This window comes from Capricornis sumatraensis, chromosome 12 (genome assembly GCF_032405125.1).
Source record: "Capricornis sumatraensis isolate serow.1 chromosome 12, serow.2, whole genome shotgun sequence".
In the NCBI taxonomy this organism is placed as follows: domain Eukaryota; kingdom Metazoa; phylum Chordata; class Mammalia; order Artiodactyla; family Bovidae; genus Capricornis; species Capricornis sumatraensis.
In genome coordinates this window covers 95,146,217-95,217,036 of record NC_091080.1, presented here as the reverse complement: position 1 = coordinate 95,217,036, position 70,820 = coordinate 95,146,217, and the positions used below count along the sequence as shown (strand labels likewise).

Genomic DNA, 70,820 nt, shown 5'->3' with positions numbered 1-70,820 from the left:
AAGCAACCTACAGATGTGATGCAATCCCTATCAAAACACCCATGATATTTCTCACAGAACTAGAATACATAATCCTGAAATTTATAGAGAACCACAAACATCCCAGAACTGCCCAGGCAATCCTGACATAACAAAGCTGAAGGTGTAGCCCTTTCAGATGTCAGACTACACTACCAAACCCCAGTAATCAAAACATTATGGTGCAAAACCAGACATACGGACCAACGGAACAGAGTAGAGCCCAGAAGTAAACCCACACATCCATAGTTAACTAAGCCAAAGGAGGCAAGAATACACAATGGAGAAAAGACAGTCTCAGCAGCAAGGGGCATTGGGGGAGCTGGACAGCTACACACAAATCACTGAAATGAGAACATACCCTCACACCGTGCACAAAAATAAACTCAAAATTGTTTAAAGACCTAAATATAAGACATGACAAAACTCCTAGAAGAGGACACAGGCAAAACATCCTCTGACAAATCATAGCAATGTTTTCTTAGGTCAGTCTCCCAAAGCAAAAGAAAAATAAATGAGACCTAATTAAACTGAGATGCTTTTGCACAGCAAAGGAAACCACCAATAAAAAAACCCCTACAGAATGGGAGAAAATATTTACCAATGATGTGACCAACAAGGGGTTAATATCCAAACTCCATAAACAACTCATATAACCCAACAACCTTATGTATCACTTGTGTGAAAAGTATTATAAGCCTATTACAACACAGTGCTGCAGAGCCAATTGTGTCAGTTGGGCTCCTGGGCTAATTTTGCTGGACTTATGAACAAACTGGACTTAAACACACTCCTGATCGGAATTTGTTCGCATGTGGGAGACTTGCTGTAGTCAAGGTATGGAAGCAACTTAAGTGCCCACTGACAGATGAGTGGGTAAAGAAGACGTGGTGCATATATACTACGGAATATTACTCAGCCGTAAAAAGAATGAAATAATGAACCTCTGCAGCAACGTGGATGAACCTAGAGATTATCGTACTAGGTGAAGTAACTCAGACAGAGAAAGCAACTATGTGATTACCACTTATATGTAGACTCTAAAAGTAATATATATGAATCTATATACAAAACAGAAATAGACCCACAGTCATAGAAAACAAACTTACGATTATCAAGGGAGAGAAGGAAAGAGGGAGGGACAAATAGGAGTATGGGCTTAACAGATACAAGCTACGAAACATAAAATAGATAAGCAACGAGGGTTCACTGTACAGCACAGGCATTGCACTCAGGATCTTGTGTGAACCTATCATGGAATATAATCTGGAAAAAATAGCCAGTTCGCAGCATGCCTGAAACTAGCACAGTATTGTAAACCAACTGAACTTCAATTTAAAAATCAGAACACTGTTAATAATGTAAAAGGAAGCACCAAGGCATATCATATTTTCCTTACTGTCTTAGGGGAAAAATAGATAATCTTTCCATTACTTATTCTTAGGCAAATAGTGTGAATGTGCAGTTTTATGCTAAATAAAAGGGTTTTGTGGGTTTTTCTTTTTTCCTTTCTTGGTTAAAAACAGAAATCAGTTCTCTGGGTAAAGGAGATGCTGGTTTCATCTCAGACCCTGGTACCATCTCACTTGACAAGAATCACTGCTCTACAGACATAGCCTTTCAGGACAGGGAGCCCTAAGACACTGTCAGAACCTGTGGTCCTGCATCTCAAGACACCTCAAGACACTTGGTTAAATAAAACATTTTTGTTCGGAAAAGCAGCTGTAAGCCTGCAGGATTATAGTTTATACTTTGAGCAGAGGAAATGGATGGAAGATTATCCCCGAAGAATAAAAGAACCTTGCTCCCCGTGCGCTCCTTTCTGGGTGCCGGCCGGTCTTCACTCTTCTCCCTGCCCGGCCTCTCTGCCGCTTCCCCAGGGCAGCCCCTCTCCTGGCTCCCTCTCCTCCCTCTGTCTGCGGCCGACCCCTTCCCGCTCGCCAGCTCTTCTCCGTTTCTTCCCGAACGTTCTTCCAGCTCGTAGCGGGCTCTGTGCCTCCTGTCATCCAAGTGGCATCGTTGTGCTTCAAGCTCTTTCTCTCGGGATCTTCTCTCCTTCTCCCTTTGCTCTTTATCACTGGCATTCTGTGACCTGTGATTCAACACCAATTATCAGTAACCTTACATGAACTGCCTGACAATTATCTGTCTTCCCTCCCAGACTGCAAGTTCAGAAACAGGCAGGGAACATGCAGTCTGCTCACCACTGCTGTGCAGGTTTGCACGTGAGGGGCACGCGACAGGTGCTCAATAAGAAACTTCAGAGAAGATGAATAAACGAGAGCAGTAACAACATTCACTCTTACGCTTGAGTGACATGTATGTGATAGGCACTAAGCCATGATACACACACACACACACACATTCTTATAATTCCTAGTAAATATAACCCTCTGTTTTGTTTTACAGATAAAGCAAATGAGACTAGAAGTAATCAAGGGACTTTCCTAGTAGATCAGATGAACATCCATCATGACACAGAACTGTTATTTACAGTTTGAGTTTCTGTTCAAAGCAGAGCTAAAATTAATTCAAAAACAGGACACCCCCTGCTTGAAGGCAGCCTCGGGGCTGCAGATGGACGGTTCACCGTCAGCACGACCCTGACCACAGAGACAAAGGTGTGCACACACGAGTCCCAAGGAGGCTCCTGAACTCCAGGCATATTCACGGAATACAAGCATTCACGCACACTGCAGAAGGCGATAGGACCGCAGCTTGATGACAACTTCAGGTGCGGAACACGGTCAGAGAAACAAGAGCTCGGCTCACCTCTCCCGGAGCTCCTCCAGCGAGCCCTCTGAGGGCTGGGGCTTCAGGACCACCCCACGAGGACAGGGCTGCCACCTCCCGTCTCCAGGCTCAGCCTCCTCCACTCTTCCTTTTGGTTTCTCGGTGCTCGGCTCCTCTCCCTTTTCTGGTTTTTTGAGAAGCTGAGAATTTATAATGCTAGTAAAATACCACTTTAAGAGTATATTAAAAAACAAAGTATTTAATAAATAATTTAAAATATATACCGATATCGAGCCCAAATGTTTGAATAGCAAAACACATAAGCTAAAGATCCAATGAACAGGTTTTTGGTTAAATATACACAAGAACATTCAGTCAATGAGGTACTTTGTAGTTATGAAAAACAATTTAGGATAATGTGATAAAACGATATTATATAAATGAAGAAGAGACTGTTACAAAGCAGAATGATCTGATTCCTATTTACATGTTGATTCACAGATATATTAATAAAAAAATGTCTAAAAGGCATGCAATAGCATTACTATTTTCAGTTAGCAGAAATGAAATGATTTTCCTTTCATCTATAGGTTCTAGTTTTTCTAAAATGAACATGTATTATTTTTATAATACAGAAAAAAGCTTTTTAAAGATGTCTTACTGTTGATGACTTTGAGAACAGTTTTCAAAATGCCTGCTGCTCTCTTTTCTGTAACAGACTAGGAGTAACGCTGATACACTGCTTCTGGGATGAAGTTGGACCTCCCTTCTGTTCGTACTCTTTGAACTTTGGCACCACAGGCAGAGTCATGAACTTAAGTCTACACGTAAGAATTTTGCTCTCATTTATAACAGTGAACTCACTTAAGTTGTGGTATACAGAAACTATACACAGACATACTTCACTAAATGCGATCATTTAAGAATGAAATGGACTGTCAGACACAACTGTGAAAGTTGCTTCTCATCAGCGGTTACCTGCCTATGGAGAACCCTTTCTGGTAACAGTCTATCTTTTTTTAGTTTAAAAAGTAATATATGAAACCACAGGGAAATGCAATGTCTCCATCCAACTAGTAGTTCATGCACCTGCAGACTTGCCGGGAGCCAGCGTGAGGAATTCCACCCGTGACAAGGTCATGCGGCAAGAGCTCTGAGGGCAAGGCTAATCAGACCTCAGGTTTCCCCCCTGGAATTTCCTGAGTATCTACCCCCCCCCCAAAAAAAAAAAAGAATCTGCCTGCTTTTCCACTCTTCTGATATTCTCCGGAAAAAGTCAAATCAGGGCTTTAGTCTTCTGCATTTGAAAGCGATGTTTCAGTTAAAACCCCTCTGATAGCTCTCTAGCTTGCCTAACAGGTTCCCCAGACCACTTACAGCTTGTGAATTGCTTACAGCCCCCCAACCGAGAGAGGCACAAAGCTTAAAAGCATCTTAAAGATACAGAGCCTTTTCTAAAGAGTTAAAAATTATATTGGTAGAGGGTTTTCACTGTTGACTCAAGGATTGCTGCCAGACCTCCATATTCTTTATCTTTTAGGCACCTGGAAGGATGTTAATATAAGCAGGATGTAGAAAAAGATACATAGTAGTTTTGATGTTAGCAACACTAGACTTTTGAGTTAATTGCTTCTCTTTTGCTGTAAATCACTGTGCTTCCTCTACTTGTTATAAGTTGCTGTATCCTTGCTGTGTAAGAATGCAACTTTATTTAGTGCTTTCTGAGAGTGGCACCAGACCTTGGGAAGATCAACACAAATAAGTCTTGTGGTTGACAGAAAAAAGGCTGTAAAATGTTAATTGGCCCTTTTGGCTGGAAGATGATGTAAATTACCTAAGACTTGCGTATACAATTAGGTATGCAGAGAGAAAAGCCTGGTTTTGATAAGAGTCTGGACTGCTAACGCTGCATAACTTTGTGTTACCCATTGATCTCCATGTTTTATCAAAAGTATAAAAGGCCTTCTGAACAATAGAGGACGGAGCCAGTCGCTGGACTGGTTCCCCCCATGTCTCTCTCTCTCCTTTTTTCCCTTTCCATCCCTCTGCTCTCTACGCTAATTTCAGGCTGAATTCCCATCTAGGGCGCGGAGGCTCGCCAAGTCTACTTACTTGCCCTGGCTGTTAAGACTCGCGCGAAAGGGAGCCTAAGGCGAGGCACCCTTAGATATTCAAGCGAGCGCCGTTGGCCCAACGTAGATGGTGCAAATTCCTTGTCTGGAATTTTATTGGTCTTCCATGTAATCCAAGTTATTCAGCCCTCTTCCTCCACTTGGTTTTCCTACTACGCTATTGTTTCTTAATAATCTTATATCAATCAATAAATAAATGTTTCTCATGCCAATGCCGTCCACCCTTCGAATTCCCTGGATCCACCGGGGCTGGACCCCGGCACAAACTCATAACAGTATTTCTGAAACCAAAGAGTTTTTCCAACACCACCTCCCCGACTCTCAACACAGGCTGGTGCCCTATGAGCCAACCCATATCTGACACCATCTACCTGGGGTCAAGGTCAGACCCCATGGGGCCATCCCGTCAGAGCCCAGGTGCTAGTCCCAGGCTGTCACCAGTACTTGTGACTGACCGGCTATAAATTCAGGGAGTTCTTGAATGAGAATGACTCATGGAACTCAGGAAGCACTTTACTTACTATTACTGGTTTGTTATGAAGAGTTCAACTCAGGCCCAGCCAGCTGGGAGAGAGCTCGGGGCGTGGTGCCTGGGAACAGTCTGAGGCCACCCTCCTCCACCCTCTCAGCAGCAGGATGTGTGTGTCCACCAGCTAGGCTGCTCTCCAAACCCGACACTTCAGGACGTTTACGGAGATGCCATTCCACAGGCATCACCAATTGCACCTCTGGCCACTGATGACTGAGCTCAGACTCCAGCCCTTTCCCCTTGTGGGAGGTGGGGATGGCGCTGGAAGTCCTAATCCTGTAATCACACCTGGTCTCTCTGGTGACCAGCTTCCATCCTGAAGCCATCCAGGGCCCCAGCCACCTGTTAGCTCTTAGCATACAGGACCTTCCCATCACTCCAGAGGTAGCAAGGGTTTGATGAGCTGTGTGCCCTGAACTGGGAAGGAGAGCCCCGGCTCGGGTCTAGGAATGCAGTTGTGCGAAATGAGGGCCCACAGTTGGGCCTCACACTTAATACTCTTGTCAAGGCGGTGGCATCACGGGAGTGGGAGAACCGTAATCACAGTGGCGAAAACAGAAGAGCGAGCCAGATAATCTCAGGAGGTTATAAAATGCTACAGACACACAATCAACAGAATAAAAGTACAATGAGGTGTGGGGGAGGGAGGAGGAATGGTTCCTCAAGGGGTCAGGGAAGGGGCCCCTGCACAGACAGGACGTGCCCAGGGAGCAGCCGGTGAAGGGAGCCATCCTGAGAGGGCGTGAGTCTGGGGTGGGGCGGGGGAGCTCCCTGTGTGGGAAGCGGGGGAGGGAGCACACAGGGCAGCGGGGAGGACAGAGGGGGAGGGAGCACGGAGGGCAGCGGGGAGGGAGCACAGAGGACAGTGGGGAGGACACTGGGGAGGGAGCACGGAGGACAGTGGGGAGGGAACATGGAGGACAGCGGGGAGGACAGCAGGGAGGGAGCACAGAGGACAGTGGGGAAGACAGTGGGGAGGAAGCACAGAGGACAGCAGGGAGGACAGTGAGGAGGGAGCACGGATGACTGCAGGGAGGACAGTGGGGAAGGAGCACGAAGGACAGCAGGGAAAACAGTGCGGAGGACAGTGGGGAGGGAGCACGGAGGGCAGCGGGGAGGACAGTGGGAAGGGAGCACGGAGGACAGTGGGGAAGACTGGGGAGGACAGCGGGGAGGGAGCACAGAGGACAGCAGGGAGGACAGTGAGGAGGGAGCACAGATGACAGCAGGGAGGACAGTGGGGAAGGAGCACGAAGGACAGCAGGGAAAACAGTGTGGAGGACAGTGGGAAGGGAGCACGGAGGACAGTGGGGAAGACTGGGGAGGACAGCGGGGAGGGAGCACAGAGGACAGCAGGGAGGACAGTGAGGAGGGAGCACAGATGACAGCAGGGAGGACAGTGGGGAAGGAGCACGAAGGACAGCAGGGAAAACAGTGTGGAGGACAGTGGGGAGGGAGCACAGAGGACAGTGGGGAAGACTGGGGAGGACAGCGGGGAGGGAGCACAGAGGACAGCAGGGAGGACAGTGGGGAGGACAGTAGGGAGGGAGCACAAAGGATAGCGGGGAGGACAGCGAGGAGGGAGCACGGAGGGCAGCGGGGAGGACAGCGGGAGTCAGGCCATGTGTGCCACGTTCAGTCCACATCCATGCTTGCAAACTGATCACACGCACCTGTTCCTACAGAGCTTCGTGGAAAAGATCACACGTTTGCAGATAATTATCGGCAACTGTGCACAGTTTTCAGGAATTCCACTTGTGACTCTGGCAGCCAGGCTGCCTTCCTCAACTTGAGCTCACTGCTGAGTGCTCTGAGGAGAATGAACCACTGGGCTGCGTATTCTCTTTATGGTAAAAAGGGCCATGAGGACCTCTCTCTGCCTCCTCACTTTTAGGTTATCAATACAAATTCTCTTGGTCTTTCTTTACAGATTTTATTTTTTAGGTTTCCTTTTTTTAAAATTTGATTTCCCGAGATGAATCCTAGGTCAGAGACCCCCACACTGAGCACAGGCTCATAAAAGGCTCCCCTTGGAGTCGGATACGTACTGTCAGATCAGAAGCCCAGATCAGATCAGACACTCGGAGGACAGAGCTGTGGATGGCTCGTGTCAGTGGGGTGTAACCTGCCACCAGGATTCTGCTTCACCAGATCCAGTAAGACTAAGCCTTTTTCCTGCTGTGCCCATGTTTTGGTTTCTTTCTCTACGTGAAGAGTCCTACAGTTCCTTTTACTGACATAATTTGTTTTTGTTTCTTTGGCTTATTTTGATTTCTAATTCCATATTCAAACATGTAAAAATAAAACGTTCTACTTCAAATACCATTAAGTCTTACTTAAAATTATAGTCAAAATTGTAGGCTACACATGTCAATGATTCTTCCTGAAAAACTCCCAAAGCTGTTGAAAAAACCGCTTTCGGTGCCATTACATTTTGCTGAGAAAGGTAAAGGAAAAGGTTAGGCGCATCTGCACGCCTGCAAGCTTCTGCATTAGAGACACACCTTCCTCCCCTCTGGTCAGACAGAGCTGACAGTCTGCAGTGACAAAGCCCTCCCCACAGTATTGCAGCTTCATTTTACTGTCTTTCAAGGGCTGTTACTTTATACTGTTGAGACTATGTAAGCCTGTTACAGGAAGTATATCAGCTACATTTCTGCTGTGAACAGCTGTGCTCACACTAAGCCGTGTGGACAAGCAGGAGACACTCTGAGTTACTTTCAGGGGACGCCCTGCTTCGCCTGGCATCAGGTTCATGCCCTGGCATAAGCAAGATGGGCACTCTTCACTTTTGCCTATATGCCAGGGCATGAACCTAATGCCAGGCACTCTTCACTTGATAACCTTGACTGGGCTCCTCAACTTCATCAGCAGCAGCATCAGGCTACGAGACCTTAAAGCTACATAGATCCGTAAGAGCTGCCATCAAAGCCAAGATGAAGGAACCGCTCTGTCTGACTCCGTGCTCATCCTGCGTGCTGCGTTTATCTTTGCAGCAGATGTGCTGGCACAACACAGCCTGGCCCACACTGTCCATTAGGCTGAGCTTTTCAGCAAATCCTTGGACTTAAGGACACACATTTCAAGGGACGGTCTTCAGAAACCGTCATGCATGAGTGCTGTTCATCAGCTGTTTCAGGCTCTCCTCCTGAGGCTTCTGCTGTCCTTCAAATTGGCATTAGGTGGGGCTGTGCCTTTCAGTGGCCAGTGAAATGCAGCAGATACAAAAGGGTTAAGAACCAGTGTGCAACCTGCTGCGTTACACACCTCCTGCCCCATCAGAAAGACTGTGGAAGCAAATGCAAGATGGAGCCTCCTCAGCTTGGGACCCTGGAGGGCTATGATGAGCAATGCACAGTGGACACGTAGTGTGAGCAGGAACAGCTGCACGAAACCAGTGAGATCCTGAGGCTACTTTCACCGCAGCATCACCAAGCCAGTCCTGATCAACACACATGGCTGTGTGCTCTCCAGGCACGTCGTTAAGAGATTCCAGTCACTGCTGCTGCTGCTGCTGCTAAGTCACTTCAGTCATGTCCGATTCTGTGTGACCCCACAGACAGCAGCCCACCAGGCTCCCCCGTCCCTGGGATTCTCCATGCAAGAACACTGGAGTGGGTTGCCATTTCCTTCTCCAATGCATGAAAGTGAAAACTGAAAGTGAAGTCACTCAGTTGTGTCCGACCCTCAGCGACCCCATGGACTGCAGCCTTCCAGGCTCCTCCATCCATGGGATTTTCCAGGCAGGAGTACTAGAGTGGGTTCCCATTGCCTTCTCCGTCCCTTCAATGCTAGTGACCCCATATGATCAGCTATGCGAGAAAAAGCCTAGAAAAAGTTTCACTTCCCTTGAAGAGATGGCATGTTTTCTCCTTGTGGATAATGGAAGCATTTCTGATCAGCTTTTCTGTTTCTGATTGCTGAGCTTATCAGCAACTGACCTGTTGCTCGATTATGGCAACTGTGATCTCTTTCCTTTCCTTTCCTCTCCACCTAGTTCCCACCTGGTCCTAACCTTTCATTTTTTTCCCTTTATATTATACGATTTTAATGAACCCTTAAAGGGACTGTAAACACTTCACAGAACAGGTAAGATGCATGACAGGTAGGAATCTAGACTGAGTTAAAGTCCCCTGAGCAGAATACCAAGAAGCTAATGGCTGACCCCAATTGGGGAGTAAATGTTACACAGAGAAAAAACCTAAGTCACCTTGCTAAATGAATGCATCAGTCAAAGAAAAAACCGGGGAAGAGATGTAGGAACCATTGCTGCCATCACGAAAGAAATGACACAACCAGTCGTGAGTCAGCCTGCACACAGAAAGGGCCAGTGCTGTGAGTCAGCCTGCACACAGAAAGGCCAGTGTACACAAAGTCAGCAGGTTTCAAACATGGAGCTTTTCAGTGAGGAACTCTTTCCTGAAAGGCCAACCTAAGCAGAGCCCGCCCTCTGGCGCCCCTGGAAGGTACCTTCACCCTTGCTTCCTTCTCCGTCTTCTGCTTCTCTGCTGCTCTCCTCCTGCACCTCTCCTCCTCGCGCCGCCTCCGCTTCTCTTCTTCCCGTAGGCGCTTCTTTTCCAGCTCCCTCCTCCTCCGCTCCTCTCGCTTTTCTTCTCGAATTCGCTAAAGGCGTGGAAAGTGTGTGTATAAACTGTCCCCACAGACATGATGGGAACAAGAAGGCTATTCACAGGTAAAAAGCCAGACCTACCTGCTTCTCTAATTTTCTGGTTTTAATATATTCCAAGAGAGGTGTGGTTCTTCTAGCTAAAACAAAAAAATGTCAATGTAGTATTTAACTGTAAAGTAAGATTTCCCTATTTTACATACTTGCTGTCAATTCAACCTTTAAAACAAGGGAAGAATATATAATTTTAAAATTTACATGAGCATTCATTTTATCTGGGGGAATTCTTACTCTATCCGTATAAAGTCAAGTAATTTGGAGCTACTGACAGTTTTATACATACTAGGCATTTAATTTCTTATTCTTAAAGGAGTCTTATATATTACCCGAAAATGATATAAAAGCAAAATAGCAAAATGAATACATTAAACTTCCCAAATATTCTATTTATATACAGACGGCCCTCACATCCATCAGTTCTGTATCTGCAGATTCAACCAACTGTGTATCAAAAATATTTGGGAAAAAATTTACAAAAAGTTCTAAAAAGCAAAACTTTGAATTTGTGACTCGGTGGCAACTATCACAGCATTTACAGTGTATCAGGTATTATAAGTAATCCAGACATGACTTAAAGTATACAGCAGGCTGTGTGCAACCTGTATGCAAATATAACACAATTTTATAGAGGGGACTTAAGCACCCACAGATTTTGGTATCCATGGGGTGGGGGTAGGGCTGGAAATGAGTGAGGACTCTGCTCTGCACTGTGGAGGTTCTGGACTTGTCAGCTGCTGCAGGGCTGAGACCTACAGGGGAACGGGTGGGAGTGGGGTGAGGGGGGTTGATATGAAGACTCCACCTGCCTTCCCTCCTTCACTATAAACACCTGCCTTGTTTCCACAGAGGCCTGATATGATGGGTAAGTGACACCTGTATAAGAAAGCACTTTGCATGCTCAGCTGCACAGTCATGTCTGACTCTTTGCCACCCCATGAACTGTGCAGCCCATCAGACTCCTGTATCCATGGGGTTTTTCAGGCAAGAATACTAGAGTGGGTTGCCATCTCCTCCTCCAGGGGATCTTCCTGACTCAGGGATCAAACCTGCATCTCCTGCATTCCAGGTGAATTCTTTACCACTGAACCATCAGAGAAGCCTCAAAGAAAGTGCTTTACAAACTGTGAAGGTGCGTCCTTACTAAAGAGAACACGCAGGACTATGTAGCCCTGATCCAGCCTACAGTAGAACAGTCCCCACTCGCTAGGCTCCGCCACAGCCACCCATGAGGAAGCAAGTCCCATGGCTGCTAAGTCTCAGAGCTGCGACCTGGGCCCAGGTCTGTCTGCTGTAAAGACTCTGACAGGCCCGCACTGAGCTGCAACTTCAGAGCGAACTGACACTTGCGCACAGCTCACACGGCTCAGACTTGAGCCCAAGAATCCACGAAAGGTGAGACTCTAAGAAAAGAAAACGGCATTTGCCATGGACTGTCTGATTAAGTTCACATTTAAATGGGCAGAAACAGAAATCATAGAGACAAAGTTCTACAGGCTCCTATGGGCTCGTGGAGTCTAAGTCACATTTATTCACCTAGTAAATAGTTATGCTGCATCTCCTATGCAGCAAACACTGGGCAAGGCGCTGAGAACGTAGAAGACAACTGGTCTCTCCTCTGCAAGAGGATGGCTGGACTCTGTGGGACTGTGTCTGTGAGTGTTGAGTGTGTGTGTGTGAGTGTGTGTGTGTGGTTTGTGTGTATGTGTGTGTGAGTGTGTGTGGTTTGTGTGTATGTGTGTGTGAGTGTGTGTATGAGTGTGTGTGGTAAGTGTGCATGTGTGTGTGGTGTGTGAATGTGTGTGGTGTGTGTGTGGTGTGTGTGTGTGTGTGTGAGTGTGTGTGTGTGGTGTGTGTGTGAGTGTGTGTGGTGTGTAAGTGTGTATGAGTGTGTGGTGTGTGTGTGTATGGTGTGTGCGTGGTGTGTGTGTGAGTGTGGTGTGTGTGTATGGTGTGTGTGTGGTGTGTATGAGTATGTGTGGTGTGTGTGTGTCAGTGTGGTGTGTGTGTGTCAGTGTGTGTGTGTGTGTGTCAGTGTGTGTGTGGTGTGTGTGTGTGGTGTGTGTGTCAGTATGAGTGTGTGTGTATGTGTGTGTGTGGTGTGTGTGTCAGTATGAGTGTGTGTGTATGTGTGTGTGGTGTGTGTGTGTGTCAGTATGAGTGTGTGTGTATGTGGTGTGTGTGTCAGTATGTGTGTGTATGTGTGTGTGGTGTGTGTGTCAGTATGAGTGTGTGTGTGGTGTGTGTGTCTGTGTGTGTGTGTGGTGTGTCTGTGTGTGTGGTGTGTGTGTCAGTGTGTGTGTGTATGGTGTGTGGTGTGTATGTGGTGTGTGTGTGGTGTGAGTGTGTGTGTATGGTGTGTCTGTGTGGTGTGTGTCAGTGTGTGTGTGTGTGTATGGTGTGTGTGTGTGGTGTGTGTGGTGTGTGTGTGTGGTCTGAGTGTGTGTGTATGGTGTGTCTGTGTGGTGTGTCTGTGTGTGTGGTATGTGTGTCAGTGTGAGTGTGTGTCAGTGTGAGTGTGTGTGTGTATGGTGTGTGGTGTGTGTGTGGTGTGTGTGTGTGGTGTGAGTGTGTGTGTATGGTGTGTCTGTGTGGTGTGTCTGTGGTGTGTGTCAGTGTGTGTGTGTGTATGGTGTGTGTGTGTGGTGTGTGTGGTGTGTGTGTGTGGTCTGAGTGTGTGTGTATGGTGTGTCTGTGTGGTGTGTCTGTGTGTGTGGTATGTGTGTCAGTGTGAGTGTGTGTCAGTGTGAGTGTGTGTGTGTATGGTGTGTGGTGTGTGTGTGGTGTGAGTGTGTGTGTATGGTGTGTCTGTGTGGTGTGTGTCAGTGTGTGTGTGTGTATGGTGTGTGTGTGGTGTGTGTGGTGTGTGTGTGTGGTCTGAGTGTGTGTGTATGGTGTGTCTGTGTGGTGTGTCTGTGTGTGTGGTATGTGTGTCAGTGTGAGTGTGTGTCAGTGTGAGTGTGTGTGTGTATGGTGTGTGCGTGGTGTGTGTGTGAGTGTGGTGTGTGTGTATGGTGTGTGTGTGGTGTGTATGAGTATGTGTGGTGTGTGTGTGTCAGTGTGGTGTGTGTGTGTCAGTGTGTGTGTGTGTCAGTGTGTGTGTGGTGTGTGTGTGTGGTGTGTGTCAGTATGAGTGTGTGTGTATGTGTGTGTGTGGTGTGTGTGTGTCAGTATGAGTGTGTGTGTATGTGGTGTGTGTGTCAGTATGAGTGTGTGTATGTGTGTGTGGTGTGTGTGTCAGTATGAGTGTGTGTGTGGTGTGTGTGTCTGTGTGTGTGTGTGGTGTGTCTGTGTGTGTGGTGTGTGTGTCAGTGTGTGTGTGTGTATGGTGTGTGTGTGTGGTGTGTGTGGTGTGTGTGTGTGGTCTGAGTGTGTGTGTATGGTGTGTCTGTGTGGTGTGTCTGTGTGTGTGGTATGTGTGTCAGTGTGAGTGTGTGTCAGTGTGAGTGTGTGTGTGTATGGTGTGTGGTGTGTGTGTGGTGTGAGTGTGTGTGTATGGTGTGTCTGTGTGGTGTGTGTCAGTGTGTGTGTGTGTGTATGGTGTGTGTGTGTGGTGTGTGTGGTGTGTGTGTGTGGTCTGAGTGTGTGTGTATGGTGTGTCTGTGTGGTGTGTCTGTGTGTGTGGTATGTGTGTCAGTGTGAGTGTGTGTCAGTGTGAGTGTGTGTGTGTATGGTGTGTGCGTGGTGTGTGTGTGAGTGTGGTGTGTGTGTATGGTGTGTGTGTGGTGTGTATGAGTATGTGTGGTGTGTGTGTGTCAGTGTGGTGTGTGTGTGTCAGTGTGTGTGTGTGTGTCAGTGTGTGTGTGGTGTGTGTGTGTGGTGTGTGTGTCAGTATGAGTGTGTGTGTATGTGTGTGTGTGGTGTGTGTGTGTCAGTATGAGTGTGTGTGTATGTGGTGTGTGTGTCAGTATGTGTGTGTATGTGTGTGTGGTGTGTGTGTCAGTATGAGTGTGTGTGTGGTGTGTGTGTCTGTGTGTGTGTGTGGTGTGTCTGTGTGTGTAGTGTGTGTGTGTGTATGGTGTGTGGTGTGTATGTGGTGTGTGTGTGGTGTGAGTGTGTGTGTATGGTGTGTCTGTGTGGTGTGTGTCAGTGTGTGTGTGTGTGTGTATGGTGTGTGTGTGTGGTGTGTGTGGTGTGTGTGTGTGGTCTGAGTGTGTGTGTATGGTGTGTCTGTGTGGTGTGTCTGTGTGTGTGGTATGTGTGTCAGTGTGAGTGTGTGTCAGTGTGAGTGTGTGTGTGTATGGTGTGTGGTGTGTGTGTGGTGTGTGTGTGTGGTGTGAGTGTGTGTGTATGGTGTGTCTGTGTGGTGTGTCTGTGGTGTGTGTCAGTGTGTGTGTGTGTGTATGGTGTGTGTGTGTGGTGTGTGTGGTGTGTGTGTGGTCTGAGTGTGTGTGTATGGTGTGTCTGTGTGGTGTGTATGGTGTGTCTGTGTGGTGTGTCTGTGTGTGTGGTATGTGTGTCAGTGTGAGTGTGTGTCAGTGTGAGTGTGTGTGTGTATGGTGTGTGGTGTGTGTGTGGTGTGAGTGTGTGTGTATGGTGTGTCTGTGTGGTGTGTCTGTGTGGTGTGTGTCAGTGTGTGTGTGTATGGTGTGTGTGTGGTGTGTGTGGTGTGTGTGTGGTGTGAGTGTGTGTGTATGGTGTGTCTGTGTGGTGTGTCTGTGTGTGTGGTGTGTGTGTCAGTGTGAGTGTGTGTGTCAGTGTGTGTGTGGTGTGTGTGTGTCTCAGTGTGAGTGTGTGTGTCAGTGTGTGTGGTGTGTGTGTGGTGTGTATGTGTCTGTGTGTGTGGTGTGTGTGTGGTGTGTGTGTGTGTGTCAGTGTGAGTGTGTGTGTGTCAGTGTGTGTGTGGTGTGTGTGTGTCTCAGTGTGAGTGTGTGTGTCAGTGTGTGTGGTGTGTGTGTGGTGTGTATGTGTCTGTGTGTGTGGTGTGTGTGTCAGTGTGTGTGTGTGTGTGTGTGTGTGTGTGTGACCAGCAGGTGGATATCCAACTGCCCAGAAGAAAAGCTCCTGCACAAGGGTGCAGAGCAGCAGCAGTAAAGAGATGGGAGGGGAGGAAGCTGAGTCCTGCACATAATTTCTAGCTTGTTGCCTTGTTTAGCTCTTCTTAAAATCACTATGTTCTACAGCAAAACTGCAATCTCCCCTCAACACCGCTTCTCCTCCACCTCAGTCAAGGTGCCGTAAGCCGCTGACCTGCTCAGGTTGAGCACCTGGAGGCCACGATCCTTTCTGCTGTCTCACCCCCACACCCAGTCCTCAGCCAGTCCGGTCAGTTCCTCCAGAACACATGCTGACTCTGCAGGACTCATCCAGCCCCCTCCCCAAGGACAGCAGAGCCTCTAAGCAGAGCCTTCCGCAGCAACCAGAGTGATGGGGAAAAATAAATCAGACTGGATCACCCCCTCGATGGGCTCCAGCCCGTTACGCGACAGCCCGGGCTCTCCAGCAATTCTGCCTCTTGCCTGCCGTGTCCAACCACGCAGGCCCAGAGCGCCAGCCTCCAGCCCCCTCCTTCCATCTCTTGGCTCTGCTGGACTTGGCTCAAATATAGTCCCAGAGGGGCCTCTCTCTGTACCCCAACATCCTACTCCATCATACCCGTGGCACTTCTCACAAGAGGAGATGTTTGGGCTTAAGCGTTTCTGCTTGTGTTTCCTCCAGTCACCCCAGCAGGAGGGCAGCTACAGAGAGCAGAAGCGTTGTGTCCTGTTCTCATGCTGCCCCGGACCCAGACTCAGAATCGATACCCAGTCAACATGAGCTAAGCACATCTCCATAAATACTTCAGCGATTAAAGATCCTTCCAGCCACACATTAAATCACCTTCTATAAAATATAAAACTTCATCATTAGGCTAGTGAAGAATGTTTCAATACTGTTAACCTTTCTCACTAATTTATGCAACACACCTTCACCAAACACCTAACTTGTCCAAGCAATGCATTATATGCTGAGACTACAAAGACAAAAATACCATTCTGTTGCGGGGGTGGGGAGCAGGGAAGCAGAATGAGAGGAGAATTACTGTAGAGGGGAGAACAAAGAAGATAAAGCCTGACAGTGTAGCTGTTCTGTCTCGTGAGTCTTAGTGGAGGAGCAGGAGGCAGGCATGGGAGGGGAGGGCAGGGGAGTGTTAGGCAGGAGGCGAGAAAGGAGATACTGAACGTGCGTTTGGGAGTGACAAGCAGGTTGCCTGATAGAGAAAGGAGTTTCATGTCTACCCTTAATCTTCGGGCAGATTGCTACTAGGATACAGCCATTCCCAAAATAGATCACTTGTGGGAAGAAGGCTGAAGGCCTGATTCAAACCAGACTCGGCACTCTGGCTGGGCTTATCCACACATCTGCCTCACTTGCTCAGGGGCTGTGACAGTTTTTGAATGATGGCAAGATGACATCACACTTAAGCAAAGCATCTCATTACCGTGGCTGCTCTTTGCAAAGATAGCTGGCTTCAGCTCTGAGACATAAGCTTCCCTGATGCAGCCCAGCACACAGCACTCAAATGTCTTCTCAGCTCCCAATTCAGAGCATCAGAACTTTGAAGCAGAATGACCGTAGCTGAAAACTCAGGTGTTCTCTCTCCACCGACAGATAATCAGAAATATTATCCCCATTAGCCATGTTGACATCCTTTTCCTTCTGTCAAAACTGGGAAACACTCTACATTTCTGCCAAGCCTGTCACATGAGTCCATTTTTATAATAATCATGAAAAAGAATAATATACTCTATAAATACATATCTCAGTAAAGAGAAAACAAGGAGCAAAACAGACCAATAAGTTCTCGTGTCTTTGCCTCTATGTCTCCCAGAAGAGTTTCAGGACTGACACTAGTTTTCTCCTCCTCCACACAGTAAGTTTCCAAAAATTTCTTGTACTCTGGGTCTGTAAATTAGAACAGAAAAACAGGGATGTATTGCTTCCCGTGCATGGGAAAGGCTTATACTTGACCAATGTGCCTAATTTCGCAGCTTCACCGTCCGCTGCTTGAAGAAAGGCTCACCGTCGTCAATGCTTCCCGTTTTGGCATCTTTCTTCTTTAGCTTCTTTTTGGCTATCTTCTGGAATGGAGCAAATTCTACCACTGCAGGATATTCCAGCCCTTCAACAGGAAACAAATTACAAAAGCCATTCTGAAATTCTACTGTATTCATTTTGAAACAATAATCTAGCTTACTTAAGCAATGAGCATAGCACTGATAATGTTACTATTTAAACTATAATTTAATTTTACTTTCAAGTAACAGTAATCTTAGCACATCAAGCTCCAGATTTAAACAAAGAATTAGCAATTATTTACTAAATAAACTAATTTCTTATATTGTAGTTGTGGTTACATGACTGGATATATTCAAAATTCATTAAACTATATACCTTAAAGTGGTACTTTTTAACCATATGTAACTTATACCTCAATAAACCTCTTCACCCTCCCACCAAAGAGCTTATTTTGGAACACCTTTAAATAGCTTTCCTAGTCATAGCTTACATTTTTTAATTTTAAAGGTTAATTCAATGATCAATCTGTTATATGAATTTGAGGAAGTGACATAGTAAGAGACACTTATTTAAAAAGGGGGTTTCAAAGGATGTACATGATATTCAGGTAAGATTTGCTTCATACAGAAAATTCAGGATGGAAGTAACTTTAAACTAATTTTGTTGTTATATTGGGGTGGGGACAGACAGAAAAGCTTACTAAGAAAATCTGCTTAATCAAGAGATGAAACACTTCTGCCTTGGTACCAACCCCTTTAGCCACTTCTATATTCGTCAGATGACTAGTATTTTAACTCTCATTTATCTGCAAGACACTTTTCTATATTTGCCTTATACTCAACTATGCAGAGTAAAGTCAAGAACCAGGAGAAGAGCAGGGCTTCAGACAGACAGGGACAATGTCTGATTCACTTTTCATGCTGTGTCCATAATGCCTAGTACATAGCACTAGGCTAAAACAATTTAGGTTGCATAAAAAAATGAATTTTACTTATCCAGAAAAATTCTACATAAAATAGTAACGTTTACCTATCCAGAAAACTCATTATGAGAAAAATTTCACTGTGCAATGATAATTCCTAAGTAGGCTGTCTACACAAAATTGCTAAAATTCTTTGGTTTATATATAATTTTAATTTTCAACATAAGCTCATAATCACAGTAACATAATAAAAGTTTAAGAAGTTATTTTAGATTAGCATCTATGGATTCGATTAAAACTCACAAACATCTAGCAAAACTTAATTACTGTACCCAGAAATTATAATGAAGAGTTTAAAAGCCAATGACCCAACCTTTACTATCAATGAAGATATATCCATCAAAACGATCTCTAAAAAGAAGGATGTCATCTGGATTTCTAAAGTTAATGTATGCTCTCGAGTAGAGATGAGGGTAAAGACTGAAAGAAGAGACAACAATGAAAATAGTAAAAAACTTAAGACCAAAACAACTTAAGACTTATTTCAATTTTTTTTTTCTTTTCTGGATACAACAAACTATTTCAGATAAAACCTTTATGCCAAAGAATCACTTCTCAGTTAATTACAATAATCTGGGTACTCTTCATCAAAAAAAATCCAAACAAAACATTAGCTGAGATTTTTTTTAAAGATTTTGGAGATATTTTAGGTTGGTCTCTCTACTGCACAGAGCCAGGGTTAAAACGCTGGTTCTCAGACGTAGGAAATCAAAGGCCAGGTTATTCAGAGACCATTCCTAATCATACATCACGACTGCAACACAACCCAGTCATGATTCACTCAGAGAAAATGTCACATTGTAAAGAGATCTCTTACAGATTTAAAGAGCATGTTTAGGTTGTCTTAAAAGAGTATTGACTATAGCGTGCAGCATGGGAGACACAGAACTAAACCCTTCTCCTCTGTCTCACAGTTACCAATGTCCTTCATAGGCAGGGACTTTCAGCCCCATTTCATGGATGAGAACACTGGAACACTAAGGTTCGGAGAAATCGGGTACCTGCTGAGGGAGCAGCTGGTAAAAAGGTGGGGCTGGGATTCCAATCTGAGTCACTCCGAGTCCAGCGCCTGACCTCCTTCAACTGTAGCCTAAACTGTAGTCATTTGAAAAAATGTTTATGTTGGTTTTTTTAGAAAAACACAAATCTATATTTACCTGTGAAACTTTTCTCTGACTAAACTGACAGTTTTTACTGAAAGGTATTTATTCAAAAGGAAAGTATGTATGACCGCTATAAATGAGAGCTCATGATATTGGAGAGAAAAATAACACAGATAATGTGAAATCACCAAGAAATCACATAGTGAAATTCACTAAATTCTAGCTGATCTGTCCCCCTGTTGGGCTAACTTGAGGTCTGCTCTTTTTTAATAAAGAGTAGATCCTGAACTCTTAAAGCATCGACAGAAACATCTTACTACCAAGCTGCAAAAGACAATAGAAAGAGACATAACTTAGCAGAGGTGGGTTGGAAGTAGGGGTGTCAGTTCTGGAAGGGAACACTGGGGTCTGAGTTACATGGGTGTGCTCACTTGTTAAAAACTGATTAGCTTATACATCTATTATTTATTTGTTTTTCTTTCTTATATTTTAATACAATTTACTTCATATAAAAGGTGATATTAAATAATGTTTAGTGATATCCAAAACAAAATTAAGCAATATGGTGTTAGACTGCTTTTCTTTTTAGACTATCTTGATGCTATGGAGATACTTAAATCATTTTAAGGGAATTTAGTAATTCGACTAGGTGGAAATAACTTGAAGAAATAATGATCTGCGCTGATTTCTGCATACGTGTGGGAAGGAAGTTGAAACAGAGATGGCTTCTATTATCTATATTACTTTACCATCCAACGACAGTGCCTCTCTCTCTTTTTTTTTTAATCCCTTTTCTTGGCCCCACGGCACAGCCTGTGGGATCTTAGTGCCCAGTTCAAGGGTTAAATCGGGCAGGCAGTGAAAGCTCGGAGTCCTATCCCCGGACCACCGGGGAGTTCCCGCTCGGCCTCCTAAGGCTGGTGAGGCCTTCTCACCTGACATCAGCAGTGAAGAACTCGAAGTAATCGTGTGCAGGCAGTGGGTGCAGCTGCTGTTCCAGCTGCTCCTTGGTGAGGCTGGGCGGAAGCCGCCGGATGACCACCTGGGGAGAGAGGTCGCCAGTTGGATTCATTAGAACCTCATTCAGCTCAGTTCAGTTCAGCCGCTCAGTTGTGTCCGACTCTTTGTGACCCCATGAATCGCAGCACACCAGGCCTCACTGTCCATCACCAACTCCCAGAGTTCACTCAGACTCATGTCCATCGAGTCGGTGATGCCATCCAGCCATCTCATCCTCCGTCAGCCCCTGCTCCTCCTGCCCCCAATCCCTCCCAGCATCAGAGTCTTTTCCAATGAGTCAACTCTTCGCATGAGGTGGCCAAAGTATTGGAGTTTCAGCTTTAGCATCATTCCTTCCAAAGAATTCCCAGGGCTGATCTCCTTCAGAATGGACTGGTTGGATCTCCTTGCAGTCCAAGGGACTCTCAAGAGTCTTCTCCAACACCACAGTTCAAAAGCAGCAATTCTTCGGCGCTCAGCCTTCTTCACAGTCCAACTCTCACACCCATACAAGACCACTGGAAAAACCATAGCCTTGACTAGACGGACCTTAGTCGGCAAAGTAATGTCTCTGCTTTTGGATATGCTATCTAGGTTGGTCATAACTTTCCTTCCAAGGAGTAAGCGTCTTTTAATTTCATGGCTGCAATCAACCATCTGCAGTGATTTTGGAGCCCAAAAAAATAAAGTCTGACACTGTTTCCACTGTTTCCCCATCTATTTCCCATGAAGTGATGGGACCGGATGCCATGATCTTCCTTTTCTGGATGTTGAGCTTTAAGCCAACTTTTTCACTCTCCACTTTCACTTTCATCAAGAGGCTTTTTAGCTCCTCTTCACTTTCTGCCATAAGGGTGGTGTCATCTGCATATCTGGGACACCACTTAGCAACTAAACAACCCGGATCCCAGTCACCCGGTTTCTGCTCGGAATATCTAGCTCGGAGTATTTTAGGATACCATGGTTGTGAGAGGTGGACCGTAAAGAAGGCAGAACACCACAGAACTGATGCCTTCCAACTGTGGTGCTGGAGAAGACTCCTGAGAAAGCCTTGGACAGCAAGATCAAAGAAGTCAATCTTAAGGGAGATCAAACCCTGACTATTCACTAGAAGGATTGAAGCTGAAGCTCCTGTATTGCGGTCATCTGCTGCGAACAGACGACTCACTGGAAAAGTCCCTGATGCTGGGAAAGATTGAGGGCAGGAGAAGAGGGCGTCAGAGGATGAGACAGACGGCTGGACAGCTTCACCGCTGCAATGAACATGAACTTGGGCAAACTCCGGAATATGGTGAGGGACAGGGAGGCCTGCCGTGCTGCAGTCCATGCGGCGGCAGAGGCGGGCACGACTGGGCGACTGAACAACTTTCCTAAACTGCGTGAAATACGCGCACGGAGAACAAGGCTGTCAAGAGGGTAAGGAGGGCTCGATAGTCTAAAAGGGATCGGTGAGGTCAAAAAAGGCTGCGGACAGTAGCACTTCCCCAGGCAATGGTCATTAAAGCCAGACAGCCAGCCGCCCGCACTGCGGCCCACGCGCTCAATACGACGCGGCCGGGCCTCCGCAGGCGGCGCCGCGGCAGAGCGCCCGGGGCGGGGGGCAGCGTCCGCCGCCCGCCCGCCTGCAGCCCCGCTGGACCCGCCCGGCTCCCCTCAGCGAGGAAAGCTACCACTGTGCGGCACTGGCGGGCCCCAGCGTCCCAGCCTCGCCGGGAAACACCCACAGGCCGAACTGACTTTTCTTCCTCCAGAGTCAGAAAAGTCTGAAAGTCGCTCCGTCTCGTCCGACTCTTTGTGACCCCATGGAATTCTCCAGGCCGGAACACTAGAGTGGGGAGCCGTTCCCGGCTCCAGAGGATCTTCCCGACCCAGGGATCGAAGCCGGCTCCCCCGCACCGCGGGCGGGACCTCTACCCGCTGAGCCACCGGGGAGGCCCAAGCGCGCCGCAGCGGGCAGCCAGTCGCTTCCTCGCCGCCCAGACGCCGCTGTCCGCGGTGCTGGAGAGCCGGCGGCCCCGCCCCGCACCCCCGCCCCCGCCCGCCCCACGCTCAGGGCGGTCTACTCTCGCGAGGCTTGCCGCCCCCGCACCGCCCTCACTTTGCTCAGGACCGTCCTCTTTTCCTCGCGAGGTTTGCCTGCGCCGCTCCCACAACCGGAGGCGGCCAGCGGCGCTTCGGCCTCCCGCCGCGGAGACTCCCGGCGGAACTGGCTTTCTGCGGATGATGGTTTCTCCCTCCCGCTCGGACCCCGCGTAGCAACGGCCACACCGGGGCCCCCGGCTCCATCCTCCGAGCGCATCCGTACCCAACGCGGCGCTGCCGCCGCTTCCCGTCAGAGCGGAAACCTCGCGAGATCTGGGCCGCCCCCGCCGTTGTGAGGCCGCAAGTCCCCTCCCCCGCCCCGGGCTCCGCGTCTGCGTCCCCTCCCGCCCCAGGCCGCCGGCGCCGGAGACGCGGGCGCGGACCCGAGCTGCGCAGGGCGGGCCTTGGGCCTGGAGCCGCGGTTAGCGGGAAATTCGGGGCGCGAGCTTGGCCTCAGTAGGAGCTTTGAACTGGGCGGGGCGAGGCGAGGCGGAATGTCTGCCGCGGAGAAGAAACGTTCCAGGAAAATTACACAGGCGCACTTGACAGTGTTTTGTTTTTGTGTGCTCAATCGCATCCGACTCTGCAACCCCGTGACTGTACCCCGCCAGGCTCCTCCATGTAATTTTTCAGGCAAGAATACCGGAGCGGGTTTCCATCTCCTACTCCAGGGGATCTTCCCGACCCAGGGATCCAACCTGCAGTCTCCTGCATTTACAGGTGGATTCTTCACCACTGTGCCACGTGTTGACAGCCTTTTATTCTTTCCCAAGGAAATCTGAACGTTTCGTCAGAGAATAGCAGTTACATTTAAGAAAAAGCAAGGAAATGACAGCACAAGTCAGCACATGGCTTTCCCCTACGGAGCAGGATGCATGCCCCATGCCCCAGAGTTAAGAGAAGAAATTGGCCGCAAAGTTTCATTTCACCTGCCCTTAGTGTTCAGGTGTCAGTGACTAGAGTAACTCAGACGCTCAGCACTCACAAAACAGGGCCTTAATGTTTCCAATATAATCTTCACTCATTTTTTGAAGCGCTCAATGGGACAGCAACCATGTTTTCCTTTTACAAACATGCAGGCAGAAGTACTTTTGGTTAGAATAATTCACATACAGGTTAATTTTTAAGTGTCATGCCTTTTCATATTTTCATGTTGACTATATTTTTCATTCATAGCACCTTCCGAGTACTTCAAGTACAAACGAGAATGGAGTAACTGAGGCATTAAGAGATGAGGGGAGTCGCTGGCAGCCACTGGGAGTAACTCAGTTTTAACTCGATCCATCTTAACTTTATCCAGGTTTAACTCAATCCAGTCTTTTATCTCTGAACCACTCGCTATCTATGGACAAACTCGAAATGTGCCGTTTTATTTATTTTTGGTCGGGCCGGGCTTTCCTGTGCACAGGGGGTTACGGTGCTCAGGCTTCTCAGGCTGAGCACCACCTCCAGGCTTCAGCAGTTGCAGCTCCCTGGCTCTACAGCACCGGCTTAGTTGGCCCATGGCCTGTGGGATCTTCCAGGGCCAGGCATCAAACTGGTGCCCGTGCATTCTTAACCACTGCAGCACCAGGGAAGCCCAGAAATGTGTCACTTTAAATGAGCTAAAAAACTGAAAGAAAAAAAAGTTCCAAAACCAAGTTCTCAAAAACCCCAGAAAGGGGGCAAGGAGTCATTTTCATTATTTCATAAATTCTAAAGGAATCCTATGTGTGTACACATGTATGTGCACACATGTACACATGTATGGATGTGAGAGTTGGACTATAAACACAGCTGAGCACTGAAGAATTGGTGCTTTTGAACTGTGGTGTTGGAGAAGACTCTTTGAGAGTCCCTTGGACTGCAGGGAGATCCAGCCAGTCCATCCTAAAGGAAATCAGTCCTGAATATTCACTGGAAGGACTGATGCTGAAGCTGAAACTCCAATACTTTGGCTACCTGATGCGAAGAACTGACTCATTGGAAAAGACGCTGATGCTGGGAAAGATTGAAGGTGGGAGGAGAAGGGGACAACAAAGGATGAGATGGTTGGATGGCATCACTGACTCAATGGACATAAGTTTGAGCAAGTTTCAGGAGCTGGTGATGGACAGGGAAACCTGGCATGCTACAGTCCATAGGGTTGCAAAGAGTTGGACACGACCGAGCAACTGAACTGAAAGGAATCCTATAGGAATAAACTATGATGAAGTTGCACACACTAGATCAACAGTTTCCTTGTCTGTCTCCAATCAACTCTGTATTGAAAGCCTAGTTATGCTGATCAAAAGCTTTTATTGTGACAAAGAAAGTGAAAACTGCTTAGTCGTGTGTGATTCTTTGCGACCTCATGGGTGATACAGTCCATGCAATTCTCCAGGCCTAAATACTGGAGTGGTAGCCTTTCCCTTCTCCAGGGGATCTTCCCAGCCCAGTGATCAAACCCAGGTCTCCCACATTGCAGGCGGATTCTTTACCAGCTGAGCCACCAGGGAAGACCAAGAATACTGGAGTGGGTAGCCTATCCCTTTCTCCATCGGATCTTCCCAACCCAGGAATCAAACCAGAGTCTCTTGCATTGCAGGCAAATTCTTTACCAACTGTGCTATGAGGGAAGCCAAGGAAAATGCAGTTGTCAGAGAAGAGCGTTAATTATACCCTGAGGGTGGAAGGTAGGGGCAGAACGGGCTGATGGCAAGGAACAGCAGAACTCTAGAAGTCATGCTTGCATAAAGAAATTATTCTTACATAAAATTCTATAATACAAATTTCTAGACAGTGAATGATACACACTGGTAAAACCGCTTATGATTTTACACACAAAGCATAGCTGAAAGAAAATCTAGCTTCCTACACATTACCGAGCATGTTTTGCTTAAAATACACACAGAACTACATCCAAAACAACAGCAGTATTACGTCATCTCCAAATGTCAGAGAACCTAGCCCTAACTGAGCACGCCACCCATGAACATGGTCCTGGTCACAGGAAGGGTTGCATTTCACCCCGGAACACAGGTCTAATGGGTGAATGACAGCAGCTTAAAGCCAACTGGTGGCCATTGCACTCTTTATTTTTCCTCAAAGATGACAACATGGTCACTTTAAAGTTGGCAGGAAGGCTATTTTAGGAAGCTACGCGTTTATGAAATACTAGAGATCTGAATCGTAACAGAAAAGTACTTGGCAGAACAATTACACATCACCTGTTTTGTTTGACACTTTCTGAAGATTAAACACTGATATTAAACTGTTGCTGATGTGCAAAACGGCTTAGTCGAATGTCTTGAAGCTCTTGTCTTAAAGAAGTGTCAAGAGGTCATGGCTTAATAATGAGGTGTTCACTTTTCCAAAACACTAAAACAATACCACCACATGATCAGTGAAGAAACTAAATGAAGCGGTGTTGCCATCCAGTGGACAAAATAAATGTGCAGACAACACGACCCTATGGTGTAGAAAACTCTAAAAATCTAATACACACACACACAAATTATTAAAGCTGAGATACAAATTCAGGATACAAAGTCAACAAACAAAACTCAGTTATTTCTATACACTAGGAATGATACAATCCAAAAAGGAAACTAAGAAAACAATTCCATTCGCAACAGTATTATAAAGAATAAAATAATTAGGAATAAATTTATCCAAGGAGGTGAAAGACAATGAAAACTGGAGAACATTCTTAGAAGACATTAAAGACAAATAAATGAAAGCTCATCCTGTGTTTATGGGATAGACATAACACTCAGTTAGATCCCTATCAAATTCCCAATGGCTTTTTTCCAGAAATGAATAAATAAAATCTAAAATTAATATGGAAATTCAAGGGACTATAATGGGCAAAACAACCCTGAAAAAGAATAAAGTTGTAAGACTCACTTTCCAATTCCAAAGCTCACTACAAAGCAACAGGTGACAGACCAGTGGTACGAGCACAAGGACATGCATGTGGGCCGATGGGATAGAATTCAGAGCCCAGAAATAATCCCTTACGTTTACCATCAGTTCAACCCCAACCCTAACCCATCTTAAAGTGAGCGAAGTATCTGAACAGACATCTCTCCGCAGAGGATATACAAATGGCCAGTAAGCACAGGGGGCCTGACCAACATCGCTGGTCGTTAGGGAAAGGCAAATCAACCAGAATGGAATATCACTTCCACCTGCTACGGGAGCCAGAGTGAAAAAGCAACAGCAAAAAGCACTGGTGAGGCTGCGGAGAAACTGGAGCCCTTGTGCAGCGGTGGTGGTAACGTGAACTGGCACAGGCACTGTGAGGCCAGCTGTCTCTCACCCACGGTATCATCACGTGACCCAGCAGTCCCACTCCTAGGCACACACCCAAAGGACAGAAAGCAGGGGCCCAGATAGACAACCACACAGCCACGTTCACAGCAGCGTTATTCACGGCAGGCAGAAGGTGGAGACGACCCGAGCATCCGTCAACAGATGGATGCAGAAAATATACACGCAATGGAATGTTGTTCAGCTGTAAAAAGGAACAAAGTTCTGACAAAAGCTACAGTATGGATAATCCTTGAAAATATTATGCTAGATTAAAAGAAAAAGACACAAAAGGACAAATATTCTATGATTCCACTTACATGAAATTATCAAGAATAGGCAAATCCAGAGACAGAATCAGATGAGAGGTTACCAGGTGATATTCAGCACTGAGTCTCTCAGTGGTGTCTGACTCTTTGTGAGCCCAGGCTCCTCTGTCCACGGAATATTCCAGGCAAGAATACTGGAGTGGGTTGCCACTTCCTCCTCCAGGGGATCTTCCCAAACCAGGAATCAAACCCACGTTTCTTGCATCTCCTGCACTGGCAGGCAGGTTCTCTACCAGCAGCGCCACCTGGGAAGCCCAGGGGCTGAGGGAGAGACACGTGGGGAGTCACTGCTTAGTGGCCGAAGTTTCTGTTTATAGAGTGATGGAAAAAAGCTGGAAATAAATGCCAGTAATTATACACTTGAATAGAAGGACGACCTGTGCCCATATGCACACGTTCTTTACAGAAAAATGGAAAAGAAGGCAGAGACCCCATACACTGACTGCTCCCTCCACCCAGATCCCTTTCCTGCATTAATGTGATACAGCTGTTACCAAGAGTGATGCACTAGTGCCAACTGAAGTCCACAGTTCACGCTACAGATATTTTACCAAAATGAAGGAAAATCCAGAGGAAAAAAACAAATGGACTGGGGAACGTGACAAGGACATGCAAGCCAAGCTGAGAGAGTGCCAACGGCCGAAGCTGGAACAACTGAAGCCGCAAATGAGTAACGTCAGTACAGAACTACAGCCCGAAACAGAAAGGACGTTTACCCGAGTCAGTGCTGATGAGTAAATGGGATCAATAAATAAAATGAATAAACAGAAGAAAACAGATGAAATCACCATCCACCTCAGGGGATGGCGCTTAACTCAAACCCTGTGTCCAACGGAGGGCAGACTGCGCTTAACTATTTGTTTCTAAAGTGTGGAAAGGGGCGAGCGACGACTCCTCAGAGGGGAGACCCAGCAGCCTCCAACGCCACCAGCGATCAGGGCAACACCCCCGTAAGGCACACTGTCTCCGCGCACCAGACACGGGTGATGAGGAAGGCAGCTCACACCTCAAACCCAGCGCTCACCCAATCAAGAGAAGCACTTGAGACAAACCCAGACTGAGGGCAACTCTACAAACTACCTGACGAGTCCTCTCCAAAGCTGTCCAGATCATGAAAGACAAGGCCTGAGACGTCGGCCCAGCCCAGGAGCCCAGGAGGTCTGACAGCCTAGGCCTCCCGAACGCAGATGTGGGAAGAGGACACTCCCAGGAAGCTGGTGAGATCCAAGACACCTGGAGTTTGGTTACGGAAAACCAAGGATTTCTGAGTTATGATGGAAGTCTCACAGTCACATGAGATGTTAACAATATGGGAACTGGGTGAGCACATACCGAAGCTCTTGGTACTATCTTTGTAGATTTTCTGAAAGTTCAAAATTACCCCCAAATAAAAGTCTGCTAAATAAAAGAGAGATGTTTCACCTTCTTTATTTCACTTTGCATTACTATTCTGTATATTCAGAAACATCTGTTGCAAAAGTGTGCGATCCAATCTCTTAAGGCAAGTATCCATTCCTAAATGCAGAGGTGGGGTCTGGATGCACGTCGAGAAATTGGAAATGTTTAAGACAAGGATGAGAGGAAGCAGACTTACTCTAAGACAACGGGGAACTGAGCCCAGTCTGGAATCATGTGCTGTGGTCCGACATAGACGTCTCTAACATCATGTCACTTTCGTTCATTTCAATTTCAAAGGTTTCTTCCAAGGAAGGTCTGGAATCTGGGGTTTTCCTTGAGGTTTCTAGTGGTGCAAGCCCTGCTTCTTCCACAGTCTGTTTTTCTACTTCAAATTCCCTGAAATCCCACGGAGGTGAAATAATGTTTTTTAATGTCTTCATTGTATGCACATCGAAATCGTAACATTTTAGTTTGTCTTTGATGTCTGCTCCTAAAAAGACAGACACACCACAGTAAGAACAGAACAGAAAATCCCATTTGTCATTTCCAGCAACACATAACACTGCTCTATCATTTGGGTCACAAGTCCTTGTAAGAGCACGTGCATAGCTAACGGAAACGTTGCCATGTCTCTCTGCCCCGTGGGCCTTTACGATGAAGGGAGACTATGGGGAAGGCTCCCAGAAGCACAGGCAGGCTCAGCTCCTACCCGCAAAGGGAGTCAGCACCAACCGGAGCCTGTGGGCAGGACCTCCTCAGCAGCTGCAGGTGGAGAATCCTGGCTGGCACTTCGCCCGAGTAGAGTCACGAGTCTCAGGCACAGAGAAACACACCGATTTTCCACAAATCAAAACCGTGAGAAGAATGGATGGGCCACGGAGAGGCCCAGCTCTACCAGGGCCTCCCAGGCGGCACTGCGGGTAAAGACTCTGCCTGCCGACGCAAGGGAACTAAGAGACGCTGGCTCAGTCCCTGGGTGGGGAAGATCCCCTGGAGGAGGAAATGGCAGCCCACGCCAGTACTCTTGCCTGGAAAACCCCATGGACAGAGGAGCCTGGCAGGCTGCTCTGCGGGGTCACGAAGAGTCGGACACAACTGAAGTGTCTTAGCACAGGCTCAGCTACTCCGACGTGAACAAGATGACAGTTTTACAGACTTCAAACCAATAGCTTTCAGTAACAGATGTCTTGACAGATAACAGGCAAGTCTACTACTGAAGATAAAAACAGCACATACAATTACAGTTAATAATACCGTTTTACATATTCAAAAGTTGCTGAGAGTGTACCTTGTAAGTTCTCATCTCAAGAAAAAAGGTTTTCTGTGTCGTGACAGACGTGAACTAGACCTACTGTGGTGGTGACTTTGCAGTGCAGTATTACCTCATTATGCTGTGCGCCCGGATGTAACCTAACATGTACAGTAAGATACTGTGTGACGAGCCAGCTTAGAAGTCTCCTTTTGTAAGGCCTCTATGAGGGCAGGCAAGCGCCCACCCTAGCAGCGGGCCCCCGACACTTTTCCGGCCACCCCATTCGCACACTTGGTCTGGGCTGTGCTGGGTCCTCGCTGATGCACAGGTTCCTCTCCGCTGTGCAGGGCGTGCCTCTCACTACAGCGGCTTCTCCTGTGGCGGGCCGCGGGCTCCGGGAGCGCAGGCTTACGTCGCTGCATCTCCTGAGCTCTGCTAGAGCACCACCTCGGTCGTTGCAAACGGGCTTAGGGGCTCCGTGGCATGGGAGACCTTCCTGGATCAGGGATTGAACCCATGACTCATTGTGATGAAAAGAATGTGACAGAAATGGTTTTGTGCAAACTGTAGCCTTCAGGGGGCCCTGAAACTTTCGTTCTTCTCCCTCAGGCCCCGAGACCACCATGCTATAAGGAAGCCTGGGGTAAAGAGCCACGGAGGGGCCCAGCCCTGTCAGTGAGGTTCCCCTGTGCGTGACACCATCTTAGCCCGTCAGCCCTGCCAAGCGAAAGCCCAGCACACAAGTCACCTGCAGGGCTGTGGGAAACAGCACGCCTTTGCTGGCCAGAGCAGCGCACTGGGCAACAAGAGGCCTGTTTAACTTCAGCAGACGTGCTGTTAAACAGTTTTCCAAAGAGTCTGCCCTATTTACAATCCAGCAGTAACAACATGTGAGAGTCCCAGCTGCTCTGCGCCATTGCCAACCCCAGGCACTATCAGTATTTGTTTCTTTTAGCCACTCTGGCAGGTTTATAGTGATACCTCATCATGGCCTTTATTCACTTTCCTGATAAGTAATGTACTGAGCACCTCCATTTACTTGTAATTCTCTCAATATCCTCTGTGGTGAAACTCCTGTTCAAGCACTTTGCACATTTTTGATGGCGCTTTTTTTTACTGTAGGGTCATGTGCAGGACTGTTTGTATTCTGGACGAGCTCCCCAGTGAGTCTCTGTACTGTAAATTCTGGACAAGATCCTTGGTGAGTCTGCGCTGTAAATTCTGGAGGAGCAGCGTGGTAAGTCTCTGCGCTGGAAATTCTGGACGAGCTCCCCAGTGAGTCTCTGTGCTGAAAGTTCTGGACGAGAAGCTTGGTGAGTCTCTGTGCTAAAGTTCTGGACGAGCTCCCCGGTGAGTCTCTGCGCTGAAAGTTCTGGACGAGCTCCCTGGTGAGTCTCTGCGCTGTAAGGACCTCTCTTGGTCTCTAACCTGCCTGTGCGCCCTCACGTGTTTAACTGTATTGAGGCCTACTCTTTTACAACATTCCTGACTAAGGAGCACAACTCCACACCAACTCACCTTTGCAGTTCTTGCTGCTGTTCACTCACCAAGTCATGTCCAACTCTTTGTGATCCATGAACTGAAGCATGCCAGGCTTCTCTGTCCATCACTATTTCCCTGAGTTTCCCCAAACTCATGTCCGTTGAGTAAGTGATGCCATCCAAGCATCTCATCCTCTGTCACCCCCTTCTCCTCTTGCCCTCAATTTTTCCCAGCATCAGGGTCTTTTCCAACAACTCCATACCAACTTACCTTATGACTTGCTAATCATTTATAAAAATTTAAAAAATTACATAGCGTTGAAATGTGAACATAAGCCAATTTAACAGTCCACTGAAGTGCCAAGATTAACATGCTATACTCTGCATTGTAAAACAGTAAAGCATTTACTTATTAGAAAAATCTCTCAAGATTTTTTCAGTTATGCAAACAGATTGATTCTTATATTATCACCCATATTCTAAAATGATATTTTGCACATAGCAAATACTTGACTTTACAGTGAATGGATACATAGAAAGTGAAAGTCAAGTCACTCAGTCATGTCCAACTCTGCAACCCCATGGACTGCAGCCCACCAGGCTCCTCCGTCCACGGGATTTTCCAGGCAAGAATACTGGAGTGGGCTGCCATTTCCTTCTCCTGGGTTGGGGCTCTTCCCAAACCAGGGACTGAACCCAGGTCTCCCACATTGCAGGCAGACACTTTACCCTCTGAGCCACTAGGGAAGCCATGACTCATTAATCTCCACATGCTTTCCGTTGAAATAAATGGAGTTTCTTGATACTACTATAGCAAGAATGATCAGACAAATAAACTTAGAACTTTACACGAGAATCTGAGACACCTAAACAGAGATATACAAAGACCTAAAATATGGACTATGACATCAATCAGAGTAATTATAATCTTACCAATATAAGCTTCAGAATCACCAATGTACATTTCAATGCAATGGCCAAGCATTGTAACAGAAAATGTGTCATCTCGCCTAAGACCAAGGGCCTGCAGAAAAGATTCAGCCTGGTTACTACAAGAAAATCAGTTTCTTTCTGACCGGCTTTAAGCATTGCCATGGATCTCATTTCTAAATATTCCAGGGAACTCAGGATAGCAGTGAAGGGAGGTTGTCAGTGGGGAAACAGACAACATGAGTGGCTATCATCTGATAACTGCTAAAGCTGGGGGATGGGCACGTAGAGTGTCATTACACTATTCTATCTTCTACGTCTGAAAGGCTGCCCTCCAGAAGGATTCTTAAAAAGCCCATGAAGCCCTCTGTATTAATTAAAACATAGAAAAGAAACAAATTATGTAACACTCAAATACAGACATTTGAAAGGTCACAAAAACTAGAAAACTTGCTTAGTCCACACTCCTGCCTGCTCAACAAGTATCTGGTCATCTCAGTGGTACTTCAGGAATTCATCTTCCCTGAAATCTCTAACCAACCCTTGCAAATCAGTTATAAATCTATCATTCACTAATTTAACTTTGAAATGTCGTATTTTCTCACATTTTATCTCTTTCTCCAAATACAGTTATTTCATCAATTTGAAGACCCACATTTTTTCAAATTCTAGCATCTGAACTTTGGAAGTCTCTCAACAGGTGGCTTATTACTGCTGTCAGCTGGTCTCACTGGGTGAGCACGCCTGTGCCAGCAGTGTGGGCCTGGCGGCCACATCAGTAGTACAGACCAGACCACACACCACCTGAAGAACGCCCAAAGGAGGCACTGAGTTGTGGGCATTATCCAAAAACGTTCTGGCACACTTTCTGGCAGAGTCAATGCCGCTAGCTGGGAAAAGCCTGAGTGGGGTACGTGTACCGGCATGTGGACACAGTTTTGGGAAAACAGGAATATTGATCACTTGGTACAAAAGTGACTTAGAAGAACCAAACTCTGAATGTGAAGAACTGAATACCCTAACAATTTCACTTATATCTTCTGTTATGTAGATAGTAGAGTGCTCCCTGACAAGAATCTATGCCCTATTATGTCCAAAAGAGCACTTTTTCTAAGCAAACAAAAAAACCAAAGTGACAGGAAAGAACTAAAGTTTGAATGGCAGCGTAAGTTCTGATACAGTCATTTGCTTTCTGATTAGCGGTGGCTTAGGCTTGATGAAATACCGCATGTGAATTACGGAGAGAGCCTGTCCCAATGACGAGCGCAGCAGTTCTGCTCATGTATGGGCAGTTAGTTTTAAGTCATAAAGACTGGAGTTCCCAAAGAGCTCCCTAGACATGCACCCGGCTCAGCTGCGCTGACAGATACTCAGGTAAGGCTCACATCTGAGAACTGTAAGACAACTCACACACTTTTCTCTGCAAAGAAGAGTCAAATGCAAGGTTGCCTGAAGAATTTCAAAACGTACATTTTAAACTGCACTTCTCTCAAGTAAGAAAATATTGCCTAGAAAAGATGTTTCAAACAAGTGGTAACTCTCAACCAGATTTAAAGTTCTTGCTACAAACAAAAGACGTACGGTGTGGAAATAGTCCACAGCGTTCTCAAAGTTGCCCATCAGACTGTGAATATAGCCGATGGCGGAGTAGGTGGACGCGTTCTGAGGGATTAACACCAGGGCCTGCCGGTGGTAGTCCAAGGCCTCAGCATACTTCCTATGAGAAGGGGGAACAGGAAGAGAGGAGCAGTCAGTGAGTGCGGCGGGTCTTCCCGGACGGGCACACACAGAGACACCTTCCTATATCAGAGTCACAGTCTACACAGCAACTCCCTTCACATCTACTGTGTATCCACCTCAGTGTGTCTTCCAGCCGAGTGCAGACAGGCCCACAGGGCTACCAGCTGAATCCCATCCTTGGCTCTTGGGCCTGGCCCCTCACGCAGCAAGGCTTCTACTGGGTGCAGGCAAGCCTCCCAGCCAGGGGTGGTTCAGGGACTAAACGGTTTTGCCAGGAGCCACCTGGAGCAGCATCCCCCCAATTTTCTAGAATACCTGCTCTGTAGAAACCCTGCTGAAAAAAGGTTTCATGCACGATGATGTTTGGGAGACGCTGCAGTTCGTCATGCATAGTAAAGACTGCAAGATATCCTGAAAAACCTGCTAAACTTTGAGTAACTTCAAGGTCATCAAACTTGAAACTAACCAGACAGTCTCTCTTTCAGCTGTCACCTAATACCACACCAGTCATCACCCTGTGAAACCGGCATCTAGCGGAGAGCAGCGGGTTAGGCGCGAGTACGGCTTCAATTCGGCCCTGCTGTCCTAATTCCTCTAAAATAATTTTAACACTGAACATTTTTAATCCAAGAAAACAGAAGTAATTATTATTCTCAATATACTTCTAAAATAAAATTATACTAACAAAGGTAATAAAAACATTTCTTCTGTTGCTTGCTATATCTGAAGAACCAAGTACAAGGAAACTAAAGGATCTCAAAATTATGGAAATAGAAAAAAAAACTATGGCAATAGCTACACAAGGTTAAGTAAAATTTTAGTCACAAAGAAAATTTCTGAAAAATGCTTTACTTCACTTACTTAAGTTTTCTGCAGACATGGCCCAAGTTGTTCAACAGAGGTTCCCATTTGTCGACTGTCACCTAAAACGAAGCACAGCAGACCGCGACTCACAAGCGGCGCCACGCTGCCCACCCGCACGGCAGGACCTCACTTGTCTGCGGGGATCCCTGGTGCTTCCACAGCACTGAGCCAGGGTTAGGGGCTTCTCCATCCTTCCCACTGGAGGACACTTTCTGAGGTTCATTTTATTAGCACAATTTTGTCAAAGAGCCCATCTATGCCTAAAGATGCTCAAATTCTGTACCTCCAGCCCAGAATTCTCCATCTGCCTAGGACATGTGTCCACTTAGAAATCTCACAAGCACTTCAAATCCAACAAGTCACATGCTAACGTCATCCTCTCTCCTGTCAGCTCAGCTCAATAACATCACCCCTCTGAGTGCCCCACACACGTCCATGCCATCCCCGACCCAACCCCTCCAGGAACCACCTGCTTATCAGACTCCTCACAGAGCTCCACCCCCACCACTGACAAGTCTTGTCTGACCACGCCTCCCATATGAGAGCTGCTCCTGTCCCTCCACCATCTCAAGACGAGCTGCAAACTCTCACGTCCTTTCAAGGCCCCTGGAGACCCACATTTCGCCCTCCTGCCCTGTTTCTTGATGTTCTCTGTGAACTCAAAACCCAAGCAACACTGAAGTTTCGCACATTCCCTTTGCAATGCCTGAAATGCCCTGCTCCCTACTTCTGCCTGGCTAACCGTCCACCCTTTAGAACTGAAGTGCGTTTCCTTGAACCCAGAAGGCTGTCCTGACCCACCCACAAGCCTGTGTGACAGTGAAGTCGCTCAGTCGTGTCCGACTCTCTGCGACCCGTGGACTGTAGCCCACCAAGCTCCTCCGTCCGCGGGGTTCTCCAGGCAAGGGCACTGGAGTCTGTGTAGGTCCCTGCGTTTCCTCCGCCGCGGCCCTTCCTGTGCACGGCGTTGTTCCCGCCAGTTTACATCTGCACTGATCTCAGAGCGGTCAGCACCGAGCCAGTTCTCAGGCGCCTACCAGCTCAGAGCTCAGGACACAGCTGACCGGCAGCCGTGAGGCAGGACCAAATGAATCCGCAGACCTGACCACACCCTCTTAACTCCCCTGAGCCCAGCTCTGGGAGGCACTGCCCACGTGAAAGAAACAAACCCTCTATGATTCTTAGGCACAAACTGCTCTCTTGCGGCTACTCTGACATCTGCAACCAAGTCACACAGTGTCTTTGCCTCCTCGTGTAACTTTGTAATGGGGACTTGGAAAGTTTGATAGTATTGTGCTTTTACATTTAAACCATTTCTTTAAACGTCTGTAAGAACCCAAAGTGCCTTCAAATCATCGAAGTTCTAGTTTCAGTTTCAACTGTGCTTTGCAACAGCGCATCTCAAGCTTCTCTGCGCATGAGAATCGCCTGGAAGTCTTGCTAACACTGCAGACTCTGGTTCGACAGACACAAGGTTCTGCGCTTCCAACAAGCTCCCAAGTGATGCCAATGCACTGCTCCGGCCTGAGAGGCAAGATCCTGAGGTGTTCAACCCTTTGAGAACGGGCAAAGTCGTAAGTGCAGCCCTGTGTCAGCAGAAACACATGCATCCTCCAGACCACCCGAGACTGGACTGGGGACGACCCGCTCATATACAGACGTGCAGACGCACGGAACACAGAAGTTTAAGCTCATGTGACAAGAGGCCAAAGTAAGCAAAGCTGTGTCTCCAGGGACAAGTAAGCTGTCACCGGGCAGGGAACCCAGGGGAGCTCCGTCTGTCTCCTCAGTAAAGAGAAACTGACAGCTGAGGAAGATGCGTGCTGTGGCTAAGTGTTCCTGTGGGCCGGAACAGAATGACATGGGAAGTGGTAACAGCACAGAATACGACAACATGGGTGTGAATAAGAAGAATCAGGACACAAAGAGCAACGACATGCAAACCTGACCTACGCAAGTGCCCGGGGCCCACGGCTGCCACATTCAATACAGTATCAGTGTTCAGCACATCCAAGAGAGCTGGAAGCACAAACTCACGCGTCTTTCAGGAACCAGAGCCTGGTTACAGATCTAGACAGATCTTAAATACCAGGTAGGGAAGAACAATAGGTCTAATTTTAATTACACCTGGCCCTGTTCCTGCAGAAATGGAACCTGCTGCTACAGGCACCCATCCATCAGAAAGAAAGGACAAGTCAGACAGGACAGTGCGCACCCCCTTCCAGGATCCTCACGTACTCTCCCTACTGGAACCATCATCAAATGCATTCCGATTACGCCCACAGACCAAAACTAGAGCCTCCAAAGAAGCAGATAGCCAACTGCCCTCTCACACTCATTTTTCACCACGTACCATGGTAAGTCAAATACTAACAAACATTTGCTATGATAAATATTAGGCTAATACATACTAGGCAAAACAAATACTATTTTCTTCATTCAATACTAAACATACTTATGAGTGTGTATGTATTTACAGATATTATATAGAATACCTCATTCCCAATTGCTTTAATTTTTTCCAAAGCATCGAGAAACCATTTTTCTGCTGTTTTCCATCTAAAATAGAGGGGAGGGGAAAAGTTGTAGTTTATTCAAAATTGACACATATAAACATTTTAAAAATATTTGAATTATCTTCTACTAACAGTAAAAATGTCATAAACATCTGTAATTAGTTTTTTTTTAATTCAAGTGAGACAAATGATTACTTCTATGGCGTTACCTTCACAAGAGCTCAATACTTGGGAGATACAGCATATTCTCATTATTCTGAGTAATCGGGCTCTACAAAGACTCTGAACGGCACTTTAGCCAACACCGAACCACCGCTCCCAGTGGAAAGACCATGCCCCTCTGCTCGCAGGCTCACCAGCTGTTCAAAGTACCTGCTTCCCACACGCCTCAGTTTGGCACCGTCTCACTTAATGTATATTGTTGATTCATTAACCCTAACCCACAGCAAAAGCGCTGTGACTGCTGCCTGCACAGAGCCTGTCTAACCCGCCACTCTGCCCAAGGCACATCTCGGCCTTCCTGCACTCTGGGTGCAAGCAGCACTCCGGCACTCTGCTTGGGGGTCGTTTTAAACTGTGAACCAACCAAGAAAAGCACAAGGCGGAGGGGGACGGCAGAGGGGCCTAAAATAGACTCCAACTAAAGTGACTGAATGAAATTATTACTATACGTTATTTTAAAAGGCTCCATACTCGTAAAGACTAGATAACCCAGTTTTTAGAATACACACCAGTGCCACAAAGAACACTACACTGGTGCTAATTTACTGGTTTAAAACGCACGCATGGTTTAGTGCAAAGGGTCACAGGCAGTTCTTTCGGTGTGATACTGAACTGCCTGCTCTGTGAACATCCAGGGTGACAGCAAGCCTCAGCCACTGACCAGGAAACTCAGAGGCTGGGCCACTCTAACTGGTTAGCTTTTGGATTAACTGGTAACTGAAAGGGAAACATTTTTGTTTCAAAATTGTGAGAAATCTTTATCAAATGTATGAATCCAATTCCTGGTCAACAAAGAGATGACAAGGGATTCTGCAGTGCCTCCAGGCCACCCTGTAGTGTCCAGGCCTGGACCTAAGAGCTTGTGCCAGCCCACAGTGAAGGGGACCAAAACCCAGGTTTAGTATTTTTAAAAACTGCTATTTCTTTTTAACTGTCCACCTCCTTCTAAAATAAGACATCAATCAAGAGTCACTGGCCACTTAAGGTTAAACTCTAGCGATCAAGGCTTCGCTCTGTTTACAGAAAGGAACAGAAGGGCTCCCGCTGGTACTCACTCTCCATTCTGAAATGCAACCACTCCGACCTCGTGCATAACAAAAGGGTCTTCTGGCGCGACGCTTAGAGCTTGGCCAAAGAATCTTTCGGCCAGTTTTGAGTTATTGGTCAATCCGTATTCTAATCCGATATAAAGCATTGGCAAGTGACACCTAAAAGTATTGGAAAAGTTCACATAGTCAACACTCAAAACTTTAAAATTCATATTTTCAAACCCTGTCTACAAAATTACTTAACATACCAAAAAGAGCACTTAGCTTTTTTCTAACACTTCATTTACTAATATTTAATGAATATCTAATAAGCTTTTAGAATAATCAGCTGCCACTTCTAGAATCTAACAGCAACCTATTTACCCTTATTTTCCATTGAAAGTGAAAGTGAAGTCGCTCAGTCGTGTCCAACTCTTTGCGACCCCATGGACTGTAGCCTACCAGGCTCCTCCCTCCATGGGATTCTCCAGGCAAGAGTACTGGAGGGGGTTGCCATTTCCTTCTCCAGGGGATCTTCCCCACCCAGGGATGGAGCCCGGGTCTCCTGCATTCCAGGCAGACGGTTTAACCTTGGAGCCACTACTCTACAGAAAAAGACACAAATGAAACCCTTGTGAAGCAGAAGGGCAGGCCCCAGGTGTTTGCCTCCATGCCCCCAGCCAAGACGGTCTTCCTGTCACTGACTCAGCAACACAGACCCCTCACGGCTATGCTCAGTGCCCCCTCCCACTATGGAACCAGCCCCGCCCTCGAGGGGACTTCCCTGCATCGGTTCTCATATTCCATTCTCACAGCCTCTGAGGCAGAGGAGCTAATTCACTTGAACTTCATCTCTCCATGCTGTCAGACCGTGGTCACAGTAAGAGGGCCCTCCCCTGAAGATGGTCAGACAATGTCAGTGAGCGCTGACCGCCCGGGCTCCACTCCAGAGTCACGACTGAAGTTACAGCCGTGCTGCCTACAGATGTGCCACCAAGAGCCTCTACACACAGACCCGCAGGAAGTATCAGGCAACTACTAACCCCAGACAGTGATTCACGTCCACGTAAAAAACAGAGTGCCAATAAAGGTGATGACATTTCATCTTTCTTCTCTTGACTGACAGGTCTCACGCATACAGAAATGTAACGTTTACCACTATAACAGCACAAATGAGGTGACGGGAGCACAGCTGCCCCGGAGCAAGGAAGCACACCCGACTGACTGAGGAGAAGCGTGCAACACCAAGAGCGCCTTGCAGGGAGAAATCATGAGCCCGGGAGCAAGCAGGAGACACCAGGTTAAGGGCACGCGGAGTGAGGGGCTGTGGAGTGAGGAAGCAGTGTGTCCTGGAATAAGCAAGTGACACTGGATACTATCTTGGAGTGAGGAAGTAAGGGGTCCTGGAGTAAGAAAGTGACACCAGATAGTATCTCAAATTCACAGGAACAAATGAAGAGAACTTGAAACAGGAAAAAAAGCTCAATGTAACAAAGAACATATATCCCTGGTCTCCGTCTCACAGCTTCTTTGAGAAACAGCATCGCACACTGAAGTCACTACAACGACGGATAACCAAGAGTCTGCGGTTTACAGATCGGCCCAACCAGAAATGCTGACGGGGGTCCTCAGGCTGAAACAACACATCGGCCCAACCAGAAACGCTGACGGGGGTCCTCAGGCTGAAACAACACATCGGCCCAACCAGAAACGCTGACGGGGGTCCTCAGGCTGAAACAACACATCGGCCCAACCAGAAACGCTGACGGGGGTCCTCAGGCTGAAACAACACATCGGCCCAACCAGAAACGCTGACGGGGGTCCTCAGGCTGAAACAACAGATCGGCCCAACCAGAAATGCTGATGGGGGTCCTCAGGCTGAAACAAAGACGCTTAGACAGTAACTCAAAGTCAAAGGGAGAAACAATTTGGACAAAACCACCGCAGAGCTAAGGACAAGACAGTATTTGCAGATCTGCCCAACCAGAAACACTAATGGGGGTCCTCACGCTGAAACAGAGACACTTAGACAGTAACTCAAATCCACAGGGAGAAACAATTTGGACAAGACAACCACAGAGCTAAGGACAAGGCAGTATAAACATATTTCTGTTTGCAGCTCTTCCTGAACTTGACCTCCTGAAATTAAGTTGGTGTCATAAAGTAAGAAACACATTTGGTTTTGTCCCTGATGCCGGCACAGACCGCCTAGAAGCCTGGGGAGTTCCTCAGTGAGACGTGTGTCCTTTGTCATGTACAACAAGCCCCTCCTGATTACACCCAGTTTACATTAACGGGGACTCAGGGCGAGGCTGGTCACCAGGAGGCCGGGTGCTGAGAGGACTGGAACGTTCAGCCCCACGCACAGACCTCCTGGTAGGGAGGCTGAAGGCTGAACTCTGGAAACACTCCTGACCGCGAGACCCCAAGAGCTTCCAAGCTGGTGAACGTAGCACGGTCCCGAGACAGCTGGAGGCTGCGTGCACTCCCACCCACGGGCCCTGCACTGCCCTTCTCTTCCGCTTGGTTCTTCCTGAGCTGTATCATTTATGATAAACAGAACACTTTCCTGGATTCTGTCAGTCATTCCGGCAAATAATCAGACCCGAGGAGGAGCTGCGGGAACCCCAGATTTACAGCCAGTCAGTCAGAAGGACAAGTGACCCAGGACCAGCGTGAGAACTGAACTGACTTGTAGGACTCCACAGGTGTCTGGAGAATCAGAGAACTGGCTGTTAGTGTTGCAAAGTACTCTAGTCAGTAGTCAGTATTAATCCAAAGTAGACTGTTTAAGATGTTAACTGTAACCCCCCAAGATAAGGACTGAAAACCTCAAAAAATGTACTATATGAAAAAAAACAGGGAATTAAAATGGTAATTACAAAGTATCTAATCAAAGAAAGGGCAGTAAGGAGAAACAGAAGGAAAAAAGATATAACATCAAAAAAACAGCAAAATGCCAAGCATAAACCCTACCTTATTACTAATTATATTATACACAAATGGATAAAATGCCAACAAAAAGCAAGAAATTGGCAAAATCAATAATAAAACCATGTTCCAACGATTTGTTGTCTACAAGTGACACACTTTAGATTCAAAAGACTCAAGTTGAAACTGAAAGACTGAAAGAGATACACCATGCAGATAACAACCAAAATAAGCAGGAATGGCTACAGTAAACGTTAGATAAACTCAGACAAAATCTGTTACCAGAAACAACTGAGGATGTTTTACAAAGATAAAAGGCTAAATCCATCAAGAATCTAACAGTAGAGACCCCAAAGCTAGTAGTAAAAACTGCCAGAATTGGAGGGAAAAAGACAATTCAACAGGAACAGTTGGAGACTTCATTAAGGAAATCAGCTGCTGTTTGAAAACATGCTTTACGCCACTTCATGGGCATGAAAGACCCACCTGTTTTGGCTAACCAACGGAAATACGAAGAGGGTATATCCTTTTATGGGAAAGAAGCGTTCCACGACTTCAGCTTATTAAAGGTTTCACAGAACACTCCACTTGTGACAAGGGGAAACCCACACTCACTTGCGATCGTGAATGAAATCACGAGGTGAAACAAAAACAGAGGCCATGAACAACACTGTGGCCGGTTGGGACCCAGGGGCGGCGGGACCTGGGGACAGCGGGACCGGGGGCGGCGAGCACCGCGCTGGCGGGGATGGGGCTCCAGAGCACGGGAAGGCTGCTATCAGTGTCCTCCGGGACAGACGCGCTAGGTTGCAAGGAACCTCAAGAGACCCAAAACACTGAAATCACAGAGTACGATCTTCAATCACATTGGAGTTAAACTAGAAATAACTGAAGGAAATCTTGGAAATTCACAAATACCTGGTAATTATACAACACACTCTTAAACAACCAATGGCTCAAAAAGTCATAAAGAAAATTTTAACAGATGTATGCAATTTCAAACAATTAACCAAACACAGAGTAAGCTAAGGGAATACAAAGCTATTCTGATGAGGAAGTAAAACGGAGCGGAAAATGATGTTTATCCTGATGAGGTAATGTGAAATTTTAATTAGAAAAGTGCTCGACTGGGAAGCATTACAAGTGTTAATCATATAATTAAGTATTGGTTTCGACTCTTGACTAGTAGCTAAGAAGTAACTGTTACTTGCTAGTAATAACTGTTCTGGTCTGTGAGCACCCAGAAGAGCAAAGTAAACCTAGCAGACTCCAGCATCTGGTCTGAAGAAACCACCCACAGTGAGCTGCTATTCGCTGCAGTTCACCAGACTGACAGCTTAGGGGCGCCTGCGGACACTGAGCCAAGCTCCAGCAAGGCACTGGAGAGCAGCTCGCAGTCTTGGTGAACAGGATGGACTGGGTACAGGGACCATCTAGGTGGGTCAACAACTGGTTGAACAGCTGTAATCTGGAGGACTGTACCAGTCATGTCAGGATCATGGACTTATGGACTGAATGTATGTCTCCTCCCAAACCCATACCTTAGGCCCCATGCTGGCCCCCCGTGACTACACTCAGAGAGAGGGCCTATGAGGAAATAGTAAAGATCAGAGGAGGGTGTAAAGGTGGGGCCCCAACACAGCAGGGCTAGTACCCTACGAGGGACGGCAGAGCGAGCTCCCTATGAGGACACAGCGAGAAGGCAGCCGCCTGAAGGCCAGGACGAGAGCCCTCACCAGGAACCAAGTCGGCCGGCCAGCCTCCGAGAGGGGAGAAACCGGACTCCTCTGGTTTAAACCACTGTCTGTGTTCTGTTATGGCAGCCTGAAAGACTAGGATTCTTAGGGAACTGTGTCCTTTATAATAGTTTCACGGACAGCTACTTAGATATCAAAGTCACACACAGAAAATGTAACACACTTAAAAAAGCTGGGACCCTAAACAATACGGACGCAGAACTGAGTGCCAGTAAACCAACCCTAACAAACGCAAGTCAAGCAAGCAAGGAAAGGCAGCTAACCTTCACGGAGTGCTTTCTGCGTGTCAGACTGATCCCCGTCTGTAACTAGGATTTCCTTCATTACTCCTCAGTCAGCCTAGGCCTAAGCGTTGCTGTTGCTCCTGTTTCTCGGGAGGTGCGTAACTGGCCAAGACCAGCAGGCACCCTGGCAGGCCCACCGCCTGCCCACCAGAGGTACAGCTGTGGTCAGCAGCAGCAGCCGGCACGAGAGAACAGGGCAAGGAGAGAGGAGCACCAGCCTGAGAAGAGCCAGCAGGAAGCACAGCAGCGCTCTGCTCCGCAAAGCAGCACGCTGTCAGGGCTCAGGTAGCACCAAGGCATTTACCACGGACACGCGCTCACAGCACTGGCAGGCTCAGTGCTGAGCCTGAATCACGAAAGAAGCCACACAAACACCTTCTGCACAGAAGCAGGACACAAGCAGCCTCCCTGCTCATGGCCCCTGCCACTGCTGTACCAGCGCGAGACAGCTCCGCCCTCCTCCTCCCTCAGCGGGCGTGTGAGCTCCCCTCTGTGCTGGTCAGGGTAAACTACTCGGCAGTCATGCCAGCTTTCCTCCCTCACCCGCCTAGCTACTTCACAAGCATAAGCTACTAACGAGACACACTACGCTTTAGCAAGCCAGTGGCCGAGACGGTGATGACGAAACCCCACTGGCTGCATCAGCCTGTCCCGCGCACCCTTTCATCAGCTGCGCTGCAGTGAAGTACGCAGCCATCGCCTGGTCATGCTCACTCTCGACTGCGAACGAATGCCCGTACGCGATCCATGCTGGCCCGTAGGTCTTCTCCAGCGTCGTAGCTTTGCTGAAAGAGGAAATTTCATTCACATGTGTAATGTTTCAAGTTGTTAGGTTAATTTTATGTAACTTGACTATTTCAAGGACATCAGAATTATGTCAATGAATGAGCTGTCAATGCATTAAACACTAATGTAACACTGTGTTAATTCACTTGAAATAAAATAATGCTTAATAGTACAAGCAAAATTTTAAGCAATTTTAGGACAGGTCCACAACTTCCTAGGTATATAGTAGAACCCATTAGCTTTCTGCATAGACTTTACAAACATTACCTGACCTAGGAGCTTCATTTCAAAGTGGAGGAGAAAACCAGCGGCAGCAGGATCCTTTTAATGAAGGCCTGCTTCATGCCTCGTATGGACCATCTAACCCTGATAACTTTCAGGGTTATCTGTGTTTTGAGGGTAAGTATATCGAGGCTGGAAAGATTAAGTGACACCCTACAGATGACTTGGAGACTCATGCTGGTTCGATGGACAGGACTACATAGTTTTACAGTCTTCAACTAGGTGAGCCACAATTAGGAATAAAGACAGCATATCACAAAGCATGAAAAATATAAAGGGTGAGATTCCCACTTTCTTAGCATTTTATTTTCTAAGATTTCTTTTACCCAGATGGTCCCTGTTTCACATAGAATTCGTCACTGAATAAGCACAGTTAATCAAAGCAGCACAGCCCAAGAGAACTTCTATAACACAAATCATCCTGCTCCCAAAAACACAAGCACGTGTTCCTAAAGTGCTCAGCACTCAAACAGAGCGCTCGCCCTCATTTTCCCCTTAGTGCAGGGCCCTCTCCTGTCATCTCATCTTCTTAACAATCCTGGCATACAGATACATCACTCCCCATTTCACAGGAGAGGCAGGATCAGAGGAATGAACTCTCCCAAGGAATCATAGCTAGTAAGTGGCAGCATGGGGTCTAGAAATCAAGGCTGGGTCCAAAGTTTATGAACTTTACCACAGATCCGTCTTCTATTCCGTTCGCATGGAGGAAGTCACAGGCATTACTAGAGGTTTTCCTGTACTAGAGTAATTGAGTAACACTGGTTAGGCAGCTGGACTGGGCTGCATGGAGCTCCTCAAGCTAATGCCACAGCAGATCCTTACGGAAACCTGTTCACTTTGCCAAGCATTCTGAGTTTAAGTACTTGTTTATTTATTTACTTAGGCTGCACGGCGTGGCGTGTGCGACCTTAGTTCCCACACCACGCGCTGAACCTGTGCCCTGCCATGGAAGCAGAGCCTTACCCACTGGGCCAGCAGGGAAGGCCCCAGGAATGTGCTTCACAGTCACATCTAGTGACCCTGACCTCACACAGCTTCACGTAATTTCACAGTTATTAAAAAAAGCCCTCATAGTAAGAGGTTAAAACTATCTCTGTAAATAACAAGCTCCCAAAATATTTCATATTATTCCCTATTCCTATTTATTCTCATTTATAAATAAAAATCTAAATACATCATAAGCCCCTGAAGACAAGGTCTATACCACTGACGACTTTTATCTCCCCTCCCCCTACAGCATCTTATAAAGAGCAGGGAACAAAATGGAAACAACGGAATGAACTCTGAAGAAAACCCCTTCTTTCATACTGCTTTTAAAGTACAAGTCTCTGTATTGACGCAGGTGACGAAGAAACTACTTCCCGCAGGTTCACGACAGAGGGCGGAGACAGCGAGTCCGTACCTGAGGTATCTTCTGGCATGCTCGTTTTTATGACCGACCATGAGATAGTAGCATCCCACTGCAAACCAAGACACCTAGAAAGGTTAGAATGCACCATGACCAGAGGCACGGAGCCTAGCACTGGGAATCATCACACACTCAGGTCAGGACAGAGCCTTCTCTGCACAGGCTGCGTACTGAAGGGCCTGGGTGCAGAGAGGCCAGACGCGCCAGCTGCCGCTCCAGGTGCCCCCGCCCTGCTCCCGCAGCATCGGAAGCGCGAGGCCCCAGCGTGGGTCTGCGGACTCCACCTCGCCAGCTGCCTCCTCCCACACTGGCTTCTCCACTTTACGAGCGGCTCCCACACGGGCTGCAGGCTCTTCTCAGAGACCCAGACTCTGGCTCCTGGCTTTCGCCTTTGAGCACATGGCTTCTGATTCCATTTCCAACTCTATGTTTCGTTCTGACCCACGGCAGTTTGGAAGACACAGTGACTCACTCAGTGCCTAATTCAGTAAGTTATCACACATGCAACGGGAAGAGTACCATGCAGGTATTAACACTGCTTATGAGAGATATGACTTTCACTTTTAGTATTTAATTTTCCTGTATGTTAAATATTTTTAGATAAGCATATAGTATTCCTATAATCATAAACAAGTAAAGATTAAGTTATACACTAAAAAAATACTTTTGTGATTTGAAAACGTGAACACTGCTTCTAATGATCATAACCATTAGAAGAGTCTGCTCCAACAACTTAAATTAAAACATCTGTATCAACTTAAATTTAGCCTCTGTCTAAACACTAGTTAAGTATTTTCTTACAGTTTAGGTAAGAAAAAAATAAGGAAAAAAGTTTATATTTACTTACAGGATTACTAGGATATAAATCCACCAATTTATGAGAAAGATAGAAAAGTTCTACATTAGAGAAAAAGAAAATAAAATAAAATTACTCATAGCAAATGAATTTTAAGATGAGTTTCCCCCAGTTACAACTCTTTACAATCACATACACTGTGTTCTCGCAGCAGTGATTTTATACTTTTCTTTCTTCCTAGACACAAACTTCATTTACCTGGTGCAACACAGAAGCCCCTCGAGCAGTCGCTGCGGCCGCCACTTGCTCCTCACCCCACGCCTGGTACTGAGGGGCAGGCAGCACTCGGGGCCTGGAGGCCTGGGCGAGCAGCACACGGCAGAGCGCTCCAGCGCTGGGGTTGCTGCAGTGGCCTCGCCTGTCTGAGAGCCCACGGCTCCTACTCCAGGGGCCTGTTACAGACCACCCCAACCACCCGCAGTCAGGTCGGCTGACCACGCTCTCCAGTCTATCACATCGGCAAGGTGAGCTCCTCCTGAGTGACACAAAGACCAGGGCGGCTGGGGAGCCTGCACCCCCGGCAACCCTGCAGGAGGCGCGGTGCTGCAGGCCCGCGGACGGCACTCAGAGCAGCAGGCCTACAGCCGGGGTGCCCGGCTGCCCTTCTCGACAGAGCTGACTATCCAGCTTAAAAGATTTAAGGGCAAATACGGTCCAAACACTAAATGTTTCTGAAATGTTAAAATATGGAAAACATTAAAACTCTGCCTCTTTACAATTTCTAAAGTTACTGACTCTTGCCGTTTATGGATTTTACAAAAAAAAAGAAAAAGGCAAACTGCCACCCAACACTATAAAGTTATGACATCTTGGAACACAAACTACATTTAAAAAAGGAAGCGGAAACTAGGGATAAAGGAAGCGTGTCCTGCTGCAGTGACAAGACAGACCGCTGGTCAGTCTGACGAGCGCGTCTTCCCCCAGCTGTCACCTGCACCTGCAACTGCCCAGGACTCGAGAGATAAACCCCAGCTACAGAACACTTCTGTCATGAGAATTCTTAGTTTCAAAACAGCCTTACCATTTGCTTTATTCAGCTCTACAAGTGTTCCTATATGCACAGGTAAGCAATTTGCATGGAAAGGATCTTTCTCCATCACTCTGAAAGTCAAGGCAGCACATTATGTATGTGGGTACCAACAGCATGCAACAGCGCTCATCACAATTAGTTATGTTTACTTAAGCAGTCATTCCCACACTGCACACAACACTGTGGGTTATAATACACAGTTAGTTTCTTAACTCCATTATCCTCAGACTTTCTTAGTTAAGGCAATGATTAGATTATAAAAGAAAGTGAAAATCCTGATTTATTCAGAAGTACTAAATATAAACATCACTATAAACATTTACTTTAACAGATATAATTTAAGTGGTCTAATTATTTAGAAGGATCAAAAACAGTATGAAATATTAAATGAATCCTCCTTGTCAATTAAGATCTTTGTGAACTCAAGGGTTTTAAGCAAGCCCAGAGACAAACGTGCACTATGTACACAGAGCTGCCGGTGGGGGAGGCGGCCTGGCAGGTGAGCCTGACACTCAGTCCCTGTGGCATCTTACTCGTCTCCACTGCAACGAAGAATGGGCTTTGTAAAGCACGTGCCAGGATGGGATTCCCAAACTTGCAAATTATCACTGGGGAGGGACACGGACACTCCAGAGTTAATGACACGAAGCAACAAATGTGCGCAGGCCTCTGTCTGCAGACTGCTCTCCTGAGGCAATGCCCGCTCTGTACTCTGCAAAGGCTCACCCATCAGCTGACATTATTCAGAAAGCATGTCCCACACCATGCTCCTGTAAAGCACGCTTTACTCTATGTTCCTGCACAGAAGTAAGTGGATGTACTTACACAGAAGTCAGCTTGTAGCACATTTTAAAATCACAGTTATAATAATGTCTTTCAGCTAAAGACACGACCACATCCAGATTCTCCTGCAAACCATCCACAGACTCAGGGATGACAGTCTCACTAGGCTTATTATACTGAAAAAGAGGAACACAGACACAGCTCAGTGGCAAGCACCGAAGGCGTGCTCAGCCTGACTCGAGTGCTCCAACGTCTAACGCACAGCAGGTGCGACACTCTCAAACTTCCAGCTTCAAGCACTACCAACGCTCCTTTCACGAATCTGACTCTCTTCTCACTTCTATCACAGAATTCCGTGGTAGGAAGTATTTTACAAAGTAGAAGTATAGGAAGCATAAGAAAAAAACCCTCTTTTTCACACAACATCATCCCATTATCTGACACTTTCATCTTTTAAAAGTAAGAGTTGTTCCTGGGAGAAAGACATATTTTTGAAACCTTTGTTAGGAATCATATTATTTAAAATAGCCTATGTGTATTCCTGCAAATGTGCTAAACTAATAAAAATTAATGTTTAAATTCTTAACCCATAAAAGAATAGAGAGCAAATTTAAAGAAAGAAATACGATACTTATATAAAGCAAACACTAACTTGGTATTTTAACTTACCTTTTTCAACTTGTTCTCAAACAGAAATCGTAGCAAATCCTGTTCTTCAGTGCAGAGCTTGCTAAGAGGTAGTGATTCAAGAAGTTCTTTTTCTAAAAAATATCAACAAAAAAAAGAACATCCTCAGTAATTATGGTGACAAAAATCAGCAACAAAAATTCTTCTTCTATGATGCTTGGTCTACGCACACAGAGCTCAAAAGAAAATGGCGAGATCAAATGTGCTGCAGGAAACTAAGGGCCAGGCGGTGAGAGCCGCGCAAGAGCTGCGCGGGCCTTCGGGCAGCTCGAGTCTCCCTCAGACGCGAGAGCCGCCCCAGCCGCAGCACCACGGACTCTGCGGGGACAATGTCCGCCGTGCTGGCTGTCCTTTGCCCTCCACCCACTAGGTTCCACAGGCAACCTCCAACCCCCACCCGGACCTGCCCCCAAGCTGAGACAAGACTCTCCCCAGACACTGGCAAACATCCTCCAGGGGACAAAACCATGGGCTGAGAACTCATGAGGCCAAAACAGTCTGAGTCCGTTAACACATCCCCACCCTCTGCGCCTCTCTCCTTCAGGCGCCTCGGGCTGAGAACTCATTAGGCCAGAATGCGTCTGAGTCCAACACGTCCCCACCCTCTCTGCCTCTGTCCTTCAGGCACCATGGGCTGAGAACTCACTGGGCCACAACACGTCTGAGTCCGTTAACACACCCCCACCCTCTCTGCCGCTCTCCTTCAGGCGCCTCGCACCCCTGGCCACACGCTCGGTCAATGGCTCTCAGCACGCGCGTCACCTCAGAGCCGTCTTGATGCCAGAGTCCCACCACAGATGCTGACTTGACTGGTCAGGAGTCAGGACCTGCACACTGATTACTCGTCAAACTCCTCAGGGTTTAAAGTGCAGCCATGCTGGGAATCACTGAATCAGACCCTGAATTCTTACAGAACCTCAAGTCATCAAGAGACTGACTGCGAGAAGCGCCTCACAAGACTGGGCTCTGCAGTCGTGCTGAGGCTGGGGTGGCTCTCGCGTTTGAGGGAGACTCGATTTGCCCGAAGGGCCGCGCAGCTCTTGCACGGTTCTCGTTGCCTGGCTCTTAGTTTCCTGTAGTACCTGCTTCACGTCTGAAGACGTGTGGGAAGTGAACAGGCTTACTTAAAACCTGCACATAGCCTGCTATGGAGTCTATAAATTTCAGAAAAAAAAAAACAATATTAATTGTGCTAAACATAAAAACACCTGGGTATCCAAACCTTCTTGGGCTGTCAACATATGGTGGGACGTTAACAGATCAAATGCTTCAAAGCAATACACGTCAAGCTTCAAAGCTTCTTTATAGCTATAGGTAGCGAGGGTTCGGTTGTCTAGAGCATCATAGATTTTTCCTCGTAAAAGGCAAATGGAACTCTTTATCTGTTGGGAAAATAAGTCACATACTAAGTTAGTACGACTGAAAGTAATTTTGATCAAAAATCATATACTGTCCGAAGCCGAAGACTTTTTCTTTTAACATCTAGAAGGATTCACTCCATCTCAGTGCCAGACACAATATACGTTAATAGACACGTAAAAACGAAGCAAGCCTTCTGCCATCCACCCTCCCTGGGCCCCCTCACTCCAACAAACCTTTACAACTCGGTCATCATCACTGCTACTGTGCTCGTACTTGCTCTGCCTCAGAGAGGGCAATAACTCAGCACACAGAGCACACACACACTCAGTAAACGTGAAGACCGTCTGACAGGCGTGTCTCAGGGACGACCCTTAGGGAGCACCAGAAAACCAGGAGCGATGCAGCACGGGGTCGGGGCCTGGCTTCGGGAACCGGAGAGAGGCGAGCTCCAGTCCCAGCTGTGAGGCTCCCAGGGGGGCCTGGACCATGCTCCAGCTGCTCACGCCTCAGTCCCCCTCCTCATCTAACTCACAGGCGCCGTAAGGGTCGGAGGTGGTACCATCCGGAGCCAGCACACGGTAAGCAGCTCACACAGCAGCCACCTCACTACTACCAATAGAAAAAGGATGGAGAAACCAGATTTATGTTCCAGATTCTGAACCTCAAAAAACAAATAAGTGAGCTTAAAGGTTGTCCAGAGATGCCCTTAGGCTTCTCAGGTGGCTTAAAGAAGCTGTCTGCCAGTGCAGGAGACGGGGTGAGGAAGATCCCCCGGAGAAGGAAACAGCAACCCACTCCAGGAATCGTGCCTGGAAAATTCCCTGGACAGAGAAGCCTGACGGGCTGCAGTCCACAGGGTCGCAAAAGAGCAGGACACGACCGAGCGCCTGAGCACGCACGCATGCAGAGAGGCCACTAACTGGTCACGGGATGCAGGAGGGTCGTCACAAAACCACAGTCCGAAAGCAGCAGAGGATCTTAGGCGGAATCTCAGACCTATGCAGGATCTGTGAGTCACTAAGAATATAAACTCAGTAAAATAAACACTGCATTAAAAATAAATCATGCATCTCTTAGCAGTTAATGTTAAGAGGTCCAAAAGTAATGATCCTCAACTCGCTCATAAATGCATTTCCTCACACAAAAAATAATGTGTTTCTTCAAAAATAAAAAAACAAAGAATGATTAGTATTCCTACCATTATATGGTGAAGAGCGGAGTAACCAAGTTCCTGCATAGATATGTTACAGAGAGTAACTGGGATATGAAGGAATTGGTGGCTAACAGCTAAGTGATATAGGGTCTCTTGCTGAAATTTAAAAAACAAGTTCTCAAATTTATTATGGTAAGGATTGCACAGCTCAGTAAATATACTAAAAACCAATGTACTATGCACTTCTGAAGAATGAACTGCATGTTATGTGAATTACATTTCAAGAAAGTTGTTTAAAAAAGAGTAACAGTCCAGATTAGCAATCTGGCTATTACATTACATTATATAATCTCTGCCAGCAGGAATTTGCAATTTCAGGCAGGTATGCAGTACACAAACTGAAATACAGAAAATAACACAAATAGTAACATCAAACCACTTCCTGGAAAGAAACATCTAAGATAAGCAAGGTTTCTTGGGGGACCTACAAAACACTGTCAAAACACAGTTAAGAAGGGAAAAGTGGGAAGGAATTTAAAACATCAAAGGTGAGGAGAAAGAGCTTAAGCCTGCCTATTTCAGATTCAAGCATCTGAGGACACAATTACAACTTCTAACTGATGGCTCAGAAATGTCTTAAAATCTTTTGGGGTTGGGAAAATCAAGTAAGTTGGCAACCCAATTATTTTAAGATGATTATACGGAAGTAAAAGAAGGTGATTTATATTTGCCCTCTCCTGTGGGCAATTCTTCCTGATATCACTGAAGCTTCTTACTGTATTACTTACTGAGGACTGTGACATTTCCCAGTCACTGGAGGGGTCTTTCAAGCCACTTTCATCCTTCAAACATTTCTCAAACAGCCGTTTGTTGATCGGCTCCTCCATGTCAAGAATATCAAGAGCCTGCTGATATTCTTTCGCAGCAAACTGTGTAGAAAACAGAAACAGCCTTCATCACTTACGACTTCTGATACTAGACACACAGAGTCACTGTAGATTTTAGAAGGCAATGAATATTGTACCCACTCATTACTTAAATTTAAAGTAGAATTTTCTTCATGCACATCAGCTTTTAGTAAATGGAGAATCGGTTTACTGAATTCTCACACTCATGTGAGGGATACAAAGATTCACAGCATTAAACCTTTACCAAATAACGAGAGCATACTTACATGGCATCTAGCTGCAAGGTAGCGACATGCTTCATACAACTAAAAAAGAAATTAATCTATCAAAAAAGTGATCAAGATAACATGCATCTTCCATCAAAAAGAAAACTGTAACAAAAAAGAGACCAAAGTTATTCTCATGATTCCTCTTTTACTCCCACAGAGAAAGGTCTTTTTAGCTCATATTCATCATGAACCTACTGTTTGCCAAGCACGACGGATTCAAAACAGAATAAGGACCTGCCTCAAGGAGGTTGTAACAGGGGAGACATAATACAGCACATAGTTTCCTTCATAAGCTATGGAAGAATCGCATAAAAAAATACTAGCCAGTTGAATACAGAAACACCTCCAGGGGGAGAAGGTAACTTGGGAGTTGGTCAGCATCCCAGCACTGAGTCTGAGTAGCTGTCACACATCTCAGGAGCCGCAAGCAGTGAGCATGACTGGACACACACTCCACGCACTGACAGTGCTGGTGGCTCTATGACAACTGGAGAGAAATCACAAAACACCTGGTTGGGGCGGGGGGGGGGGGGGGGTGGCGCGGGGGCGGTCCATGAATGCATCTGCCTTCATGAGTTAAAGTCTCTCAGTCATGTCCAACTCTTTGTGACCCCATGGACTGTAGTCCATGGAATCCTCTAGGCAAGAATACTGGAGTGGGTAGCCTTTCCCTTCTCCAGGAGAATCTTCCCAACCCAGGGATTGAACTCAGGTCTCCTGCACTGCAGGTGGATTCTTTACCAGCTGAGCCACAAGGGAATCCTGTAGGTACTGGGAAAGCACTGAGAAAGCGCTGAGTGGTACTGTGAGCGATGTAATCAGATCTGTCTTAGGAAGACCACCCTGAGAGTTTAAAGGATGAACTGGAGACAAGGAAAGGGGTGTGGGAAAGATGTTACTAAACAAAAAAGAGAGGCTAAAACAACAGACGGACAAATTACAGGCCTGATGTGCAATGATAATCAGACAGAAAGGAACAGCCCATACTTTCAGAGCCATTTAGAAAGCAGTGTTGTCAAAACTTAGTGATTAGATGGGGGGTAGGGGGAGGCAGGAGGGAAAAACAAAGTGACCTGAGGTTAGGAATAAGAACATTTCTCTTTGACTTTCCTGGCGATTCCAATGCAAGGGACATGGGTGCCATCGCTGTTCAGGGAACTAAGCTTCCGCATGCCTCATGCAGAGACCAAAAAGAAACATACACAAGAAATTTCTCTTTGCATTTCATAAGAGAAATTGAATCCTTTAAAATATTCTTCAAAGTATTTTCACATACAAAGTACATATACCTAAAATACTAGCCTAACAACACTTTTAACACCTTTGGAAAGCTTTTAACACCTTTGCACTCACTTACTTTGTCCAGTTTCCGAGACCGAAGTGCATGAGCCGCCCGGTGATACTGGGCTGTCAGGTAAAGACACTGAGCCAACCAGTAAATGTCCTGGGGGTCCTCTGGAGGGAAGATCACATAAACGGTCAGAGGTGCAGGTAAAGTAGAAAGTTCAGGATAGAGAAATCAGAAAAAATAGAATTTGTCACTTACCATGAGAGAGTGAAGCTACTTTATCTGCCCAAAACAGAGCACTCTGATACTGTTGCTGCATCATAAAAAGAAAAAGCAATAATTGCCCTGTTCTTTCAACAGTTTTACACAGATAGCTAGTATTACCAGAAGGCTTTAACACTATATAACAAACCAATATCTCAATACAGTATTTTTTTAACGTGTAGTATCAATCATATCTCTATCTTCTATCCCAGGTGAGTCTTAGTTCAGTGGTACAAAAAAATATATATATATTATTGTAAGTGCTGACATACAGTTTAAGAAGGCGGATTTTTAAAAAAAATTAATACTCTGCAAAAGTACATCAGCAGGTATTTAAGGAAGTGGCTAATTAAAGTGATCACTAGCAAGGTTCTCAGTCTTTGCCTCAGGCCTCCTAGATGCAAACCAGGAACTCTGCTGCCAATCAATGTGCGAGGAGGGATACTCTGGGAGGGTCACAGATCTGCCCAACCTTAGTGCCTGGAAGGCTGAAAGCAGGCTGTCCCCTTCCTCACCCAGAGCCAGGAGAAAAGTGCTCCGGAAGAATTTGTTTAACTCATCTGACTTACGGCAAACCAATACAGCGTTCTGAATGTTGCAAACAACCAGCAACAATATTTCACATTCCGCTCCTAACAGTTCACACTGAACACGCTTTTCTGTCCCCATCTTGGTTTCCAATTTATTGGGACCACATACATTTTACAAAGACTAGGCGACATCGTAGAGTAAAGGGATGCTGTTGATTCCGGAAATACGTCTTTGCTTAAACACTGATGCTCATTCAAGCGAAGGGCAGGGAGAGAAGGTGTAGTTAACACGAACTTTTTAAAGTACTGATTTTGACACTAGAAGTTTGTCTTTATCATTATTCACTTAAACTTCCCAAATAAGAAGGACAACCAAGCTTTGAACGTTTTCTATTTACTAGCGAAGTTCACAGGCCACCCCTCGACTTGCGCTCAGTACGAAGCGTGTACTGAACTGGCCGGACCGGGCCGGGCCGGGCTCGGGGGCGCCGACACGTGCCGGGCTCGCGGAGACGCCCGGCGCCCCGCGCTCCCCGGCCGGCCGGCCGCAGAAGGCCGGCGCTCGACGCCCCTCCAGGGCTCCGGCCCGAACCAAAGCCCAGGGCGGCAGGGCCGCGCGCCGCCAGGACCCGCGTCTCCAGACCCCGGCCCGCGTCCCCGGCCGGCCCCACCTGGTCCAGGTACTGCCGGACACGCTTCCGCAGCCGCTCCAGGTTCATGGCTGCGGGGCCGGGCCCGGCGCGCTCGCCGCGTCCCGCTGCCCACCCGGCGGACCTGTGCCCGCACCCGGCGCCCGCGCCAACGCCACTGGACCGCGCGCAGAGCCCGGGAACTTCCGCTCCCGGCTGGCCCCGCCCCGGAAGCCCTGCGCAAATTCGTCCCTCCTGGCGCCGGAAACGGGCGTCGCGCCGTGCGTTCCGAGGCGTTCTCTGGCCCTTTCGGTGGCCAGGCCTGTCTCTCGGACTGCTACGTTGTTTTCTGTATCGTCCAGTTGCTGCAGGAATTCTGATGTCCGTTTAGTCGGAATCCCCCACTCTTTGCCCTCCTTATCCACTGCAATCTCCCAGGTGATGTCTGATCGCCCTGGCCTGCCTTCAGGGAGAGCCCCGTGAGGTCTGAGGTCTCCTCCCAGTCCTTTTCCTTCGGTTGACCCACACGAGCTCCTTGGCTGCGCCTTCCCACTCGCGTGTGCTGCCTCCTGAGTTAACCCGCTTCTCCCTCGCTGCAAATTTCCATCGCAGAGGTCCTTGTACCCGTGTTGACCGTTTCCCACCTTTGAATAAAACCTTACAGTGCCTTAAGGAATGTTATTTGAATATTTTTTTTTCTTTAACATCATTCAAATGAAATATCTGAAAGAGGCCAATCAATAGAGGGAGAGAATTGAGAGCAGCTGTCGGGCTGGAGTGAGGGATGGGGTTGGGCAGATGACAAGTGCCCTCTAAAAGGTATGGGATTTCTTTTACAGTGATGATGATGATCTGAAATGGATTGTAGTGGTTGCTGCATAGCTCCGTGAATAAACGGAAAGCCACCACCTCTACACTTTCAACTTTATGGTATGTGAGAGATATTTCAATAAAGTCGCCTTTAAAAGCTCATCTTTGGCAATTTAAATGCAAAAAGAAACTGGCAAATACGTTTTCCATACTGCACATAACGTGGTGCCAGCAGTTGGCTGTGCAAAGACGGGAAAGCCCTGAGCTTACTTGAGGCGATGTCTGTGCATGTAGAATGTTCAGTCCAGTAGAGGGAAGCAGATGAGCACATATACAAGTGCAAAGTGCAAAGACGCACTCAGAAAGGCGTAGAGGGACTGATAGGGAATGGTCAGTACTAACAAAGTCAGAAATCAAGTGACATGTTAGCAATTCGAATGGAGGTGATGTAAGCTGAACCTTTCTTCCCCATAGTGAAGTTCAACTTTTAAAATAAAGGCAATACGTTCTCATTACCATAAACCCCCCCCCAAAAAAAACTGTAGACAAACAGCACATGAAGTCAAAAGACAAGCTAGGGAGAAATTTTAAATCTACCATTAGATGCTAATTTCCTTTAGATGTAATAAGCCAATATAAAGGGACCAATGGCTCAAGAGGGGGAAAAAATGGGTAAATGATATGAAAAATGCAGTTCATAGGATAAGAAATGCAAGTGGATTCTAAACATATGAAAGAAAGCTCAACTTCACTCATAATAAGAAAACTAAAATAGTGGGATATCACTCTTCATACATTAGCAAAGATCAAAAGTTTGGTGACACTTCGTTGGCAAAAGTAGGGGAAACAGACCTCTTCATACACTGTTTTGTGAGTGATGTTGATACATGCTCTGTGGTGAACAAGTTGGCATGTCTTCCAAAACTAAGAATGTAAATACTCAGCCCTAACACTTCCAATTCTGGAAGACATCTTCTAGAGATGCACTTTGCATGTGTGCAGAGTGACCTGTTGCATGGGGATAGCCGTTACAACATTGTCTGTAAAGCAAAAAGTTAGGGACAGTTCAATAATCCATCAGGCTGGAAACGGATAAAAAAAGTCACACCATTCTCACATAGTGAAATACCATGCAGCTATTTACAGGAACAAGCAGTTCTATGTGTGGATATGGGACAACCTCCAAGATACATTAAGGGGAAAGAAGCAAGGGATAGACGAGTGCTGATCATATGTGACCATCTGGGTAAAATAGAAAACTAACTGAACAATGGGTGGAAAGATCCTTAAACTATCCATGGGAAGACAACTTAGGACATTGGCAATGTGCAATGTCTTCTGAAAGGAGCATAATTATATTAACATGAATATCAAGATACATTGTCTCACAGTAGATTATGTTATTAATGCCATTTATTACTAATGGCAATAGTTGTAGTGAAATGTTGCTAAGAAGCCTGAGAGACACAAACCAGCAAGGGTGATAATCAGCCATTTCTGAGCCCATCTCAAGGCCAAATGGTTTGTTCTACTCCACTTGATGTCTCTGCACCAAGACAGCTCTTGTTTACCTTCTGACCCACTCAGCTCCATGGAATGGCTAACCAGGATGCCAGACAGTTTCTGGAATCTCAGGTAAGCCTGGAACTTCTCTGTTGTGGTAAGACTGGCCAGGTGACTTGTCATACCCAATTTCATGTTTAGAGTTTTAATTGAACATTTTTAAGTTAACATATATTAGTGCTAAAGTCATATATTTGAGATGAATATTTAGTAAAATCACAAATATAATCTAAAATTTTCCTTCCTTCAAACATGCTTTTAAAATGACAAAATAAAAGAGTGAATTCAGTTTGGATTAAAGACCTCAGTAACTGAATTATTCTGACATATCCTAGATGTGTTTGAAGATTCAGTTCAGATCAGTCGTGTCTGACTCTTTGAGACCCCATGGACTGCAGCACTCCCAGAGCTTGCACAAACTCATGTCCATCAAGTCGGTGATGCCCTCCAACCATCTCATCCTCTGTTGTCCCCTTCTCCTCCCGCCTTCAATCTTTCCCAGCATCAGGGTCTTTTCCAATGACTCAGTTCTTCACATCAGGGGGCAACATCTTGGAGCTTCAACTTCAGCATCAGTCCTTCCAATGAATATTCAGGATTGATTTCCTTTCGGATGGACTGGTTTGATCTCCTTGCAGTCCAAGGGACTCTCAAGAATCTTCTCCAACACCGCACTTCAAAAGCATCAATTCTTCGGCACTCAGCTTTCTTTATAGTCCAATTCTCACATCTGTACAGGACTACTGGATAAACCATAGCTTGGCTGGATGGACCTTTGTTGGCAAAGTAACGTCTCTACTTTTTAATATGCTATCTAGGTTGGTTATAGCTTTTCTTCCAAGGAGCAAGCATGTTTTAATTTAATGGCTGCAGTCACCACCTGCAGTGATTTTGGAGCCCAAGAAAATAAAATCTGTCACTGTTTCCATTGTTTCTCCATCTGTTTGCCATGAAGTGATGGGACCGGATGCCATGATCTTTGTTTTCTGAATGTTCAGCTTTAAGCCAGCTTTTTCACTCTCCTCTTTCATTTTCATCAAGAGACTCTTTAGTTCCTCTTTGCTTTCTGCCATAAGGGTGGCGTCATCTGCATGCCTGAGGTTATAGATGTTTCTCCCAACATTCTTGATTCCAGTTTGTGCTTCATCCAGCCTGTCATTACACGTGATATACTCTGCATATAAGTTAAATAAGCAGGGTGACTATACAGCTTGATGTACTCCTTTTCCAATGTGGAACCAGTTCATTGTTCCATGTCCAGTTCTAACTGTTGCTTCTTGACCTATATACAGATTTCTCAGGAGGCAGGTCAGGTAGTCTCTTGAAGAATTTTCCACAGTTTGGTGTGATTTGCGGTCAAAGGCTTTGGCATAGTCAATGAAGCAGAAGTAGATGTTTTCCTGGGATTTTCTTGCTTTTTCTATGATCCAACACATGTTTGCAATGTGGTCTCTGGTTCCTCTGCGTTTTCCAAATCTAGCTTGAACATCTGGAAGTTCTCGGTTCCTGCCCTGTTGAAGCCTGGCTTTGAGAATTTTGAGCGTTGCTTTGCTAGTGTGTGAGATGAGGGCAATGGAGCAGTAGTTTGAAGATCACACATCTTTTAATTCATTCCGTGAGGCCAGATTCTCCAAATGTCTGCAGGCATTAAAAGCTTCACTGCAAAAGGATTTAATAAAGTAAACACATACTCTTGAAATACGCAATCTCATACACATCTAACACTTTTTTCCAGTACATTCTTTCTTGCTCTTGATGGCAGCTCCAGAACCGTCTCCGTTTCACACGATCACGATGATCAGATGGCATTCGACTACATTATGAATCAAGACATTGAGAAAGTTTAATGTCAAAGTCACAAGAATCCTGAAGCAACAACCAATATCCAGATGAGATTTCCCAACTTTCAAAGCACCCTCCCCTGGTGGCTCAGTGCTAAAGAATTCACCTGCCAATGCAGGAGACACGGGTTCAGTCCCTGGGTCAGGAAGCTCCCCTGGAGGAGGAAATGGCACCCCACTCCAGTCCTCTTGCCTAGAAAATTCCATGGACAGAGGAGCCCAGCAGGCTGCAGTCCCTGCAGTCACAAGAAGAGTCAACACGCCTGAGCACACGTGCACGCCCGTGCAGCAGCCATGCGCCTCACCTCCTCCAGGGCTGTGGCAGGGTCACCTCCGTGGACAGAGGAGCCCGGCGGGCTGCAGTCCCTGCAGTCACAAGAAGAGTCAACACGCCTGAGCACACGTGCACATGCCCTCACCTCCTCCGGGGCTGTGGCAGGGTCACCTCCTTTCAGACCAGGGGTCTGAGTCCCGACGGAGCGACTGACACTTAACACGCCTCCCTCAGGACTATGTCTACCCAGCAGCTCCAGGCCAGTCTCAGCCTGGCCAAAGGGCAACCTCCTCAGTCAAGCGGCGCCATCCCGCTCCTCTGTCCTTCCGCTCCTCCTCCTCCTGCCTCTCCCTCCCTTCCTTCCGTGGCCGTGGTGGCCTTGAGAAGGTGGCATGGCCTCTCTCGCCTCAGATGAGGTGGCCGTTGTTCCGTAGCCAGGTGGCCAGCCCTGTGCCTTTAAGGGGCCTTGATACCAAGGCCCAGCCAGCTACAGCAGGCCAGGCTGACTGCCCTGGGCTTCTCCCTTGGAAAGAGCAGCACTCTTTTCTTTCTGGAGTAGCAGCTTGGTCTGGACTTGGATTTGCTTTCCCTGCCTGTCATGTCCTCGCAGACCCTGGGACTGCTGCCCTGGTCCTCAGGTTCTAACCAGGGGTGTGAAGGGAAAGCTCAGCCAGCGGTCATGCCATCTCCAGCAACAGCAACCTCACTACAATGAGGTGCGCACGACTGTCCCCCAACTCGCCCCCTCACGCCTGTGACATAAAAGCTCCAATCAGAGGCAATAGCTCAGGGATCTGAGGGGTGGTCCCTCGAACTGCCTGCTGTTTCTGCAGGACTCACTTCCACTGCCTTCGAAGTGGGACAATGAAGAATCACACGTGGAAAGAGAACAGGACCCTGATACCATCAGTCACGTCATGAATTACATTAGACAGCAACACAGCTTCCTCCAAGGGGCTCCAAACCCCTAGTTGAGGGATTCCTGGCGTGTGAACTTGCCTGAAGCCAGCAAGAAACTGCGCAGCAGCTGCTCACTGATGCTCTTATGCAGTGCTAAGCTCTGTGAAATCGCACACACGCGAGTCTCTGTTTTGCTGTTTCTCCGATGGGTCCCTCCTAAAATAGTCCGTGAAACACAGTCAGGAAAACAAGGCACGGATTTTCAGTCTGACCAGAACACTGAGCATCCCAAGGGGCTTCTTAAGAAATTAAATTACTCAGAAACAAAAAGAGAGCCATCCTGCTCACTGGAGAGAGGACGGCTATGATCAGGCCATGGCAGGAGGGCCATTTAAGAAACGCTGGACTGGCTCCAAATCAGGAGAGGGGTACATCAAGGCTGTATATTGTCACCCTGTTTATTTAACTTCTGTCCAGAGTACATCATGAGAAATACCAGGCTGGATGAAGCACAAGCTGGAATCAAGATTGCTGGGAGAAACGTCAATAACCTCAGGCATGCAGATGACTCCACCCTTATGGCAGAAGGCAAAAAGGAACTAAAGAGCCTCTTGATGAAAGTGAAAGAGGAGAGTGAAAAAGCTGGCTTAAAGCTGAACATTCAGAAAACAAAGATCATGGCATCCTGTCCCATCACTTCATGGCAAACAGATGGAGAAACAATGGAAACAGTGACAGATTTTATTTTTTTGGGCTCCAAAATCACTGCAGATGGTGTCTGCAGCCATTAAATTAAAAGACGCTTGCTCCTTGGGAGAAAAGCTATGACCAACCTAGACAGCATATTAAAAAGTAGAGACGTTACTTTGCCAGCAAAGGTCCATCTAGTCAAAGCTATGGTTTTTCCAGTAATCATGTATGGATGTGAAAGTTGGACTATAAAGAAAGCTGAGCGCCAAAGAATTGATGCTTTTGAAGTGCGGTGTTGGAGAAGATTCTTGAGAGTCCCTTGGACTGCAAGGAGATCAAACTAGTCCATCCAAAAGGAAATCAATCCTGAATATTCATTGAAAGGACTGATGCGATACCTTGGCCCCCTGATGTGAAGAACTGAGTCATTGGAAAAGAACCTGATGCTGGGAAAGATTGAAGGCGGGAGGAGAAGGGGATGACAGAGGATGAGATGGTTGGAGGGCACCACCGACTCGATGGACGTGAGTCTGTGCAAGCTCCGGGAGCTGCTGAAGGACAGGCGCCGGGAGCCAACACAAGAGATCCCACCCATGACAAGTGGGTCTCCCATGCTGGCGGTCGGGCACCCTGGTGAGCCCCCTCCCCCTCTACGCAGACAGGGATGCTGGGATGCTGCCATCCACGGTGTCGCAGAGAGTCAGATATGACTGAGCAACGAAAACGAAGGACTCTAACTGGCTAAAGTTGAAAAGAAAGTGAAAGTCAAGTCGCTCAGTCGTGTCCAACTCTGTGCAACCCGTGGACTGTAGCCCACCAAGCTCCTCCATCCATGGAATTCTCCAGGCAAGAATACTGGAGTGGGTCGCCATTTCCTTCTCCAGGGGATCTTCCCGACCCACGGATAGAACCCAGGTCTCCCACATTGCAGGCAGACGCTTTAACCTCTGCACCACCAGGGAAGCGTAATTCTTAAGAAGATAGTGATTCTCAGACATTCTGTTGTCATTTTACAATGACAGTTCTACAAATTTGGGACTAACCTCTGTCCAAACATCAGATCTGTCTCACAGAGCCTTCCCCTTGTCCCACTGTGTTCACTACAGACAGGCTCCGAGGGTTGCAGCTAATACCCACTTGGAAACCGGTGCTTGTGTCCCTGGTTCACCCCCAGCCACGGCCCCACGGGTTACTGCCCTGACAGACACAGATCCTTGAAGGCAGGTCTTACCCCTGCTGCTTCTACGCACGACTCTGTTAAAATTCTTGGGGAATCTATTATCTTCCCGAATTGGATTTCATGACTTGGAGACTTGTTATAAAACAGCCCATAAAATCATGCTGAAGATCTGGGCACAGGGAGCAGGTGGTGATTGTGGTGGTGGTGGTTTAGCTGCTCAGTCGTGTCTGACTCTTGCGACCCCATGGACTGTAGCCAGCCAGGCTCCTGTGTACATGTGATTTCCTGGCAAGAATACTAGAGTGAGTAGCCATTTCCATCTCCAGGGGAATCTTCCTGACCCAGGGATCAAATCCAGGTCTCTTGAACTGCAGGCAGATTCTTCCCTGAGCCACCAGGGAAGCACCTGGGGTGAATGGATTCACTCATTCTTCTTGATCAGGCCTGAGTATTTTGGGTGAAGTGAACTTCTAGATGCTCAAGCTGGTTTTAGAAAAGGCAGAGGAACCAGAGATCAAATTGCCAGCATCCGCTGGATCATCGAAAAAGCAAGAGTTCCAGAAAAACATCTATTTCTGCTTTATTGACTATGCCAAAGCCTTTGACTGTGTGGATCACAATAAACTGTGGAAAATTCTGAAAGAGATGGGCATACCAGACCACCTGACCTGCCTCTTGAGAAACCTATACGCAGGTCAGGAAGCAATAGTTAGAACTGGACATGGAACAACAGACTGGTTCCAAATAGGAAAAGGAGTACGTCAGGGCTGTATATTGTCACCCTGCTTATTTAACTTCTATGCAGAATACATCATGAGAAATGCTGGACTGGATGAAGCACAAGCTGGAATCAAGATTGCTGGGAGAAATATCAATAACCTCAGATATGCAGATGACACCACCCTTATGGCAGAAAGTGAAGAGGAGCTAAAAAGCCTCTTGATGAAAGTTAAAGAGGAGAGTGAAAAAATTGGCTTAAAACTCAACATTCAGAAAACAAAGATCTTGGCATCTGGTCCCATCACTTCATGGGAAATAGATGGGAAATCAGTGGAAACAGTGTCAGACTTTATTTTTTTGGGCTCCAAAATCACTGCAGATGGTGACTGCAGCCATGAAATTAAAAGATGATTACTCCTTGGAAGAAAAGTTATGACCAACCTAGACAGCACATTGAAAAGCAGAGACATTACTTTACCAACAAAGGTCCATCTAGTCAAGGCTATGGTTTTTCCAGTGGTCATGTGTGGATGTGAGAGTTGGACTGTGAAGAAGGCTGAGCGCCGAAGAATGGATGCTTTTGAACTGTGGTGTTGGAGAAGACTCTTGAGAGTCCCTTGGACTGCAAGGAGATCCAACCAGTCCATTCTGAAGGAGATCAGCCCTGGGATTTCTTTGGAAGGAATGATGCTAAAGCTGAAGCTCCAGTACTTTGGCCACCTCATGCGAAGAGTTGACTCACTGGGAAAGACTCTGATGCTGGGAGGGATTGGGGGCAGGAGGAGAAGGGGACGACCGAGGATGAGATGGCTGGATGGCATCACGGACTCAACGGACGTGAGTCTGAGTGAACTCCGGGAGTTGGTGATGGACAGGAAGGCCTGGCGTGCTGCGATTCATGGGGTTGCAAAGAGTCGGACACCACCGAGCGACTGAACTGAACTGAACTGGACTGGACTGAACTGGACTGAACTGGTACATATTTGTTGAGAACAATTGGTTACTTTGCTACAATTTACAATTTGATGAAGATGTTGGAAACAGCCTGAGAGAAAGAGCGTAACTAGGCGAGCTGGAGTTGTGGGCTCCTGGCCTTTCTCTTCAAACGGCAGGAAGGGACAGAAGCCTCGAGTCGGGCAGCTGGGGGCTCTGCGGTCCCACCCACACGGCAACCTCTGAGCTGGGCTGCGGCCCCAGGGGCCAACACCAGAGGGCGCGCCCCCGCCGGCTCCTCCAGGCCCTGCAGAGGCTGCCAGCCAGTCAGTTCTGCCGATGCCTTGAACTGGACCTGGGCTAGGTCAGGAGAAGGGCCTGGAGAGGCCAGACCCTGAGGATCACGGAGGCCTTGTCCGTTTTGGCCAGTGTTTCCAGGGTCAGTTTGTTTTGTGGTTTCCCCAACCTGCTTCTGGGTTAATGCAGGAGACACTGGATGGATCTCTGGCTAGGGAAGACCCCCTGGAGGAGGGCATGGCAACCCACTCAGTATCCTTGCCTGGGGAATTCCACGGACAGAGGAGCCTGGTGGGCTACCGTCCATGGGGTCTCAAAGAGTCGAACACAGCTGAGCACACAGTACATTAGTGAATACAGGTAGTTGAGTAATTGTTTCAAAAGCTCAACAGATAACAAGTTTCCTTGTTTGTTTTTTTGCTAAAAATAAGACATTTTTGGACAACTTTATCATGTATAACAAATCTTTTTTTTCCCTCTGTGTGCAACCAAGCTTCTTTTGCATTTTGGAGTTGAGCACCAAGGAGCCTCAAACATCAGAAACACACTGAGTAAATTCACTGCACTGGGACTTTTCAGGGTGAAGTTGCAGAGACCAGCTACTAAAACTCACCTCTGGGAGTAAAGTGGTCACTAGCGTGGGGACAAAGGCAAGACGAACACTGGCTGTAGTTGGGAAGGGCAGATGTTGGCCCTAAGTAGCCACAGTTATGAAGGAGGCGCAGGTGTGATGGCTCCTAAACCAAGCATTCGATTGCTACTGGAGGGCTTTTCCTGGCAATCTGGCACTGAGCTCAAGATTCTTGACACAGTACTATGCCCAGTTTGAGGCTTCTGGACAGGGAAGGGGTGTGGACAGCTTGCAGGGGTTCTGAGGATTCCCCCTAACATAATGAAGGCCAAATTAGTCTTGGGCCAGGTTCTGGCACCAGCTCTCTCTGCCGACAGGGGTTCAGAGAGGCGGAGTAATCTTCTCACAGTCACTCAGAGAACCCTCTGAAGGGTCAAAACTCACATCCAGGTCTGTCTGACTCCAGGCCTATGATTTTAAACAGCGTCATTGAAGGGCCTGCGTGCTGGGAGCAGGGAAGAACCTGGGTGATTCCACGTGGACCTGGAAGCCTGAGAGGAGACGGGCTGTGGATCTTCAAGCGTTCGTGCAGGAAAGGGCGATGTGAGCTCCTAGCCCTCTTCTTGTATTTCAGGGGAGAATCCACCCTAAACCTGCAGTATGAGCTAAATACAGCTAAGTGTTACGCACCATGGTGCTCGTGGGGGTCCAGCTCTGTGAAGCGGGACCACGTCTGGAGCCTCAGGCCTGTCCCAGGGCCTGGCACACACACACATGCACAGGCCTCTAACCGAGACCTACTGAGTCCTCTTACTTCTTAGGTTCTGTATCTTGGGACCTGGGTATAATTTCATCATATTGAGTAGGTTTAATCTGATTTATTTCTATATTTGTTAAAGTAATAATCACAGACCTTTAAGGCAAATTATACAAACACATCTGAAAATTATAAACAAATCCACAACAACAGGAAACATGGGAACAGAGTATGTGTTCCTAACTAGAGAGAAAAACCCAGCTCAAAAGCCTTTAGCTCCCAGTGTTACTCTGCATAAGCTGTTTTCAGCTATCAGCCCCAGAAGCACAGAAAATAGGTTTGCTCCATCATCTGCTCAGACATCCTGTGAACACACACAGTTGGGATGCTGACTCACACGCGTGTGGCTGCCCCTGCGTGATAAGGGGAGGAGGCCTGGCCAGGGTGGGAGGCAGCGTCCCCGAGGACGGGGGCTGCCCCAGGAGGCTGCGGCAGCCTTGCCGTTTGTCCGCCGCTGCTTCTGGTGCGCCTTCTCCTCCTCCTCTGTTCTGAGTCCTCCCCTCCGCTCCGTCTTTCGGGTCCAGGAGGTGGCCTTGCTGAACTTCAGCTTCAGTTCCTATGGGGTCAAAAGTGCATGTTGGGAACAAACACTTTTCTTAGGTAAAGACAGTAAAATGCCAGCTTTCTAGAGCACTTGGGAAATGAAGCATTTAAATTCATTGACAATTCTACTTTATTTAGAATTAATTATATGACCTTAAAAAAAAAAAACAGCCTTGTACGCATGCTAAGTTGCTTCAGTCATGTCTGACTCTGTGTGACCATATGGACTGCGGCCAGCCAGGCTTTTCTGTCCATGCGGATTCTCCAGGCAAGAAAAGAGTACTGGAGTGGGTTGCCATGCCCTCCTCCAGGGGATCTTCCTGGCCCTCTTTAAAAAAATAACAGCCTTATTGAGACATAATTGTATAACATAAACTTCACCGTTTCAAGCTGTATTTTCAGTGGCTTTGCCACATTGTGCAGTCGTCCCCAAGTCCAATTTTAGGGAAACTTTTGTCATTCCGACCCAAAGGGCCGCATGCAGCTATGGCTCCCAGTTCTCCCCCCCAGCCCTTGGCGCCCACTAACCTACTTTGTGTCTCTACGGACTGGCCATTCGGGGCGTTTCATAGAAATGGAATCACGCACTGTGTGGCCATTTGTATCGGGCCTCTCTCACTGAGCAGAATGTCTCAGTGTTTATCTGCGACGCAGCATGTAGTGAACTCATTCCCAGGCCTCCTGCATTGCAGGCAAGCTCCTCACTGTCTGAGCCAGCGGGGAAGCCCCTGTTGCTTTCCATGGTTGCCTAATACCCTAGAGTGTGGTTGCATCCTACCTTGCTCGTTTGTTCATCAGCTGATGGAACATTCTCGTACGATTTTTGTGTGGACATGTGTTTCTAGTTCTCTTGGGTGTACACCAAAGGGTGGAACTGTTGAGCGGAATGGCAAATCTGTGCTTAACTTTAGAGGCCAGACTGTTTCCTAGGTTGGCTGCACAATTTCACAGCCCACCTCAACTCCTGTCTTCTGTGTTTTGATTTTAGTCACCTGGTGGGTGTGGAGTGAGTTCTCATTGTGGTTTTGACTTGCATTCCCCTAATTGTATTGAGCATCTTCTCATGGGTTTCTTAGCCATTTGCCCTTATTCTTTGGAGAAATATCTAAATAATCAGATGATCTTCTGCTATGTCAATTGTATTGTTGAAAATCTTTCTGAAATGGGTCAAAGTACTTTTATACTAGACTGGTACTTCCACAATTTCCCTTTGAACCGTCTGGCTTGTTGGTGTTGGAAGGTGCTGGGCCTTCAGAAAGTCAGCCACATCTCAGAAGTTTTCTTTTTTCTGTTATTTCCCTCATCCCTCCCTGAAAGACTGTGGTGGGAACTGCCCTTGGATAGAGACTGTGGCAATGGGACCTAGTCGTCCAGGTCTCTCAGGGAAAGGGTAGAGGAGAGCTGCTTTCTCTGCTGTGGATGCGGCAGGACTCGGAAGAGGAGAGAATGAAGGCTGTCACTCATGTCCTGCCCTGGAGCGTGTCTGCTTACCCCGGCCTTGCACGCTGCGTGTGTCAGGGGGACCACACAGTGCAAAGCAAAGTCTCATGTGAAATACTAGGAGTTGAATTCTTACAGTTTTTATTTGCACGATATAGTTAAGGAGTGATCAGGCACACAAGCCATCAAGGGATAGGCTGCATGATCACAATATATTCCCAAAACTTATTGGCAGGTAGAAGAGCCACCTCAGTCAACACATTGGTAGAATCCTGTGGCTTAGAATAAGCAGAGGGGGATGGGGTGGAAGGTGGGAGGGAAGCTCAAGAGGGAGGGGACATATGTATACCTATGACTCATCCATGTTGATGTATGGCAGAAACCAACACAATATCGTAATTATCCTTCAATTAAAAATAAATTTTTAAAAAGCCATGCTGTTTTTTCCCCATTATCTTAAATGGCTAAAACCTTTCACTAGAACCTATTGTGTTCTCTTTCGCCTTTACCTATAAGCCTAAAATAATAAACCCCTATTGGATGCTGAATGCTTGGTAAGTAGTAGGCTCTCATAAAACACATTGAATGATAATACAAGACTATTTAATAATTAAATTCAGTCACCTATGTAAAAATGTCACCCAGTTCCTAGTTCAATATTCTCATGTAAGAATTGAAATAATCTTAATGACAGCATCTCCTAATGTTTCATCATTCATTTATTTCCAGTACACACACACACACACACACACACCAAGATTATAAAGTCCTTGAAGTGGGCAAATATCTTAAAGTACCACTTGCCCACCATGTGTTCTTTTAGAAAATTTGGGGGGGGGGGTTGATAAATTCTATTTAAGAGCTTATACAAACATTCTAGATTGAGCTTTAATTCTCACCTTCCTCCTCTTCTTCATCTTGATTAATCTGGAAGTGACACAGCTTATGTCTTTCTTTGCTGTTAGCAACTCTGCGTAACCAATCATGTAGATTATTCTTCTTCAAATATTATTTGTAAGATATTTCGAATATCTTTTGGGAAAGGGCCCCAGAAGTTACAGTGATCCTGCCTTTGCTTCTTTCTGCCTGTTGCGGCACCGCAGCCCAGATTGCAGCCGTTTCCACTCACCTGGATCCTCTCCTGAAGAAATGGCTCGGTTTTGGCGGCATCCATGACCGGCGTCTTCTGCAGGATGGGCCTAGTCCAGAGTGCACTTCAGGACCGGCTTCTTTTTTTGCCCCGCCTTCGCCATAAGCTTTTTCACCGGCACCATGGCGGCAGCAGAGGCAGGAGGGGTAAGTTTCGCACATGCATCTGTTCGTGGCTGCACTGGGCCTCCGCTGCCGCGCGGGCTTGCTCTCTAGCCGCGGTGAGCGGGGGCTGCTCTCAGGTGCACGGGCTTCTCACTGCAGTGGCCTCTCTGGTGGCGCACAGGCTCAGTAGCTGTGGCTCCAGGGCGTGTGGGATCTTCCTGGGCCAGGAGTCGAGCCTCTGTCTCCTCCATTGACAGGCAGATTCTTTACCCTTGAACTGCCAAAGCAGCTCCTCTTCATGTGCTCCTAATTAAGGGTTTTAGATAAATGGGATTTGGGGTTTGCGTAATGTCAAAGGCTCTGTCTTACTTTGTTAAGCTTTTTGACCCTCCTGACCCATGCCTCCCACCATCCACCCCCACCTCTGGCAACCACCAATCTGTTCTCTGTATCTATGAGTCTGTTATTATTATTAGATTTCACATAAAAGACAGATTGCACAGTTTTGTCCTTCTCTGTCTGTCTGACTTATTTTTCTCAGCATAATGCCCAAGAGGTCCATTTGTGTTTTCTCAAATGGCAAGATTTCGTTCTTTTTGGCTACTGGATAGGATCTGTATGCGTAACCATACATCTTGCGCTTTCTCTACCCCTTCCTCCGCTGATGGGCACGTGGGTTGGTTCCATGCCTTGGCTGCTCCAAACAGTGCTGCTGTGAACATGGGGGGCATGTACACCTTTCAAGTTAGCGCTTTTTTTGGTTAGTGTTTTCATCCTGTGTGGCAGATGCATACAGTCAAGAAGGAAACAAATAATACTTCATGATTTCATGCTTGCCAAGCAAACGCCAGGCACTGTGGTAGCCGTCTTTGCAAACATTTGACCCTGACGTGAGTTCTGGACAGGGTTCTCTTTACAAAGGGGCGACGGGAGCTCGTGGGGGCCGAGTGAGCGCGGGGTCAGCCTCGTGCCGTCTGCCCTGGCTGCAGGGACGCTGCGCTGCTGCTCTTCAGGGTCACTGTGTTTGCTCTGCTTTCGTTTCCTTCTCACGTGTGTCGGTTATTCGGGGCTGGGGCACTAGGTTACAATAACACACACTTCCAGGGGCTGCAGGCTCCAGCAAACGCAGGGTGCCTAGTGGGCTTTATCGGTTGATCTTTGAGAAGTCTTATCCTCCCTCGGTAAAAAGTTATCAAATCAGTTAAGTGATTTCTCAGTTTGGAGTTAGAGATAAGTGAGGATTTGAAAGTGTAAGGAAGATGAAAGGTTGAAACCTTTCCTTCAAACCATTTGAGACACTTTGCAAGTTAACATCTAAACTAGCAAGAAGTACAGACAGATGGAGGAGACGCTGCTCTGGTGAAGGGATCAGGGCGCCGGAGGAAGGGCTGTTTTTTTCTGCCAAGTCAATGAGCATGTTTTCTGGAATTTTAAACGTAAACTGCAGCATATCCTGTCTGTGCCTGACCAGCGAAGGCCCCAGG

The 70,820-nt window shown here is 47.0% G+C and overlaps 2 protein-coding genes and 1 pseudogene across 4 annotated transcripts in view; all 3 read right to left on the bottom strand.

The window, feature by feature from the left end:
• UPF3A (UPF3A regulator of nonsense mediated mRNA decay) overlaps nucleotides 1-22,478 on the bottom strand; it is a 24,469-nt gene extending 1,991 nt beyond the window's left edge. The window contains exons 1-9 of one of the 2 annotated variants that reach the window (XM_068984548.1): nucleotides 22,278-22,478; nucleotides 20,116-20,222; nucleotides 18,391-18,497; nucleotides 17,100-17,198; nucleotides 16,871-16,981; nucleotides 10,124-10,179; nucleotides 9,883-10,035; nucleotides 2,791-2,951; nucleotides 1,819-2,110 (exon numbers count right to left, since the gene is read on the bottom strand). In XM_068984548.1, the coding sequence (XP_068840649.1) occupies nucleotides 1,819-2,110; nucleotides 2,791-2,951; nucleotides 9,883-10,035; nucleotides 10,124-10,179; nucleotides 16,871-16,981; nucleotides 17,100-17,198; nucleotides 18,391-18,497; nucleotides 20,116-20,222; nucleotides 22,278-22,478 (1,287 nt within the window). The remainder of the gene's footprint in view (nucleotides 1-1,818; nucleotides 2,111-2,790; nucleotides 2,952-9,882; nucleotides 10,036-10,123; nucleotides 10,180-16,870; nucleotides 16,982-17,099; nucleotides 17,199-18,390; nucleotides 18,498-20,115; nucleotides 20,223-22,277) is intronic. The other variant, XM_068984549.1, reaches the window with a different exon arrangement.
• A 5,820-nt stretch (nucleotides 22,479-28,298) lies between these two features.
• CDC16 (cell division cycle 16) lies at nucleotides 28,299-55,651 on the bottom strand. Of its 2 annotated transcripts, XM_068984423.1 has the most exons (18): nucleotides 55,546-55,651; nucleotides 54,339-54,393; nucleotides 54,150-54,247; nucleotides 52,790-52,828; nucleotides 52,404-52,544; nucleotides 50,323-50,482; nucleotides 49,083-49,174; nucleotides 48,456-48,589; nucleotides 47,622-47,701; nucleotides 46,592-46,641; nucleotides 45,739-45,812; nucleotides 43,925-44,050; nucleotides 38,321-38,473; nucleotides 37,023-37,086; nucleotides 34,525-34,586; nucleotides 33,505-33,640; nucleotides 31,927-32,017; nucleotides 28,299-28,750 (listed from the first exon to the last, which is right to left on the bottom strand). In XM_068984423.1, exons 1-18 carry the CDS (start codon nucleotides 55,591-55,593, stop codon nucleotides 28,491-28,493), a joined length of 1,863 nt encoding a protein of 620 aa, XP_068840524.1. In that variant the 5' UTR covers nucleotides 55,594-55,651; the 3' UTR covers nucleotides 28,299-28,490. The 2 variants fall into 2 exon arrangements, with proteins under 2 accessions (XP_068840524.1, XP_068840525.1); XM_068984424.1 differs by lacking the exon at nucleotides 38,321-38,473.
• Nucleotides 55,652-68,970: 13,319 nt separating this feature from the next.
• On the bottom strand, nucleotides 68,971-69,356 carry LOC138089283 (large ribosomal subunit protein eL22-like; annotated as a pseudogene).
• Between the last annotated feature and the right edge of the window lie 1,464 nt (nucleotides 69,357-70,820).

What these genes read in the sequence shown, in the direction of transcription:
- CDC16 (XM_068984423.1), bottom strand. Translation starts at nt 55,593, where the DNA reads ATGAACCTGGAGCGGCTGCGGAAGCGTGTCCGGCAGTACCTGGACCAG. An exon ending in GGTCTCGGAAACTGGACAAA is followed by an intron (nt 52,829 to 54,149) that starts GTAAGTGAGTGC and finishes TTTCTTTTTTAG; the next exon opens with TTGTATGAAGCATGTCGCTA. An exon ending in AGAGCTGAATAAAGCAAATG is followed by an intron (nt 46,642 to 47,621) that starts GTAAGGCTGTTT and finishes TCTCTAATGTAG; the next exon opens with AACTTTTCTATCTTTCTCAT.